Below are 72,089 nucleotides of genomic sequence, written 5' to 3'. Positions count from 1 at the left end.
TAAAAGTTGAAAAACTTACAGAAAGGGAAGGTCCTCGATTGCTGCAGAGCTCCACAAAAACTCAAAAAACATGGGAAAAACCACAGAGACATAGCCGGCAGCTGCTGACAGCCTGAGTTTAAAAAAACGGTCACTGTCTTAAAGCAGTAAATGCATTTAAAGTGGTAACTACAAAAAAAGGAAACAACAGTAAACAAAAAGTAATTGACGATGAAGAGAAAATAAAAAGGCAGAAAATGACTACACTTACCAGACCTATGAGACATTTCGATGAAACTGTGGAACAGTGGAGCTCCTACACTTAAGGCTTTGAATTTTTTTGTCCTTGCAAATGGAAAAGGTGGCAACTTTCTTAAGTATGATGGGAGCTAAAACCTTTGGCTTATCAAGAAGCTTGATACAGCCTGATAAATCAAATGAGGACATTGTAAAAGCCCTGGAGACGCATTTTTCCCCGAAGCTACTTGTCATAGCAGAAAGATTTAGATTTCACAAGAAAACAAGAAGAGGGAAAACAATTGTGCAGTACTTAAAAAGCTGATTGAACATTGTAAATTCAAGGAAGTATTGAACGATACCCTCTGTGACAGGTTGGTCTGTGGCCTTCATACCAAGCAATCCAGAAACGCCACCTGACAGAGCCTAACCTCACTTTGCAGAAAGCCATAGAGGTTGCAGTCTCCATGGAGCTGGCTGCAAAAGAAGCACAGTGGCTGAGAGCATCAACTCAAGTACACAAGATAGAAAGCAGCCGGGAATGCTACTGTTGTGGAAAGCATAGTCACCATCCATCAGAATTTTGGTGCAGAGGCCCCGAATGCTGTCAGTGTGGCAAGAAGGGATACATTGAGCAAGCCTAGAGAAACAAAAAGTAGCAGGGAATCAGAAAGGCAAACCCGAGAAAAGGAAATCCACTGTCTGGCATAACAAGAAGAAAAATCTGCATGTCATACAACAGGAACGGGTAGACCAGACTGACCCTCACATCTTGTCGGTGGCAGGTGGTTCATAGGGCTACTGGGTAACACGCTGCTGGAGTACCAACCAATACGTATGGAACTGGATACAGGGGCAGCAGTTTCTCTGGTGATTCTGAGGTACTGGTGTACTTTGACCCCTCCTTACCTCTACAACTTGCATATGATGCATCGCATTATGGAGTTGGGGGCCATTGTTTCACACATAATGCCCTCGGGTGTGGAGAGGCCCATAGCATTTGCTTCACGGACTTTAAGCAAAGTAGAGAGCCAATACGCTCAAATCGAACACAAAGCACTGGGAATCATATTCGGAATCTGGAAATTTCACCAGTACCTGTTTGGACAGAAATTCACATAGCTGACTGCTCATTGACTACTCGCCTCAATATTCAGTCCACAGACAGGTATCCCTTCTTTAGCTGCGAGCAGAATGCAGTGTTGGGCATTGATGTTGAGTACTCACACATATGACATCAAATATCGAAAATCTACCTTGCATGGCAATGCGGATGGCCTTTTGAGGCTGCTGCACCTGTCAGCCATATGGACACTGCTCAGAATTACATTTTCTACTTTGCACATGTGGAGAACACACTCATCACCTCAGTCCAAATCAAGAAGGCCACTTGAGGAGACCCAACATTGTCTAAAGTCATGGAGCTTGTGATGCGTGGTAACTCTTCCCTGAACTTCCGAGTCTCACCTGACTTTCATCCTTATGTTTCCAGGAGGATGGAGTTATCAGTTGCTTCAGGATGTTTGCTTTGGGGCATGCAAGTTATTATTCCACCAACATTGAGGAAACTAGTGTTGGACCAACTGCATTTTGGACACACTGGAATAGTTTGCATGAAAGAGATTGCAAGAAACTACTTTTGGTGGCCTGGCCAAGGCATTGAAGCCAAAGCAAGATCTTGTCCTTCATGTCAGAGTGTGAGAAACATGCCTCAATTGCCACCCGTCCATCCATGAGATTGGATGGAAAGCCATTGGCAGCGCATCCACATCGATTTTGCTGGATCATTTAAAGGTGCAATGTTCATGGTGCTTGTGGATACTCATTCCAAATGGCCAGAGGTTTCAGTGACGTCCTCTACTACTGCTGAAAGTACAATTCAGAGGCTAAGGGAAATGTTTAGTCATTACAGGTTACCAGAACAACTTGTGACTGACAATGGATCTCAGTTTGTCTCGCAGGAGTTTGAGAATTCTTTGAGAAGTAATGAAATTCATCACATCACCTCAGCACCATACTACCCATCCACCAATGAATTAGCTGAGAGATTTGTTATGAGGACATTCCTCCATTCAAAAACGTCTGGACACATTTCTGCTGACATATTGAGACATGCCACATGCTACGACCAAAGCATCTCCAGCATTCCTACTAATGGGATGGCAACTGTTCAATTGATCTGATCCGCTGAGATCAACAAAAACACAAGTTGTGCAAGATCAACAGCACAACCAATTGGAGAGAAGAACACAAAGATCAAAGCCAAGAATTTTCTGTTGTAGACAAGAAGTTCTACCTCATAATTTTGCTACTGGAGCTAAAAGCTATGGCGATTGCTCAGACAGGACCTGTTTTGTACACAGTCCAGACTGCGAATTTTCTCACCTGGCAGAGTCATGTTGACCAACTGTTGCCAAGTCAAGAACCATCAAAGGATACACCTTTCCTGGAAGAGCCATCTCCAAGTCAAGGAATTCCAACTCCAGTCTCACCTCTTCCGTCCAGCTCGACTGAAGTTGAAGCCTTCTCACCTTCACCTGCATTAGACACAACTTCACATTTAGCTACAAGTCCTAAATTGCCATCAGTCTCTGATGAACATTGCCCTGTGAAAGCACCAGAAGCCCGCTGTAAGCCACACTGGGAAAGAAGACCTCCTGAGCATCTGAATTTATAAAGTCAGACAATTGTGGTGGGTTCAGCGGAAATAAAGACAGTCTACCCTCTTTCCCTTGTTCAGAAAATGTTTTGTTAAATTGACATTTCCAATAAGGAGAGGAATATGTTATGTATTGAATGTCTTGTTTAGCTTGCTGTACTTTGCAAGCCAGTGCATTTGGGATGGCAGAATCCATGTTGTTTTATTAGCTCTGTTACTGCAGTAGGATAAACCAGAGCAGCAATGTTCAATCACCTCCACCCCTCCATGAGTATTGATTAGTCTTTAAAAAGTTATCCACCATACCAATATTAAAACATAACAAAGAATGTCCCAGCACATTAGATTGTTAATCCTCAGTTTGTACTAACAAAGCTGATTTTAGTTGATAAAAGCAAAATACTGCAGATGCTGGAAATCTGAAATAAAACCAAAAATAGCTAGAAAAACTCAGTAGGTCTGACAGCATCTGCGGAGAGGAACACAGTTAATCTGGGCTGTCCAGGGCACAACCTGTGACTTCCAGAATGGGAAGCCCTATCAGCTTGCACCTGGACCCGAACACCAACTGGCACCAGCCACTCAGCCTCGCGCCAGTCCAGACCTGGCTGCCATCACTTATCGCAGCAGAAAGGCGCACTCTGCTGCTGGCGGCTTGGTGGAGTTTGGGGTTTGTCAGGCTAGGGGGTGTGGGGCGGCGGGTAGTGGGATGTGGTGATAGAACTTGATGAAGTTCTGATGAAGAGTCATACGGACTTGAAACATTAACTGTGTTCCTCTCTGCAGATGCTGTCAAACCTGCTGAGTTTTTCTAGCTATTTTTGTTTTTATTTCTGATTTTAGTTGAGGCAGTGTCTGCTGCAAATGTGCATTTCGGCTGTGATAACTTTCATGATATAGTCGCCTGCTGACACAGTTAAGGACTACAAATGGAATGTATTGTAAAGCACTCCAAACCCATGGAACCATGCATCAAAGAGAAAAATCATTTTCAGTGTGGAATTGAACCGCTGGAAATAATTTTCCAACCTCTGCTTCTCTGTAGTTGTTGGTGTGCTCAACCTTGATCTCATGCTATCAGCCAATCCCTGAAATCTGGGCTGTCCAGGGCACAACCTGTGACTTCCAGAATGGGAAGCCCTATCAGCTTGCACCTGGACTCGAACACCAACTGGCACCAGCCACTCAGCCTCGCGCCAGTCCAGACCTGGCTGCCATCACTTATCGCAGCAGAAAGGCGCACTCTGCTGCTGGCGGCTTGGTGGAGTTTGGGGTTTGTCAGGCTAGGGGGTGTGGGGCGGCGGGTAGTGGGATGTGGTGATAGCACGGCAGAGCCCAAACTTCCATGGGGTTTGGCACATCCAGAGTGAGCGGTGGTGGGAGAGCAGCAGATCCTGAGTCTCCGCAGGGTTTGGCAGGCCTAAAGAGCAAATGAGGGAACCCAAACCTGATGCAGGTTATTTTTTCCTCTGGAAGGCTTTGAAACAGTGGCTGCAGAAGATGTAAATGAAGATGTGTCAACACAGGAAATGCCCAAAGTTAGCGAGTTAGACTCTGCACTGAGAGTTATTTATTGATATGTCAAGTTAAAAGGGAGTGAGATGTTTAAACTTGTCCATTGAAAGGGAACATGTGAAGATTGATAACTTCTAATCTCCAGCAAAAGAAATTACAGAATTCTTTGCTGCATTAAAAAAACTCACAAAGCACCAACAATTTTTCTTTATTCAGTGAGATGCTATACTGTAAGTAGCTTTAAAATGCAAGATGTTGCAATACTTGTCCATTGCAAAAAAAGCAAAATCTCAAAATGCAAGAATCTTTCTTAAATAATGCAACGTCAGCATATTGAGAATCAAGCATGCAGTTATTGTGAAAAGTGCTATTCATTAATTAAAGTAGTTTTAGGAAATAGACACGGAACAATCTAATTTAGATTAATTAGTATTCTAAAATTAATGGACAACTTGCCCCTGCTGCTAATTCAGACTGGTATGTTTTTTGTTTATAATATGAGGCCTTCATTGAATCAAGTCCAGATAAGAGTTCTTGCAAGATAGGATATAAGTGATATGTTAAGAGACATGCTTTGACACAGTTCAAGAAGCTACAAAGGAGCAAGCAGCAGAGCATGAGCATTGGCTGATTATAGCAAAATGTGCTGGTTTTCAGTCATGGGGGCTTGATCACAAAAGGGGTTTGTGAGGCCCACAGCATAGCTCAGTATTACTGTAAGGCTGTTGAAAAGGCCAGGCAGCTGAGTGAGTGAGTTGGGGGCGAGGGGTTGGAAAGAGTGGGTATTCAGTGAGAAAGTGAGTTGTGTGTGTGGGGGGTGGGCGTGGGATTGGGACTGGGGGCCGCTCAGAGGGAGGGAGGGAGAGAGGGGTGTTGGGAAGTGGGGTGTGTGTGGTGGTGGGTGGGGCTAATTACAACTTGTGCATGTTTGTGTGGGAGCTGCTGGAGGGGAGAAGGGCTTCACTGAGTTTTCTATCGAACGGAATATGGTTCCAACTTGCGAATATATAAAATAGCATTTTTACAAAGTATTTTACAAACACAGATTTTCATATTTATATGATGTACTATATAAATATGTATCACATGTTGACTTATAATATCCAAACTTTAATAATTATATACATAGAATGTTATTATGCTGCTTTATTACTGTTTGTTTTTGTTGGCATCCGGGGTCACATTAATTTGACTTTTTTTGCAAGGCCAGCATTTGTTGCCTATCCCTAACTGCTCTTGGAAAGTTGGTGGAGAGTTAAAATGGGGTCACATATTTTGTGAATCGCTGCCATGGTCTTTTGTTTCGCTTCACATGTACATAATCCATCAAGGTCATGTTAGTGCATGTAATACAGAATAAAGTCCATACTAAATATACTGATTGCTGAAATGCTGAGGTTACTTTGGTGATTTGATACAAATGCAGTGGTCCACAGACTTGACAGCAATTGAAGATAAAGAAAGGGAAATCTAATGTTTCTACCCACTTGAAAGCTAATAATTCCATCTATTTGAAGTGGCCTAGAAGGACTTCCATTCACTAAAGATCATTAAAAGTGTTATAATTACATGATTGCTTGTCACAAAAAATGTTCAGACCTTTTTGTCTTCAGCAACTCTCACCCCTGCCTCAGCAAGGAGTCAATGCCCCCAGGCAGGCTGAAAATTGTAAAAGATGGGTAAAAAGTACACTAGTGGCAATTGCAGATTGATTAAGAAAACAGCATCTTTCATGTCTAGTACTAAGGTACAATTAATCTGTAACTCCTTAACTTCACCAAAAGACAGTAGTTGTAGGCTTCCATGAGAGGCTTTAACTGTTTTATATTACAATATATATATTTCAATTTATATAAATGACTTGGATGAAAGGACTGAAGGTATGGTTGCTAAATTTGCTGATGACACAAATATAGGTAGGAAAGTAAATTACAAAGAGGACATAAGGAGGCTACGAAGGGACATAGATAGGTTAAGTGAATGGGCAAAGATCTGGCAAATGGAGTGAAATGTGGGTAAATGTGAAATTGTCCATTTTGGCAAGAGGAATAACAAAGAAGCTTATTATCTCAATGGTGAGAGATTGCAGAGCTCTCGAGATTTAGAGGGTCTGGGTGTCCTAGTGCATGATTCACAAAAGGCTGGTATGCAGGTACAGCAAGTAAGTAGGAAAGCTAATAGAATGTTCTTGTTTATTGTGTGAGTAATTGATTGCAGAAGTAGGAGGTTATGCTTCAATTGTACAAGGCATTGGTGAAAACACATTTACGGTACAGTGTACAGTATTGGGCTCTTTATTTAAAGAAAGATGTAAATGTGTTGGAAGAAGTTCAAAGAAGGTTTATTAGACTAGTACCAAGAATGGGCAGATTATTTTCTAAGGAAAGATTGGACAGGTTAGGCTTGTATCCACTGGACTTTAGAAGATTAAGAGCTGACTTGACCGAAACCTTTAAAATTTTGAGTGGTCTTGACAGGGTGGATGTGGAGATGATGTTTCCTTTTGTGGAAGGAACTAGGGGGTTACTGTTTAAAAATGAGGGGTCGCTCATTTAAGACAGAGATGAGAAGAAATCTTTTCTCTCAGAGGGCCATGAGTCTTTGAAATTCTTCCTCAAAAGCAGTGTTTGAATATTTTTAAGGCAGAGCTGGATGGATTCTTGAATAAAGGGGGTGAAAGGTTACCAGGGGTAGGCAGAAATGTGGCTGACAATAAGATCAGCCATGATCTTATTGAATGGCGGAGCAGGCTTGAGGGGCCGAGTGGCCTATTCCTGCTCCTAATTCGTGTGTTTGTATGAAATTAACAAATGAATAAGCAATCTGTTTCACATCAGATGTCTTCAGATTTCATAAAAAATCAGAACTGGATTAAAATTTTCTTGCTTTAATTTGCTTCATTCAAATAATTTTGGAGGAAATATCCTTAAAATATTGAATACAAAGTCCAAAAAATCTCATTTATAATATTTAGAACCATAATCTCTTCTAATTTTAGTGAATCTATGTACATAAATAAGTGGGTGTGACCACATTATATGTATGCCTATTTTTTACTAAAATTAATGGAGAAAAACATATCTCTTTGGAGATAAGATTCTCCCCAACATAGCATTAATAGTTTTGATTTGTGTCTATGTTATTACCTGTTGAGAAAAATGGAAGATCTCAGGTGTGAGAATAGAAGAAGACATTCAAATACTGTATAGAACATAATGGTCCCTGTGTTGCAATTGAATATGGCTGATTAAATTTATAAAGTTAACTGATGTTCTGACATTCATAGGTTCCTTCGACAAGTCAGGGAGAAATTGTTTCTTGGAGGTTGGTAGACTACACTGTAGGGCACAACGTGTGAAAGGTACAGTATATAGTTCCTATAGTAGAAAACAAAACTGTAGTGAGAATTGTTTCATTTCAGTTTGTTCCATTGACACTTTTATGAAGCAAATTTTTTTAACTTACATGCAAATATTTTTTGCACTTCCTGTTTGATCTCTGATAATAGAACAAAAACAAAAATACCTGGAAAAACTCAGCATCTGCGGAGAGGGATACAGTTGATGTTTCAAGTCCGTATGACCCTTCATTAGAACTAAGACATATAGAAATGAGATGAAATATAAGCTGGTAGAAGAGGGTGGGACAGAAGAGCTCGATAGGGGGCCAGTGATAGTTGGAGGCCAAGAAAAGATTGCCAAAGATGTCATTGGCAAAAGGACGAAGGGGTATTGATGGTGGTGATATTATCTAAAGGATGTGCTAATGGGGACATTAAGGGAAGCAAGCTAGTGGCAGATGGTCCTAGTGTGGGTGGGGTGCGGGGAAGGGATCAAAATGGTCTATAAGGTGCAGATGAAACAATAGATCGAAATAAATTTAAAAATAGGTGGGAAAAGAAAAAAATGTAGTTGTAAAAAAATTATAAATTATTGGAAAAAGGGAGATCGGAAAGGGGGTGGGGATGGAAGAGTGAATTCATGATCTGAAATTGTTGAACTCAATGTTAAATCTGGAAGACTATAAAGTGCCTAGTTGGAAGATGAGGTGTTGTTCCTCCGGTTTGCGTTGAGCTTCACTGGAACATTGCAGCAGGCTAAGGACGGATCATCAGCAGGCCAAGGATTATCTCTAATAACGTTTGAAGATAATACATTGTAATTTTGTGAGACATTGTACTGTACAGGTGTCACAAAGTGCAGAGGAAAAACACAAAGGAGAAGATGGTGCACATGATCGGGATATTTTTCATTCATGTTTAGAAATTCAATCTGATGCCAAACAATGTTTTGATGCCAAACAATGCTTAAAAATGTAATTTTAAATTACAAAACCACCAAGTCAACAGAAAATCAACACAATATATTTATTATAAATTTACATTGTAGAAAACTGGAACAGAAAAAATGCAAATTACACCAAACCAGAATCTTTTTCTTTAGTTTAGCTTCAGTGGATAGTCTTTAGTCAGTAACAAAAATTTATATAGTACTTCTTACATTCTCAGGATGCCCCAATGCACTCAACAGCAATTAATTACTTTCAATTCTAAACTGTTGTTTTGCAAGCACAAATAGCAGCAAGATTCCGTAAACAGCAATTGAGATAAATAACTAGTATATTTGTCATGTTGGTTAAGGGGTAAATATTGGAGGAAATTGGGAGGGTTTCCTATTCTTTTTCAAATAGTGGTTATGGGGAACTTTTGAAGACATGTTATCAGGAAGTGGGCCCGCTATTTAACTTAAAAGCTAGTATCTATGGCAATGCAGCAATCCCTCAATGTGGTACTGAATTGTCATCTGAGATTATGTACTCAAATCCTGGAATGGAGTGAAGTTTGAACGCATGACCTTTTCATTCAAAGGTTAGGTGCTGCCACTCAATAAATCTAATATTTAAGTATTTAGAGAGGAATTCATAAAATATACAACTTGCATTTATATAGCATCTTTAACAGAATAAAACATTCCAAGGCACTTTACATGGAGCGAAATTTGACGCTAAGCCAGATAAAGAGATATTAGATCAGTTGACCAAAAGCTTGGTCAAAGAGGTAGGTTTTAGGCAGCATTATAAAGAAGGAAAGACAGGTGGAGAGATATAAGGATGCCATTTCAGAGTTTAGGGCCTAGGCAGCTAAAGGCATGGCTGTTAGTGGGGGAATGATTAAAGTGGGGAATGCTCCAGAGGGCAGAATTGGTGGAACACAGAGACCTAGGGGAATTGTAGGGCAGAAGGAGATTACACATATACGGAGGAGTGAGGCCAATAGAGAAATTAGAAACCAAGAGTGAGACTTCTAAAAATCAAGCTTTGCTTGACCAACAGGTTAAATGTAAAACTAACTTAACTTGCAAATAGTAGTCAATAATACATTAATATTTACTAATCCCTTTTGTCCTTATCGCTAAATGTTAAAACACTTGTGAACATTCACTTGCATAGATTAAGGATATAATGGTCTCTGTAAGTCTTTTTGTAGTTTCAGACCACTGAAGAACAACAATGTAAATTTATATAGGACCTCTAATGTAACAAAACTTCCCAAGGTGCACCCCAGGAGCCTTACAAAACAAGATATGACACCGAGTCACCTGAGGAGCTATTATCTCAGATGACCAAAAGCTTGATTAAAGAGGTAGGTTTGAAGGACTGTTTTAAAGGAGGAAGAGGAAAGCGAAGTGGAAGGGAGGGAGTGAATTCCAGAGCTTAAGGCATAGGCAACTGAAGGCACGACCACTAATGTTGGAGCAATTAAAATCACGGATGCTCAAGGCCAGAATTAAGAGTGCAGATATTTCAGAGGGTTTTGGGCTGAAGGAGATTACAGAGATAGGGAGGGGCAAGGCCATGAAAGAATCTGAAAACAAGGAGGAGAATTTTAAGATCCAGACTTTGCTCGACAATGTAGGTCAGGGAGTACAGTGGTGATAGGTGAACAGTACATGGTACAAGTTAAGACATGGGTTGCAGAATTTTCCATGACCTCAATTTCACAGAGGGAAGAATGTGGGAGGTCAGCCCGGCGTGTGTTGGAATAGCTAAGTTTAGTGTTAACAAAGGCATGAATCAAGATTTCAGCAGCAGTTGAGCTGTCTTAATGATAGTGCAAATGTAGTCAGAAGATCATCTCTTGGTCAAAAATGACAAGTTTGCGAAAAGTCTGGTTTAGTCTTAGACTGTTGCTAGGGAAAGGGATGGTGTCAGTAACTAGGGAAAAAAGCTTAGCATAGGGACCAAAAATAGTGGTTTCACACTTCATATATATTTAATTGGAGGAAATTTCTGCTCAGTCAGTACTGGATGTTGTATAAGCAGTCTGATAATTTAGCAACAGTGGAGTTGACAGAGGTGGTGGGGAGCTAGAGATGGGTCTTGTCAGAGTACAAGTGAAAATCAGTGCTGTACTTTCAGATAATGTCATCAAGGAGCACCATGTGGATGAGAAATAGGTTTGGGCTGAAAATACAGCCTTGGAGGACACCATAAGCCATTGCAAGTAATACTCTGGCTACGGTTAGATAGATAAGAATAACCAGTTAAGAGCAATCCTACCTAGCTGGATGACAGTGGAGTTGTTGAAGAATGATTTAATGGCCACTATGTCAAAGGCTGCACAAAGGTCAAAAAGGACAAGGAGGCATAGTTTATCTTTGTCACAGTCACATAAAATGCCTTATATGACCTGTTTGGAGAGATTCAAGAATGGAGTTCTATTGAAGATGGGCATGGATTTGGGAGGCAACAACATGTTCAAGGATATTGGAGAGGAAAGGGAGGTTGGAGATGAGGTGCTTTATTTGCAAGGATAGTGGGGGTCAAGAGTTGGTTTTGAGGTGAGGAATGATAACGAAGAGAGGGACAACACCTGAAGACAGAAAAGCATTAACAATACCTGTTAACATGAAGACCAGGAAGAGATGTAGGGTGGTCAGCTGTTTTATGGGACATGTTGAGCTTAGAGAGGGCACAAGGGGAGATAGCAGAGAAACTAGAGAAAGGTATGAGTTCAGGACCAGGGTAGCAGGGACCATTAGAGGAGATTTGGCCCTGTGGGCTATAGGAAGGGAGGGGGGAATGTGGCAAAGCCAGTTGATCTTAGTGCCAAAAAAGTCCATGAGCTCCTTGCACTTAGACAATAGCATATGTGAGGTATCCATCATTTGCATTTAGAATGAACATTTATATAAATATGCTGTCTTTAAAGTCTTTGGCAATGTCAATACCTTTTATAAAAATTGTAGTTATGTAGAAAGAAAAAGCTGTAGGTCCCAAAATTCATTAACCCGTTTAAAACAATGAAATTAGCAAAGTTACAAGCTCCACAAGATTAACTACTAAATATTTCACATTCAGCCATCAACATTAAAAATTTTCATTGAAGTCCACAAAGCTACATTTTAAATCTTAACATATACAACTTACATTTATATAGCACATTTAACATACTAAAACACCCAAGGGGTTTAACAGGAGTGATTAAACACAGCCACAGAAAGGGATTTGAGGACAAGTGACCAAAAGCTTGATAAAAAGAGGTTGGTTTTAAGAAGCATTCTAAGAGAGGAGAGAGAGGTGCAGAGGTTTAAAGAGTTAATTCCAGAGTATGGGGCCAAGGCAGCTGAAAATATGGTCACCAATGATGGAATGATTATTTAGGAACCCATAGGACTAAGCAGCAGGAGTAGGCCACTCAGCCCTTCAACCATGATCTTATCGAATGGCAATTTGGTTATGGTCTCACTCCACTTTCCTGTCTCCAACCCTGCCACACACACCCCACCTCACCCCTAACCCCATTCCTACCCCCACATAACCCTTGACTTCCTTATCTGTCAAAAATCTAACTAACTCAGCCTTGAATAAATTCAATGATCCAGCCTCCACTAATTTCTGGGGGAAAAAAATTCCATAGATTAACGACCCACAGAGAAAAAAATTTCTCTTCATCTGTCTTAAAAGGGAGACCTCGTATTCTTAAGTAATGTCCCCTAGTTCTAGTCTCCCCAAAAAGAGGAAACATCCTCCCAGCATCCAAGCTATCAAGTCCCCTCAAGATCTTATATATTTCAATAAGATCACCTCTCATTCTTCTAAACTCCTAACAGGTATAGGCCCAACCTGTTCAATCTTTCTTCATAAGATAAGCCCTTCATCCCAGGAATGAGTCTACTGTTTCTAACACAATTATATTCTTTTCCGAATAAGGAGGCCAAAACTATACACAGTACTCCAGATGTGATCTCACCAAACCCCTGTAGAGCTGCAATAAAACTTCCCTGCTTTTATATTTCATCCCCCTTGCAATAAAGGCCAACAATAAAGGGTGGAGACTGAAAAGTGGAGTGAGGTCATAACCAGATCAGCCACGATCTTATCAAATGACGAAGCAGGCTTGATACATTCCATTTGCCTTCCTAATCACTTGCTGTACCTGCATACTAACTATTGGTGATTCATGTACCAGAACACCCAGATCCCTCTGTACCACTAAATTCCACAATCTGTCTCCATTTAAATAGTATACTGCTTTTCTATCTTTCCTGCCGAAGTGGACAAGTTCACATTTCCCACATTATATTCGATCTGCTAAATTTCAGCCCACTCAGCTACCTATATCTCTTTATAGACTATTTACTTCCTCTTAACTTACTTTCATACCTATCTTGGTATCATTGGCAAATTTAGCTACCATACATTTGGTCCCTTCATCCAAGTCATTGATACAGATTATAAATAGTTGAGGCCCCAGCACTAAACCCTATGGCACTCCATTAGTTTCACCTTACCAACCCGAAAAAGACCCATTTAGCCGTACTCTCTACTTCCTGTTAGCTAACCAATCCTTTATAAATACTAATATGTTACCCATTACACTGTGCTCTTATCCTGTGTCACCTTTGATGTGGTACTTTATCAAAAGCCTTTTGAAAATCCAAGTACACGACATCTACAGGTTCTCTTTATAAACTTTGTTTATTACTTCCTCAAAGAACTCTAGTAAATTAGTTAAACATGATTTCTCTTTCACAAAACCACTGATTCTGATCCCATTATGATTTTCTAAATATCTTGCTATAAACCCCTTTAATAATGGATTCTAGCAATTTCTCTATGACATGTTAAGCTAACTGACCTTTGGTTCCTGCTTTCTGTCTCCCTCCTTTCTTGAATAAAGATGTTATATTTGCTATTTTCCAATCTGATGGGACCCTTCCAGAATCTAAGTAATTTTGGAAGGTTTTGACCAATCCTTCGACTATTTCTGCAGCTTCTTTTAAGAATCTAGGATGCAAGCCATTTGATCCTGGAGACTTGTCAACCTTTAGGTCTAATAGTTTTCCCAGCACCCAGTGATGGTGATTGTTTTAAGTTCCTCCCTCTCTTTCACCTCTTGATTTTCAAGTATCTTTGGGAAGTTTTCTAAGTCCTCTATAATGAAGATGGACACAAAATACCTCCACCATTTCCTTCTTTTCCATTATTAATTCCCCAGACACACTCTCTAGGGGACCAACACTAGCTTTAGTTACTCGTTTCCTATTTGTGTTTATATATTATTAGCTAGTTTTCTTTCATACGCTACTTTCTCCCTCTTTATTCATTTTTTACTCATTATTTGGTTTTTAAAATTTGCCCAACCTTCTGTCCTACCACTAATCTTTCTGGAATGCACAAGCAGCCAGAATTAGAAGAGTGTAGAGATTTCAAAGGCTTGTAGGGCTGGTGGAGGCTAGAGAAAGGAAAGGACAAAGCCATGGAGGTATTTGAAAACAACTAACAGGATTTTAAAATTGAGGTGTTGTCAGACCAGGAGTCAGTGAAGGTCAGCAAGCACAGGGGTGTAGAGTGAACAAGATTTGGAGCAAGTTAGGTACAGGCAGCAGAGTTTTTGATGAGCACAACTTTAGGTAGGATAGAGAGCATTGGAATTGTCAAGTCTAACAAGAGCATGGATGAGAGTTTCAGGTGAGCTAAGGCAGGGTCAGAGTGGTGCGATGTTACAAAGGCAGAAGTAAGTAGTCTTGGTGATGGTATGGATATCTACTTAGAAGCTTTCTCGGGGTCAAACATTGCCCCATGTAGCAAAGAGGTCTAACTCAGCTTAAGGCATTTACCAGGTATGGAAAAGGTGTTCAGAGAACAAGGTTTGTGGTGGTGGGGGTTGGGGGTGGGGGGGGGGGGGAGCTAAAAAATTGGCTTCAGTCTTCCCGATATTGAGTTGGAGGAAATCTCTGTTCATCCAATATTGTATGTGGGTCAAGCTGACAAATCAGAGACAGTGGAAGCACTAGTGCTGAAATAGAGCTAAGTGTCAACTGCATACATGTGGAACCTGATGCGTTTTCAAATGATATTGTTGAGGGGTAGTATATAGATAAGAAACAGGATGGATGCAAGGATAGATCCTTAGGGAACTCAAAAGTAACAGTGCAGGAGTGGGAGGGAAAGCCATTGCAAGTGATTCTGTAGCTACAATTCAATAGACAAAATGGAAACAAGCAAAAGCAGTTCCACCCAGCCAGACAATGGAGGGGAGACATTGAGAGTGGATGGTGTGATCAACTGCAACAAAGATTGCAACTGATTGAAAAGGATATGGGGAGGTGGGGGGATAGCTTACCATGGTCACCGTCATAGAAAATGTCATTTGTCACTTTAAAAAAAGGCTCTTTCAGTACTGCGGCTAGGCTAGAAACCTGATGGAAGGATTCAAACATTGAGTTGCGGGAAAGGTAAGTGTAGATTTGGGAAGCGACAACTCATTCAAGGACTTTGGAGGGGCAAAGAAAGTTGGAGATGACTGCAGAGGGGTGAAGAGGGCAGTTTTTGACAAGGGGGTATGACAGCAGATTTGAAATGGGAGCAATGGTATCTAAGGAGAGGAAACCATTAACAATACAAGCCCAGGGAAGGGAAATTGAATGGTCAACAATTCGGTCAGAATAATATGGAGGGAGCAGGTGGTGAGTCTCATGGATAAAATGAGCTCAGAGAGAACAATGCAGGAGATGGGACAGAATTTAATGCAAGATGCAAGTTGAGGGCTAAAGCTGAGGAGGGAAGTTGCAGCGGCTGCTGGACAGATGATCTCTATCTTTGAAACAAAAACAAAAAAATCAGTCCATAGCTCCTCACGCTTATTGTCAAAGGCAACGGTGATTTAAGAAGATGGTTAATGCTGAGGAGAATCCAGGGAAGATCCTTGAATAGTGATCACTTTTAACAATGGACAGCACAATTTGATAATGCTCCAAGTGTTCCTGTTAGATTTAACCATGGATGGCTAAACCAGTTGCTCACAAAGGACTTTCAAATTTATGTTCCTTGGACTGAAAGGAGAATGATTGGGGTGAGAGAGAATAGTTCTATAATATTAAAAGGTGATGGAGAGGGTTTGATTTAGTAAATCAGTAGCTGCAGAAATATTATGAATTGTAGTTCAAAGGCTTGAGTTTAGTCAAGAATTTGGAGGCGCATTGGTAAGCGATTCAAGTGAGTTTTTTCCGGGGTAATCACAGAAAGAAGTGGGATTAGGAAGGGGAAGGGAAATTTGGGTCGAGAGCAATACAAGGAAATTATCAGAAATTGCCTCATCAGTGATACAGCAGTAGTCAGGATATACAAGATGACAAGATCAAGGGTGTGGTCAAGCATGTGGGTAAGGGAGTTTAAATGGATGGAGTGATTTAGGGAGGAAAGGAAGGCAGTGAATTCAGAGGAGAAAGAATAAAAGGAGTTGAAATAGAGGTTGAAAAGTCAGTCAGTGCAAAGGCTGAAGGAGGAAAGCAGAGAAGGTATTTGAGAAAGAAACTTGGTTTGATATTTGAGTGCACAGTACAAAACAAGGGTATTTTAAATAGGAGGCATATGGGGTGAAACAAATGAGATGCTCAAAGAAGTTTCCAGAGGAATAGGGAGACAGACCAAGTTGTGATCTAAAGATCACAGTTTGAGCAGGGCAAGTGGTGAAAAGTATAGCCAGGCAGGGAAGCTGCAGTAAGAGGAAAAGTATCATCACCTTTCATTCAGGTCCCCATCAAGACCATGTCAATATGATAGTCTACAATAAGCTCATGGGTGGCAAGGATTTTATTGGCAAGTGAATGTACATTGCAGGGGGTGGAGGAGATGTGGAGACGACAGTAGTAATCAATCCTCTGGCAGAGTCCACAGGGCCATATTGAAACAGTTGTGGCTGGTGCCCAGACTTTCACATGCAGACAAGACAGTAACGGGTACTTGTGGATGGATGCCACAGGAATCACTGCTGATAAATATAACATTCAAAATAACAAGGTGCCATTTCTCGAAATATCAAAATTAATTTCAAAGATTATTTGTGAAATAAAATTAATTTTCTATTCATTTTAAAATAATTTTTTAAACCAGCAAGTTTTATAAATATAAAGCTTTCAGGGGCTCTTGAACTTCATTAATCTTTTAAGTTTATTTTTCTAAGGAATGCCAGCACAGTTTCATAAATTACAAATGTCAGTCCATTAACAGGAAATGCACGGACACAGTTCAAGCTCAAACCCTTGAAGAAAACTCTTGTTCCCTCCTGTCTGAAACTTTCACGAATACAATTCAGTACACCACTATATCTCTGCTGTCCCATGCCATCCATCTGCATTCGGGATTTCATGACATCCATTGGAGTTGCCAATGTCCAGTAAGTCATGCCAGCACATCCACCAGCCAACAACATGGCTGTCCAATCTGATGAGGAAGAAAAAGTTTTTAAACTCAAAATATCTTCAACATATAAAACTGTTTCTCCATATTTTTGTTACCACATTTAACACAAATATATGTTTGCAAACATTCTGAAAGACCACAACAACAATCTACATTTGTATAGTGCTTTTAACATAGAAAGCCATTGCAAAGGATTTCACAGAAATATAATCAGACAAAAATAGATGTAAAGCTAAAAAAAAAAGATGAGGGTTAGTCAAAGAGATGGATTTTAAGGAGAGTTTTAAAGTAAGATGAATGGTTTATGGTATGGTAACCAATGTGGGGCAATGAGAAAGGAAATACATAAGAGACCAGAGTTGAACAAAAGGAAACTTTTTTGTGGGGGAATAGCAAGGCTGGAAGTTGTTACAGGAGGAAGTCACGAGGAGATATTCAATACAAGGGTGAAGGTTTTAAATTGAAGTAATTAGAAGCCAATGCAGATCAGCAAGGACAGGACTGATGGGTGACTTGGTGTGGTGCAAGGTACAAGCAGGAGAATTTTGTCAGCTGAAGCTTACAGAACATGCAGTTTGGGAGGCCAGCCAGGAGAGCAGTGGATAATCCAACCTGGAGGTGAAAAATTCGTGGATGAGTGTTTCAGTTGTAGATGGGTCAAGGCAGGCCTGAGGTGGACAATGTTATGATTGTGTAAGTAGGCAGTCCTCAGGATGGAGAGTATATGGGACTGGAAGTTCAGCTTTGCCGTGGGTCTAATTCAACCCCATGATCAGAGGAGATAAATTCAGGCATATAGATACAGAGTTTGTGGTAAGGACTAAAGATGATAACTTCAGTCTTCCCAATGTTTTACTGGAAGAAATTGTGGATCATGCAAGACTCCATGCCTGATGAGAGGTCTGACAACACAGATACAATACAGCAGTTAAGAGAGATGCTGGAAAAGGTTGATCTTGGCATCTTCAGTACCCATGTGGAGGCTGACCCCATGTTTTCAGTTGATTTCACCAAGGGACCGCCTGTAGCTGAGAAGAGGAGAAAAACAAAGATACCTCCTTGGAATCCATGGATTATGGCATCATTTCAATTTTGTAAGATGAAAACCTGATTGAAAAGATTCAGACATGGAGTTGGAGTAAGATAGGCATAATTTGGGAGGTGATGATACACTCAAGATTTTGGAAAGGAAAGAAGATTGGAAATGGATGCCACCAGACCTGTTGAGTATTTCCAGCATTTTCTGTTTTAATTGAGATTTCCAGCATCCACAGTATTTTGCTTTTGTTTGCCCAGATAGTGCTCGATGTGGTCCAGCCAGATCCAATAATGTGACGGCCAAAGTCTTGGACTTGAGGGAGCAAAGCTGGGAGTCATACCAGGGGAGAAACTAGAATGGGAAGAGAGTAAAGGTTTGAGTGGGACCAAGGGAAACAAAGGTGGGAATGAGGGATTAGTAGAGCTGCAGAAGCATTGTGGGGAATGGAAAGTCAGCAAAAGGCAATCGGAAGTTTGAAAGGACAGTTGTAAGTGACTTGAGTGAAGTGTGTTTTTTGAGGTAAATGAAGAAGGAAGTGGAGTTGGAAAGGGGAAGGGGCGCTTGGATGGAGAAATGTAAAAAATTAGTTGGAGATGGCCATCAAAACTTTGGGAGTAGAAAGGCCATGAGAGATTGCAAGATGAAGAGGGCAATATGACTTTTGAATAAGTGTTTTTATTTCATCAGTTGATTAATATCTTGTAAGTTTATGGTAAGCATCAGCCACTAAATTTTAGATTATTTCTTAATAGACTTGTAGTAACAGTTATCAGAAGCAATTCTCATTTTGGATTTATTCGACAGTATGGAGAGGACCAACAGCCAATTGGACAGATGTAAAATTTTATCAAGGATGGTTTCAATTCATGTGCCCATCAGATGAAATTATCCATATATTCAGAAGCTGATATCAGCGATATCGGACCTCACGTTAATCTGAATGATAGCACCAAAACTCCTTCATCACTTCCCTGGCAATGTTGGTCCACCTTATCGACTCAAGTCCTAGAGTGGGACTTGAACCCACAATTTTCTGGCTTAAGAGGCAAATGAGCCAAGACTGAGCCATGATAACACCAATAAATCCCATTATTGTCACTTTTTAAAATGAATATGTATTTTGGGAGAATATAGGGTTAATTTGTAACCAACTGCCATCCCGCAACTTACATGCAAAATATTATTATACTTCCAATTTGAAATTCAAATTGCTAGCAATAAGCTTTGGCAATACAAGGTGAAAGGGAGAAAACCGTAAGCTTTTGAAACAAAATACTACAAAGTAAACAACTTTACATTTTTTTGCTCAATAATTTAGACATCGATTTTCTCTAAACAGGCCAGGTATTTGAAACACAGCACCTATTTAGATGCATATTTTCACAATTTCACTAGCAATGGCATATTAGTAAAGATATGGGGTTCCTTGTCATATTATAGTGAACCTATTGGCCCAATACTAATGAGGAGGCTGGAGGTTACAAAGCAAGGTGGGGTGCAGCTCTGTAATCAGTATACCCAAAAGAATAGGTGTCCCTCCAGTCATTCTGAAATTAAAACAGCAGACCCAATTACCATTTTTCAACTCAATTTCCTGCCACAGCCAACCAGATTGAGGGGTTAGCTGGCTGGCAGGCAGGCTGAGAGGCTGTTGGCACCAGGCCACAGCCAGGAACTGGAGAGGAGGACGACAGAGATCGAGGTGGTGGGGGAGCGGTGGGTTGCTCGGGTGGAGAGGAGAACATCTGGTAGGGCTCAGGCAGATTGGGGAGGAGATCATGTGGAACTGGCAGAGGATATGGAGTTGCTGAAAGGAGATTGTAACTCTTTCAAGTACAAACCCGTTTCCATCTGTTTCAGATGAAGTTACATTGTTTCACAGTTTGCTATTGTGAGATTTGAACTCTTGATCTTGGAGTTACAAGCCCAGTACCATAACCACTTGGCTATTTAGGCTGTGGAGCACATCAAATTGCAGGGAAGATCAACAGGTCTGATTAGAGGGCTGAAGGAAAGCATTTCTGTCCTCCCAACCTACAAGCAGTGCTGAAAAAGCATTTATCTGTACCATGTAGTAGGCATTACCTCCCTGTAACTGCCAAATTTCCCCAGCAAACTCAGCTGGCCCACAATAAAGTTGAAATGGAGTAAAAAAAAAGAGCCACACAACCTCATTAAAATATTTAAATTAGTGTCCTGCCTCCTGCCAGTGGGTTGCTTGCCCATGCCGCTTCTGTTAAAATTGTAAGAGGCAGGGGTTAAGTTATTTCCCACCAATCCAACCCACTGCTTTTTGGGGATTAAAGTTCCCCTCATTGTGTCTGTCACCATTTACCTGCAAATGGTGTAATATTGGGATGAACAATAAATACTGGGCTTGCCAACATCTATAATCCTACGAATTAGTTTAAAAATAACATAGGCATGACACACAGCGGTTAGATAATAAAAAAAACGATAGGATAGAAACAGAAAAATTACTCCAGAACAAGACGACACAATCATAAAATTAGAGCTAAGCCATTTAGTAAAATTATCTGTTGAACTGACCTTGAAATGGTTCCAAATTTGTAAATACCTGGCTTATGTTGTCCTTGTGGAGTTAGCCATTCAGTGAAAATAGAGTATACCAAAAAATATAATCCAAAGCATGGGATGTCTCTTAACCACAGTGCAGTAATACCTCTGTACAATCCCAAAACTCCTTCCTCTTTTATTACTGTTATTAGGCAGTGGATTGAGCCTCTGTATTTGGGCTTTGATAAAAGGTCACGAGATAGAGGACCTTGGTAAGACTGATGAGGATGTGTCTGATTCTGTTGTCTTATTTTGATTAGGTCAATAGGAGCAAACACCATAGCCTGAAAAAAAATTTAAAATATTTTTAATGACAATACAAAAGATTTAGGTTTGGATTTTAAAAATTCTGGCCCTTCGAGGACGTTATGGAGACACTAGGATAAAGCCAGGCTGGGGACAAAATTCACAACATTTAAAAAACATTTTTCAAAATCAATTTACAAATATATCATTTATTGGAGAACCATCTATGACTTTAATGACGTAAGCACTGGACTTTGTGTGCTATGGATTGATCAGTTCATATTTTGAAGTTTAAAAAAAAATATTCATTCATGGGATGTGGGCTTCACTGGCTGGGCCAGCATTGATTGCCCATCCCTAATTGCCCTCAAGAAGGTGGCAGTGAACTGCCTTCTTGAACTGCTGCCGTCCATGTGGTGTAGGTTCACCCACAAAGCTGTTAGGGAGGGAGTATCAGGATTTTGACCCAGTGACAGTGAAGGAATGGCAATATAGTTCCAAGTCAGGATGGTGAGTGGCTGGGAGGGGACCTTCCAGGCGGTGGTGTTCCCATGTGTCTGCTGCCTTTGTCCTTCTAGATGGTAGCTGTCGTGGGTTTGGGAGATGTTCCATAAAATCTCTTAATTTGCAGAGAATTATCCAATTTACAAAACCATATAATAAATAGTCTTCCTGTAAAATTACAATGTTAAACATATTAGCAAACAATACCACAGTTAAATGTGACATTTCCCTCTGTTAGCTGGTCTCTTTTACCGTCCACCCAAAATAAAACAAAACTTCTGGAGTGCACTTAGCACAGATACAATCATAGAACTTAATGGGGCATAGGTGTCAGGAATGGTTGGCTTGCAAGGTGGAAGAAAGAAAGATTTTCTATTTGTACAGCACACTTCATAATCCTCATGGTTGCCCAAAGAGTTTCACAGTCACCTCAGTTTAATGTCTCATCTGATAAACAGAATCTCTGACAATGCAGCACTTCCTCAATACTGCATTTAGAGTCAGTCTAGATTGTGTTTGGGTTCGGCCGTGGACCTTGAACCCGAAAGCTTTTGACTCAAGAGGTGAGAATACCACCTTTGAGCCAAAGTTGCTATACACAAGCTTGCAACTATTTACAGGCATACACAAAATTGTGAAGTCACATGTTGATTTATTAACAGTTTATATCAGTAATCAGAAAGCCTTTTACATAAAATAATATGGAGAACTTTTGGTAATCTGTAGATCCAATTTAGTAGTGGCAGCACATACATTCAAACTGCATTCTTACGAGAAAAGATAAAAGGTGTACTGCAACTAAACTCGATTATCCAGTCATCCAAAATTTAATTACCTAGGATACTTTAGATCACCTGATTCAAGACAAAAATTTAGAAATCACATCATATTTTGTCAAAAGTTCTAAGTTTCATAAGTCAGTGGAATCACCCTCCTCTACCACCCTACCCCCTCAAATTCATGCATTAGGTACAGAATTAACCAAATACAATCTAATTAACTTAGCCTGAAAACCAAAGCATTATAAAACAATATCCTGAGCTTGTATGTCAATTATCATATAACAACTTACTTACCTCAGCAGTCCCTGCAGAGCAGCCTGCGATGAAAACATCAAGTCTGGCTGGTTTCACCTCTGAGCTACTTTGCCGCAAATGACTTAAAAAATTGAGGCAATTTCTGTACGTGCCAAAGCAAACTGAACCACATACAGACACTGACAGAACAGGCAATGCCATTCCTTTATAAAATCCATATACCTGAGTAAAAGATACAACAAATCTCATCATTTCGCAACTCTGATATTACAATTGAAGAAATAAATAACTGGATTACAATTTCCAAGATCTAAAATTTGTCTAATTTCAAGTTGTATTTATAATTAACAGTAATTCAGTTTTTTTTTGCAGAACACAAAATCCTACATCTGAGACTTATGACAACCACTCTTCCCCATATAATTTTAATTTGGAGTTAAGATTTGAATGAATGTTATCCTTGGCTTCTGAACGGAACACTAAAATTCAGTCTGTAGCTCTAAAGAGTCATACGGACTTGAAACATTAACTCTGTTTCTCTCTCCACAGATGCTGGCAGACCTGCAGAGGTTTTTCCAGCATTTTCTGTTTTTATACTAAAATGTAGTCATTAGATACATAAAGTGATCAAAAAAAACTAATGCAATGTTAGCCTTTATAACTAGAGGGTTAGATTATAAATGAGAGGAAGTTTTGATACAGTTGTACAAAGCACTGGTTAGATCACATCTGGAGTTCCGTGTACAGTTCTGGCCACTGAAACTTAGAAAGGATATATTGGCCTTGGAAGGGGTGCAACACAAATTCACCAGAATATTACCATGTGGATAAGTTACAAAACCTTGGCTTGTATTCCCTGAAATATAGTGTGTTATGGGGTGATTGGGCTGAGGTTTTTAGGATTTAGAATGCCATTGATATGAGTAGATAGAAATATTTTTCATAGCTGAAGGAGTCAAGGGCAAGGGGACATAACATTAAAATCAGAGCCACGCCATTAGGTAGATAGATTAGGAAACATTTCTTTGTGCAAAGGGTAGTAGAATGGTGGAACTCTCTCCTACAGTAGGTATATCAGTTAATCATTATAAACCTGATCAACAGACTTTTACTAGCCAAGAGTACTAAGGGATATAGTGCCAGACAGGTGGAGGGAGTTATGATTTCATTGAATGTCTGCACAGACTGAATGACCTACTCCTGTTCCCTTGTTCACATATTTAACTTGAAAAACATCTTTTTGCCAAATTATAAAAATTATTTCAAACCTTACTGCATAGTACCTGGCCTTCTAGTTGAGCAGATAAATTTATATTGGTTGAGGTTGCAACATGATATTTCAGCACTAGACATTGGAAATGATGCAATGAAGGTTGGCCCAAATTGAAGGCCATGCAGTTTATAATGAATTTAAAACAGATAAATGGATTTTGAAGGATGAGTTTGCAATAATACTTCATAACTAGAAAACTGTAGTGTTCAGCTTCTGGCAATTATTCAAGTTAAACACAGTAACATCCAAGAAAACCATACTAAATGAATAAAGAAAAAGAGGTTTCTAAAATAAGCACACTCTGTTTCAACAAAGTTGTACATTAATTGACAAAAACTCAGATTTACCTTTTCTCTCTGATATGTTGATTGAATACAGTGCCAAACACCACTGTACATGTGCTGTGTCTGAATTCTCACCTAGTGAGACAACAGGTATTAACTACAATATCATGGGTATAAACATGGACAATTTCTGTCAACAGCTCAAATAAATACACTAACCTTGATTGTATCCAAAGGATATCCCACAGCAGTAGCAAGTCCACCTGTGGTGGCAATGTAGATTTCACACCAGTGGATATAAAACATAATTTTAATTGCAAACATTACATGATAGGAAATCTTCAACATACCTACATAAAATTTCTAAAATATCTATCTTACTGCAGTCTGTAAACTTCAAAAAATTTAAGTGCTGTACGTGTGTTGACTCAGTCACGTTCTTTATTTTGCCCTATATTCTGCTCCTCTTCATGGCTTTCTTCAGAGCAAGGGGCAGTTGCAACATAAAGCTCCCTCTATTCAGCTTCAACCAGCCCAGTTCACATTCTGCTCTTTCACCTCCAGAAACTAGATTTCAGTTATGATAAAATATTATTCTCCCGGGTGTTAAGCAAAGTGGCATTAATCAGTCTTACTCATTTCTAATGAGATGGAAGTACACAGTGGAAAACCGTCGGAATTGCACACTGATCCCAGCGAGTGATGGTTGGTTTGCTACACAGTTTAACATTGATTGAGACAGAGAAGACAGCCACACGCAATTAGGGGATCCGCTACATACAAGATTTATAATAAGCTACCAACTTTACCTGTAAATGAATCAACAGTGATTTTGGACTTGAATTCTAATTTCATGAAAAACCTTTCCATCGCTTTCTGCACTGTAAGCAATGCAATATACCTTTCTGTTTTCTGCCTCGACTTCATATGTCTCGTCGTATCATACCACAGTTGCACCAAAGGTTTAGTAGTATCCCAGCTAGCTATACTAACCCAATAGGTGTCGCACTCCAGTGGCTGACACTGCAGTACCCAATTATCAGCTTGAGTCAGAGCCATTGACATTTTCCAGTTACCACAATGTAACTATAAAAAGGAAGGGGTCATTACTCTGGATCTAGTCACTCTAAAAGGTGTGTATGGGAGTATTTAGTGTAAGAATTAAGATGGAAAAATGTATTAATCTCAAACACAATGATATTCCTGACATGAATGAACACAAAAATTCACCAAAAACATTTTAATTTCTCAAAGTGGAAGTTTTAACAAATTTGTCCTGGTTTAAATCAGCTAAAGCATTAAGAGTATTTGTAAGCTATTTTAATACAGCTATCATATGCTATCTTATAAAATAATATTTACAAAATAGTTGAAATAACAAATTTTGTTTTGTTTTGATCTGCATAGAATGTTTCTATTTCATGCAGTAGATGGAGAGAAAGCAGTGAATTTTTAAAGCGGCTGTTATGTACATTTTAATAAGACAGATTGTAACAGAAACAACTTCTTTTAACTGTTGTGGGGTCCTTTGTCTACTTACCAATCGAGGGCATTCACATTAATAAACTTTTTTTTATGACAAGTAAAATGCATAGGTTTCAGAAGCAAAAATCCGAGTTACTGGTTCAGAGACAAAAGGAAAACAGAATTACATGGAAAAACTCAGCAGGTCTGGCAGCATCGGCGGAGAAGAGAAGAGTTGACGTTTCGAGTCCTCATGACCCTTCGACAGAACTTGAGTTCGAGTCCAAGAAAGAGTTGAAATATAAGCTGGTTTAAGGTGTGTGTGTGGGGGGGCAGAGAGAGAGAGAGAGAGAGAGAGAGAGGTGGAGTGGGGTGTGGTTGTAGGGACAAACAAGCAGTGATAGAAGCAGATCACTGCTTGTTTGTCCCTACAACCACACCCCCACTCCACCTCTCTCTCTCTCCGACCCCCACACACACACCTTAAACCAGCTTATATTTCAACTCTTTCTTGGACTCGAACTCAAGTTCTGTCGTAGGGTCATGAGGACTCGAAACGTCAACTCTTTTCTTCTCCGCCGATGCTGCCAGACCTGCTGAGTTTTTCCAGGTAATTCTGTTTTTGTTTTTGTTTTGGATTTCCAGCATCCGCAGTTTTTTTGTTTTTATCAGAGACAAAAGGCGTTATTTCAACCCCCAAGAACAGGCAAGTTTAGCTTGGGTGGAATTAAATTTGAAAGATTTCAAACCTGACCCCAGCCAGCCATATCTGGTTTTAATGGAGATAGAGAATGGGCTTGGCGACCAACCCGCTCTTAGGAAGCAGGACATTCAGTAAAAGCTATGCAGGAGGCTGTAACTTGTCACCTTCAATCCACTGTCATCATAAGCTTGAGGCTCAACAGCGCCTAGGGTTGGTATGCTCACTTCAACTTCTATAGTTCCAACAAAAATCACTTTTGATTTTTACCCCTCTTGTTGCCATCAATACAGGAATGAGCGCCTAAATGTTGGTAAGAAAATTAAAATGGGACGGACGTTCTCTCTGCTGCACATGAAGACATTCTTGGTGTAGGTGGCTCTCCCGGGCCTCGTTACTGGATTTCTGCCTGCCACCCCTTGTATTTTGAACCCTGCTAGATGCACTGCTTCAACCAGAGTCATCTCCCCACTTCATATAAATGTCCCAGGAATCCAGATAGGAACCAGCAGATAAAAGTCCAGTGATGTCACAGTTATGACGAAGGATCATAATTCATGAGTTTTCAGGCTTTTCATTCACTGGAAACTATTGATCCTGGTTTCCAAATGCTGCAATTGCAAGATAAATAATACATATTTTCCTTGTACCTACCTCAACTGGTTTGTTGACTTCCCTCAATGGGTGACGCCTACACCCCACTTATAGCCAAGAAAAGATAGGGAACTCAACACAAGAGATATCAAGCCTGCAGATTATTCAGCTACTTTACCAGTACAATTAATTTGCTGAAGTTATTTTAGAATATGTCATAACGTGCAATTTCTATATTTCATAGTACTAGGCAACACCAGCCAAACTATTTCCAATACATAGAGAGCCTAGAAGATAAACACTCCTTGTGGGTTAATGATGCACACAAGTACTATACACAGGGGTAAATATTATGTTCTTCATTGTTCAGCAAATTGTATTGATTTTCTTTATTTCTGCACCTTTTAAAAAAAATTCTCAAAAAGACTCAATGATAAAATTATCAAAAGAATGTAGAAAATTATCTGTAACATATTGGGCAGAATTTCCCGTTTGTCGGGTGGGCGGGCCTGACCCAATCGCAGGCAGGCACAGAGCCAATCGCCACTAGCGATCGGTGCCATACCACCATTTTACATGGGCAGGCCAATTAAGGCCCGCCCAGCGTGACATCCGCCAGGAAGCGCTATGCGCTCCCTGTGCAGATGGGGGAGGAATCCCTAAAATCGAGAATGCACTCTTTCGTGCATGCGCGCTAAAGAGCGCATTCATCTCCCTAAAGCTAAGTGCAGCTTCAGGGAGATTGGCTGGACTTTTAAAAATATTAATAGAAAAAAAAAATTCCCTTACATGTCCCCTCATGTGACAATGTCATATGAGTTGGGACATGTTCATAATTTACAGAACAACTTTATTACAATTTTTAAAACCCTAATGAAACCTCATCCCACCGTTGGATGAGATTTCATGTTTTTTTTCTAGTTGCTGCTGGGGCTCTTGGCCGACCCGCCAACCTTAAGGTTGGACAGGCAGATCCTTTAATTGGTTAAGTGATCCTGTCAATGGCCTCAATTGGCCATTGACAGGTCGATGGGCCCGCAGCTGAAAATTTAAATGGAGCGGGGTGATGTTGGGGCTTCCGCATGACATCATCCCACATCAGTTTACGAGTCGGCGAGCAGGTCCCGCCCCCTGCTCGCTGACGGTAAAATTCTGCCCATTGTGTCCTTTGTTATGAAATGATGCATAAATGTTTGTAAAAGCAACCATGAAAGGAAGGTGCACACAAATTACAAACTTTTACTTAACAATAGCCACAGCACTTATTCTGCATCCTTCGCTATTTCAGGAATTAAAGGTATTTGTAAAGTAATACAGATCCCTTAAGGAAAAAAATCATCTGAACTATAGAGAGACAGGAAATATTAGTAATGAAACCAAAATGAAAAAGGCTAGAAAAATGAAACAATGCCAAAAAGAATTTTGCCCTCAGCGTGCCACTTAAAGGTGTCTGTGCTGAAATTAATTTTGAGGTTAAAAATCAGTATAAAAACAGAAACAATATTACTATTTATATAATGAGATCACTTGCATAAAATATCAAGTTCCATCTCAATTAAACTTACAAGGAATCATTCTAATTACTTACCTAGCACATAATGTGACTGAATACACAGAGAAGCTGTGGGATGCAAACAATGTGCTTGTGGCTTTGGTATGAGTTACCAGCAAACCACGTATGGGATGCAAATCCTGGCTTTCCAGGTTACAGTCTACCAGGTTGTCAGATTTTTAGATAAAAGCAAAAAACTTCTGTTGAAGGGTCATTCGGACTTGAAACGTTAACTGTGCTCCTATCCGCAGATGCTGCCAGACCTGCTGAGTTTTTCCAAGTATTTTTAGTTTTTTTGGTCAGATTTTTGTATTTTTTGTCTTGCTAGTACATTATTTTAGATGCTATGTATTAATTATGAGGGCTGCTTTCCTTTGTGTAACTAACAGCATCTTCTAGAAGTTAAGATGGGGAGTCTCCAGGAGTGTGTTCACATTTGTAAAAAGTGCCCAGAAGTTTATTGAAACCAATAGTCTTAGGAAGGGATCACAATTAATTAATGCCAATTGTCCCATCTTAGCTGATCCACCCAAAATGATCCTAAAATCCTCCCACTACATAACCAATTATTTCTTAATGGTTTCAGGGGTTTTGCTTCTATGAGTCCAGGATCCATTCCATGCACTGATTACTCTGCAAAGAAGAACTTCCTGACATCAGTTCTAGATTTAATTTGTACTAGTTTAAGCCAACTACTAATTTGAAACAATGTCCTTTGTCCTACTCTTTCAATTCTAAAGGAATTTAAACTTAAGGTAATTGTCCAGATTTGCATTTTCATTCTCTCAAGACAGCTGCTTTCAAAGCTTAAAAGCTCCGTTCTTTCCTCATATCTCACATCCAGCATCAGGGATCAAACACTAATGTACAAGGCTGAATTTGTCTCTCCTCAAATGCCTTTCCACATTGTCTAGCTGGGTGGGATTGCTTTCACCTGGTTCCATTCATAACTATCCAGTCGTGCCAGAGAATCACCTGCAATGGCTTCTCTTAACATTCCTGCACCATCACCTCTGGATCCCCCAAAGATCTATTCCCGACCCCTTCTTATTTCCCATCTACTTGCTGCCCCTTGGCAACATTATCCAAAAACAGTGTCCACTTCTTGTATGCCGATGACACTCAGCTCTACCTTACCACCACAGTCTCTAAATTGTCAGATGGTTTGCCCAACAGCCAGTAGTTTGAATGAGCAAAAATTTCCTTCAGCTAAATATTGGGAAGACCAAAGCTTTCGGACACCACTGTAATCTCCGCTCCCTAGCTACTGACCTCCATCTCTCTTCCTGGCAACAGTCTGAGACTGAACCAGACTGTTTGCAACCTTGGTGCCAAATTTGACCCAGAGATGAACTTCCAACCACATATCCATGCCAACACGAAGACTGCCTATTTCCATCTCTATAACATCACCTGATTCTGCCTCTGCCTCAGCTCATCCGCTGCTAAAACTTCATCCATGCCAATGTTACTTCCCGGTTTGACCATTTAACACATTCCGGCTGGCCTATCACATTCTATCCTCTGTAAACTACAGGTCATCCAAAGGTCTGCTGCCCATGTTCTTATTCGCACCAAATCCTGTTCACACATCACCCTGGTGTTTGCTGACCTACATTAACTTCCGGTCATGCAGTGCCTTGATTTTAAAATGTTCATCCTTTGTGCTCAAGTCACTCCATGGCTTTGCTTGTCCCTATCTCTGTAATCACCCTCAGCCCCACAACCCACCTAATACAAGAGCTCATCTAACTCTGGCCCCTTGAGCATCACAATTTTAATTGCTCCATCATGGTGGCCACATCTTCAGTTGACTAGGCCCCAAGCTCCGGAATTCCCTTCCTAAATGTTTCCACCTTGCTACCTCTGTTTCTTCCTTTAAGATGCTCCTTAAAACCTATCACTTCAATCCGGCTTGTGGCTACCTGCCCTAATTTCACCTTCTATGATTCAATGTCAAACATTTTTTTATAAAGCTCCTGTGAAGCACCTTGGGACATTTCATTATGTTGAAGGTGTTATATAAATACAAGTTGCTGTTGGTTTCAAATCATCCATGACCTCACTCTTCCCCTATCTCTGTAACATCCTCCAGCCTTACAACTTCCAAGATGACTGCGCTCCTCCAATTCTGGCCTTTTTAACATCCCCAATTTTAATTGCCCCATCTTTGGTGGCCATACCTAAGCTCTGGAATTACTTCCCTAAACCTCTCGTCCTCTCTCCTAAGAAAGGAAATAGGAGGAGTAGGCTACTCAGCCCCTCAAGCATGCTCTGCCATTTAATAAAAGCATGGCTGATTCTCTACCTTAGCTACACCTTCCTGCAGTATCCTTACACTTCTTGATTCCCCTAATATCCAAAAATGTGTTGATCTCTGTCTTAAATATACCCAACAACTGAACATACACAGGTCTCTAGGGTATAGAATTCCAAAGAAATCTCTCATCACAGTTCTAAATGGCCAACCCATTCTTTTGGGACTAACACCACTGCCTCTAAACTCCACAGTCAGGGAAAACAAACAGCATCTACACTGTCAAGCCCCATAAGAATTTTATAATTTTCAATGAGATCACCTCTGATTCTTTTGAACTCTATGGAATATAAGCCTACTCTACTCAATTTCTCCTCACAGGGCAATCTCCTCATCCCAGCAATCAGTTTAGTAAGACACTATGTAAAATGCACTTCCTTGACCAAGCTTTTGGTCATTTGCCATATATCTCCCTATGTGGTTTAGTGTCCAATTTTATTTGATAATTCTCTTTTTAATTACATTAAAGGTGCTATAAAAATACAAGTTGTTGTCAGTGACCAGATCTGGGCATTGTACTCAGTGTGGTAAGAAGCAAAGCACCAAACAGTTTGGGCATGACTCCCTCAGTCTTATACTCTACTGTACTCAACCTTCACTTCCTACATACAATACTTCACAATTGTCTGCATTAAATTTCATCTCTCATTGTTCTGCCTACTTGAATTTTGCCCTTCCTATTCTATAATTTCTGAGCTGCCTCCTGCAATTCCACTGCTTTTTCTCATTTAATATCTTCCACAAAACTTTTGTGAAGCGGATCCATAAAAATCAGAAAAAACTAATTTACATAATGCCTATTGGCCTTTTTCAAAAGTTCTCCTTTCTTAGGTAGTCCCTTGGATTCGGGGATAACTTGCTTCTATTTTGGTTCGATGAGTTCTGATATGGCTGAGGTGCCCAATGTGCAATCTGCAGACTCCGCCACATGTGGGGCAGGCGTTGCTTGGGGCATCAGTTGCATGAGTCATTTGGCGGTTTTTGCACTCTTTCCGCCACCTTGACTTGACCTCTGAATGTTCCTGACCAAATCACTCTGTGTTTGGTGTCTTCCCAAATGAACTTTCTTCCATTTTGGTAGGTGACCATGAATCAGTGGCTGTGAATCTTTGGAATTGTCAATCCCAGAGGGTTGTGGATGTTACATCATTTAATATATTTGAGAGAGATTTTTGGTCTCTCAGGGAATCAAAAGGTATGGGAAGTGGACAGAAAGAAGAGGAGCCATGATCGTATTGAACGGCACAGGAGGTCTGAGGGCTCATATGGTCTACTCCTGCTCTTATTTCTTGTGTTCTCATGTAAGTCAACAAGAGTGCTGAGAGTTGGGTGAATATGGGAGTTAGGTGAAGAGGGGAAGGAGGTGCTTCTTTGCTTTTTCTAACTTTTTCATCTTGTAGGGATCGGTTCTTACTTTACTTCAGGAGAAGAAGTTAGCTGTTTGGTCAGTATCTGGTAATTGGTTAAGCTCTATTCTATTCCTAAGGTTTGAAATAGCATACAAATTGGTGGTACGGTTAATAAAATATGTAAAAAAAGGAAAATAATTGAATAAAATAATGTAGTAGTTGATTAAAACACATTAAGATGGCAGGACAGGTGACATGTCAAGGCTGCAGCATGTGGGTACTCCTGGATGCCAGTGTGATCCAAGGCAAACACATCTACAGTAAGTGTTTGTGGCTCGTGGAGCTTCGGCTCAGTCATTGGGCTGGAGGCTGAGCTGCAGACACCATGATGCATCAGGGAGGGGGAATGTTACCTAGACACCTTGTTCCAGGAGGAAGCTACACCCCTTAGGACAGGGTCTTCTAATTTGGTCAGTGGTTAGGGACAGGAGGGTATGACTGCGAGTGAGGCAGGTAGGGGGACCTAGAGGGCAGGAGTGCAGAAGCCTCAGCCTTTGCAATTGTCCAATAGGCCTGAAGTTCTTTCAGCTCATTTGGGGCTGCAGCATAGATGAGCCGACTGGCCATAGCACCGTGGTACAGGAAGCCATTCAAGTGGGGGCAGCACAAAGGAATATGGTGGTAGTATAGTGAGGGGAAATTTTCACTGTTCTCTGTAGCAAAGATTGAGAGTCCAGAAGACTGAGTTGCCTGCCCAGTGCCAGAGTTTGGGATATCTGCATCTCTGGATTGTTACCTGAGCAACATGCAAATTGGCATAGGGCAAATAAGATTAGAGAAATGAATGTGTGGCTCAAAGACTGGTGTGGTAGAAGTTGGTTTCAGTTTGTAGGGCACTGGCACCAGTACTGGGAAAAGTGGGGGCTGTACCGTCAGGACAGTCTACACCTGAACCGTGCTGGGACAGATGTTTTAGTGAGCCGCATAACTAGGAAAATAGAGAAGATTTTAAACTAAATAGTGGGGGCAAGGAAACACATTTGGGAAGATGTGGTAAATCAAAGGGTAGAGACAAGGCAAGAGAGAAAGGTACTAATATGGGAAATGATAAACAGACAGTGACAGGAAGGGATAAAGAGTATAAATCTAAGGGTAAACTGGCAGATAAGGTTAGAGGTTCCAAAAATAATAAAAAGTAGAAAACTAAAGACTCTGTATCTGAATGCATGTAGCATTTAAAACAAAACAGATGAACTGATAGCTCAAATAGAAATAAATAAGTATTATCTGATAGCAATTACAGAAACGTGGGGTGGAATTCTCCATCCGGGGCTAACTTCTGTGGCAGGGGCAGGAACAGGAAGTGTTTCCCACTGAGCAGACCAACAGGAAATCCCGTGGTATCCTGCAGCTCCGGTGTAATTAATTATGCAGCCAGGGGTTTCCTGACATCACCCTGCCATCATATCCAGGCGCCATGTTTAAAAGGCGACCAGATATCCTCACTGTCAATATAAACTACAGATATATCTGGAAGAGGAGGTGAAGGTGCAGCACTGAAGTTCAGTGACGCCTCTTGGACCATGCTGCGGTCCGGAGGAACGTACTGTACCCAGCTGATGGGACGGGAAGGTTAAGCAGGGAAATGAACCCTGCATGGGCGCAGGTGGCCAATGCTGTAAGTGTCCAGGCTGTCCAGAGCAGGTCAACAATACAATGCCACAAAAGGATAAATGACCTCATTCGCTCCGCCAGGGTAAGTAAAGCTTCAGCTGCTCACACTAACCACGACACCAGTGAAAGTCAGGATACATGGGCCTCAGTGGCAACAGCATGATCATGCCTCAGAGCCCTACTGCAATGTATCCACTCTGCAGTGGAGTAACCACTGTGCTTTCTTTACCCTTCCACATACAGACATCACTGTATGGAAGGGCAGGGTTGGGGAGGGGGTTTAGAATAAGCTTAGGTGCAAAGGCACCAGCAACGTCCGCAAATCATATTCCTGCCTGACCCTTCTCTTTGCACGTGGATGGGCTCAGCACTCTGGAGGGAGCTGGCCCACAACCCTCCTGGACAACTTGAAGTGCAGTGATGCCATGCCATACAACAGTGGGCTATCTTATGAGCGGAAGTATGAGAATTGAAGGTCAAATTGCAATGTACAAATGGATGCAACATACAAGTAACAAACTCAACTTTTCTGTTATCTTTGAGCAGGAGTAGATGAGGCACAACTGTCGAGAACAGGAGAAGACGGGGAGGGGGCGCCCACATCTGAGACCTCTCACAGAATTCGGAGAGGGTAGTTCAGCTGGCAGGTGTGGAGCAGGACTGGGAACTTGGCAATGGGGAGCTGGACTTAGGCGTCCATGCAGGAAGGATCCATCCAGAAACCTGAGGGTCAAATGTGCCTCCATGCTGGAAGCAGCTCAGGCTCTCTCCTCTTTCAGTTATAGATGCCACCAGAAAGAGGTCAAGGCCCGAGGATGAGGACTCCCTACCAGGTCTCAGTAAAACTCCTAACCCAGAGAGGAACCAGGAGAGAGAACAAGAGGAGAGATGAGCATTCATAGAGGCATCACAGCAGACACCTGCATCCTCCACCAGCCCAGGGTTACACACCTCAGTGGGCATTAGTTCTAGCTTAGAAAGGGTCTCAATCTGGTTGCCACCTATAGATGTGATTCCACAGCAGGAGGAGGCAGCGTCACCCAAGCTTACTAACACTGCTGGGGAATACGCATCTGTGAGGTCCAAATTTGATTACAGGACTCTGGAATTGGCCTTTCAACTAAAGGTGGAGAGTCAGCAAGAGGCAGAGGGAGCATCAGGCAGAGGTGTTAGAGGCCCTCAACAGGATGGCACGCGAGTATGTCCATCTGTTGGCTGATGAGGTGGTGCCAACCTGTGCGTACATCAAGGTCTCTATGGGGAGGTTGGCGGACTCCATGGAGATCTCGTTCAGCAGATCCTAATGGAGATGTGTGCAGACCTGCACTCCATAGCAGTAGTTACGGGGGAGCTGTTGCAGTTGGCAGACGAGAGGGGGACAGGGCACCTCGACAGGTGCCCATCCCCGTCAAGGATTCAGGTTAGGTCCTTCGGGCATGCAAAGGAAGGAGGAGCGGCAGCTGGACACTCTTGGGTCATCCACTCAGGCATCTCAGAGGTTGTCCTGATCTTCCAAATCCCCTTTGCCTATGACCTCTTCAACCTCGTTCTGTCAGCCCAGAAAGAGCAGCTGGCCCACAGGAGAACAGCCAAAGAAAGCCGTGGCCCTCCAGCCCTCCGCTCTCTAGAGGACAGCTGCCAAAGTCATCAAAGGCAACAGGGCAAAGTAATCAGCAGGCTGCCTCCACCCCTGTTGCAGATGCCAGGGGAACATCTAGAAGAAGGCCATGGAAAATAAAGACATTCTGATCACAACTGGTTGCATGGGTGAACAAATGATTGTCACAATTATAACTTTCACTGCAATAATGTCTCCTGTCTTTTTGCAGCGTGGCTCTTAAATCTTCGCGAATGATCCCCCCAGCACCACTCCTGCGCATACCCAACCTCCTGAGTGACTCTACAGGGAGAAGAGTATGCAGCAGGCCCTGTGAGCCATATGAGCCACTCTCCTGCGCAAGTGGAGCCTTCACCCAAAGTCTCATGTGTTCCAGACCCTTAGCATTGTCAATACTCCCTGCTAGCATTCTCTTTCAGTTGTGCAGTTGAGATCACCCAGTAACCCAAACCCCACGCAACATATCAGACCTCCAACATGAGGCTCTGCTTAATTTCAACCAGACCATCATGGTGGTTGTGAAATTCTTCCTGCACTCTGGCACCATTTCCCCTCCCCCAGTCACACACGCTCTTTCCTCTATTACCACTGACCTCCCTGGTGTTACATTCGAACTCCCTACCATTACCCTACAAACCACTCCCTTTTCCTTTAATAATGTCCAGGTAAGCAAATACATTCCCTCCCTCCCTAAGAATCACACCCCCATATACATTGACCTGCCTGCCCTCCTCCTACCCACCCCCAAGACCGTTTTTACCTATGGAACACCAACGACCCTCACCTCTTCACGCAACACCCATCACACCCTCATCCTCTGGTTGGCTCCCCACCAGCTCCCTCTGGCCCCTGTAACTCTGACCGTTCCCTTGTACGATGCCTACCCTCAGTTTGCTCCCCAGGAGTCAACAGTCGACTCCAATGAACTCCCCACCCCATCTGAGCCCCTTCACACTTGGACATACCCGCCCCCACCCCTATACACTTGGACATACCCAGTCACTCTCCACACCCCCGCAACCCCCCCAAACAGATGGACATATCCCTCCCCCACACATCTGGACATACGTCCCTACCTACCTACCGCCTCCCCACATCCCCACCCCCCCCCACCCCTCCAACCACCCCGCCACCTGAACATACGTCCCTCTCCACCGCACCCCTCCCACACCTGGACAAATATCCCTTTCACCGCCCCCCCACATCTGGACATATGTCCCTCCACTGCCTCCTTGCACCTGGATATGGCCCTCTCTGCACTACCCCCCCACCCCCTCACCTTTATATATACCCACAAACTTGGACATACCTCCCTCCCTCTTCACACCTCAACATAGTCTTCCCAGCCCCCCAACAGTCCCTCGTTCCCCCAGCATACATACTGCTGCTCAAAGATCTGATCCCATGGTGAAGTCCCTGGAAGAAGGTCTGACCTCATGGCAAAGTCCCCGGAAAAGGTCCGAAGAAACAACGAGGTTGCTGTATGGAGAACTCCCACCTTTTGGGAAGTGCTTCGCGGAGGACCCAAATGGATGAAGCTCCACGCACCCTGTGCTCCAGGGTACAGAGGCCTCCATCTTCTCGTCTGACTTCTGTGAGTTGACAAAAGCCCTTTAGGTAAGTCCCAACTTTTGCACACCACATTGGTCTAGACATATTCTGGACCGGTGAGTTTTCCTGCTGGCGTTGCGGAGAATCAGGCATGGGCCTTCATCTGCATCCCAATAACGGGATGCAAATCGGTTTCACACCGGCCTCAGGCAGGTAACACAATCCACCATGGCAGGCAGTAGTGGAAGATCCCACCTTCATTTCACGCCAGTGTGAAACTGATTTTTTGGACCTCCCACCGAATTCTCCTCCCCACCTATCACTGAACCTGCCTATGGGCTTGGGAGAATTCCACCCATGGTTGCAGGCTGACATAGATTGAGATGTGAATATTGAAGGGCACATGACATCTAAGAAGGATAGGAAACTAGGAAAAGGTGGAGGGGTGACTCTGTTAATAAATGATGGTAACACTGTAGAGTGGGATGACCTAAGTTCAGGAAACCAAGACGTAGAAGCAGTTTGGGTAGATATGAGAAATGATAAAGGCAAAAAATCACTTATGGAGTGGTTTATAGGCCCCTTATCAGTACCCACATGGTAGGATGGAATGTAAAGGAAGAAATAACAGGTGCTTGTCAGAAAGGTACGGTGACAAGCATGGGGGGTTTTAATCTACATATAGACTGGAAAAATGGGCAAAGGTACCGTAGATGAGGAGTTCATAGAATGTTTTCGGGATAGTTTCTTAGAGCAGCAGGTTCTGGAGCCAACCAGAGAGCAGGCTGTACTAGAACTGGTATTCTGCAATGAGATAGGATTAATTAATAACCTCATAATGAAGGAGCCCCTGGTTAGCAGCAATTATAATATGATTGAATTTTACATTCATTTTGAGGGAGAGAAGAGTGAATCCAAGATTAGTACATTATTTTCAACTTAAATAAGGTCAATTATGACGGCATGAAAGCACAGCTAGCTAAAGTAAATTAGGTTAAGGGACAGGTCAATAGAGATGCAGTGGCAGACATTTAAAGGGATATTTCAGAATACACAGAATGAATACATTGCAACGAGAAAAAAAAATTCCAAGGAGAGGACTCACCATTTGTGGTTAACTAAAAAACTTAAAGATAGTATCAAACTTAAAGAAAAAGCATATAATTGTGCAAGGATGGGTGGCAGGTCAGAAGATTGGACAGAAAAGAAAAAAACAGCAAACAATGACCAAAAGATTAATAAGGAGGGAAAAATTACAGTACGAGAGAAAGCTAGCTAGAAATACAAAGACAGATAGTAAGCGTTTCCATAGATATTTAAAAAAGAGAGTTAGCAAAGTGAGTGTTGGCCCTATAGAAAGTGAGTCTGGGGAATTAATAATGAAAATAAGGTGATGGCAGATTAATTGAACAGGTATTTTGCATCGGTCTTCACTCTAGAGGATACAAGTAACATCCCAGAAATAGCGGTAAATCAGGAGATGGAAGGCAGGGAGAAACTCAGATACAATCACCAGGGAAGTGGTACCAAGCAAATTGTTGGAGCTGCAGGCTGACAAGTCCTTGGTCCTGATGGACTTCATCCTAGGGTCTTAAAACAAGTGACTAGTGAGATAGTTGATGCATTGAGTTTTAATTTTCCAAAATTCCCTAAATCAGATTGGAAAATAGTGAACGTAATTCCTTTATTCAAAAAGGGAGATAGAAGGCAGGAAACTAAATTGTTGTTGACATCTTTTGATGATCTGCTTGTTTGTCCCTACAACCACACCAACCCTCTCCACTTCTCTCTCTCTCTGCCCCCCCCCCCCCCCCCCCCCCCCCCCCCCACACACACACACACCTTAAACCAGCTTATATTTCAACTCTGTCTTGGACTCGAACTCAAGTTCTGTCGAAGGGTCATGAGGACTCGAAACGTCAACTCTTTTCTTCTCCGCCGATGCTGCCAGACCTGCTGAGTTTTTCCAGGTAATTCTGTTTTTGTTTAGGAAACTAAAGGCCAGTTAGCTTAATATCTGTCATAGGGAAAATGTTAGAAGCTATTATTAAAGACATTATAAAAGGGCACTTCGATAAATTCAAAGTAATTAGCCAGAGTCAACATGGCCTTATGAGAGGGAAATCATGTTTAACTAATTTAATGGAGTTCATCAAAGTAGTAACATGTGCTTTGGATAAAGGGGAACTGGTGGATGTACCGTTCCTGGATTTCCAGAAGGCATTTGATAAGGTTCCACATTGAAGGTTATTGTGGAAAATAAAAGCTCATGGTGCATGGTGCTAGCTAACAGGAAACAGAGAGTAGACTTAAATGGGTCATTTTCTGGCTGGCAAGATGTAATGAGTGCTGTGCCACAGGGATCAGTGCAGGGGCCTCAACTTTTTACAATTTATATAAATGACTTGGGTGAAGGAACTGAAGATATGGTTGCTAAATTTGCTGATGACACAAAGATAGGTAGGAAAGTAAGTTGTGAAGAGGACATAAGGACGCTACAAAAGGGACCTGGATAGGTTAAGTGAGTGGGCAAAGATCTGACAAATTGAGTATAATGTGGGAAAATGTGAAATTGTGCATTTTGGCAAGAAAAATAAAAAAGCATATTATCTAAATGGTGAGACATTGCAGAGCGCCGAGATATAGGGGGATCTGGGTGCCCTAGTGCAGGTACAAGTAATTAGGAAAGCTAATAGAAAGTTGTGTATCCCGACAGAAATTGAATACAAAAGTAGAGGGGTAATGCTTCAGTAATGTAGGGCATTAGCGAGGTCACATCTGGAGTACTATGTGCAGTATTGGTCTCCTTATTTAAAGGAGGATGTAAATGCATTGGGAGCAGTTCAAAGAAGGTTTACTAGACTAATACCTGGAATGGGAGAGTTGCCTTATGAGGAAAATTGGACAGGCTAGGCTTGTATCTGCTGGGGTTTAGAAGAGTAAGAGATGACTTGATTGAAATATAAAAGATCCTAAGGGGTCTTCTCAAGGTGGATGTGGAGAGGATGTTTCCTCTTGTGGGGGAATCTCGAACTAGGGGGTCACTTTAAAAATAAGGGGATGTCCATTTAAGACCGAAATGAGGACAATTTTTTTCTCAGAGGGTAATTGGTCTTTGGAGCTCTCTTCCACTAAAAGGTGGTGAAAGCAGAGTCTTTGAACATTTTTATGGCAGAGGTGGATAGATTCTTGACAAGCAAGGGAGTGAAAGATTATCGGAGATAGGCAAGAATGTGGAGTTGAGGTTACAATCAGTGCAATCATGATCGTATTGACTGGCAGAGCAGGCTCGAGGGATCAAATGGCCTATTCCTGTGCCTAACTCATATGTATGTTAAGTCAATTATGCTAATTAGCAGCAATGATAGTCTCAGTACTGATCCTAGAGTACCTTTCTTAAAGCTTCCTCCCACACTGACACGATTCCTTTTAAGTACCCCATTTTATGACGATACTCAAAGATTTATACTGAAACCCCATAGCTTTGAGCTTAATAAATAATCTTCCAAGTAGAACTTTGTGAAATCCATTCTACACAACAGATTTGAACGCCTCTCCTGGGAAGGAGGGCATAATAAATAAAACATAGTTTGTACAAACTAAGAATCAATGTCACTTAGAAAAATTGTTTAAACTGCCCCTGAAGTGTGACAACATTTGCAAACTACAAGGCTGAATCCTGTCCCACAGCTCCCCACTATGACCTTCTAATTTCAATCGTTTCTGAATAAATCCAAATCTAATCACAAGTAAATAAGTCCAACACGCTTGTTCCATTCAGCTTTTAAAATTAATAGCTTCTTCATTAACATAATATTTAACTATTTTAATAACCTTCAAGTTAATTTACCAAAAATGCAAGTAAGCTAAAATAACTAGAAAAAAATCTAAACTAAAAAAAAATTTCCGCTTGTATGTCAATTTAAAACTTTCTATGTTACCTTAAAATAACAACTGCATGTGTAGAATAAAGTGAATACTTCTCTCACTTTGAAACACTAAAGATTGCCATTTCTTACCTGCAACCCACCCTGCTAAGAAGTCAAGTAAATGCATTTTGTGCCAAATGTCACCTCCTTCTCCACAGCACTAGTGGGGTGATAGTCTTTAAAGTCTATAGCTGTCACACAAAGGCCTAAGATGAGACCTTAAGGGAACAGGGACAGTCTGATCAACTTCAGTTATGTAACACAACCTGTGCAGCATGGCAAGCCCTGCAACAGAATCTGATCCCGCACAGTATGCTAGCGGAAAAAGCCAAGTGACGGCGTAAACAACATATAATACCCGACTGTAGTCGGAAATAGCCGAGAGGGGGAGGGAATAACCCATCAACAGCGGAAACACCCGAATTCAAGCAGAACTAATCCGGTGTGGACGGAAACACCCGACTAGCAGCGGAAATAATCGAGCGGGGGCGGAAATGACCAAGGGTCTACGGAAATACCCGACTAACAGCGGAAATAATCGAATGCGGACTAACCCTCGGTCGGGAATAGGGCAGCAAGATTGTCAGTTGCATTCGAAGCACCGTTTTCTTTTTCGATGCGGAGATGGATTGGTAATAAACCCTAATTGTTAAACCTAACAACTATTAATCGGCGGCGACATCATAAAGGCCAAATATCCACCGAAAAATAGAAAATTTGTTGTTGGAGAGTTCCCCCGCAAACAGCGGACTGGGCATGGCCTAACTACAACAGGCCCCATCCCTAGACCCCTACCCCTGCTCCATCGAATCCTAGCCCCGCCCCCAGGCCCCTCCATCCTGCTGATCCTGGCCCCGCCCAGAGTACCTTAAATCTCGCTCCCTCGGATCCTGGCCCCGCCTTCAGGACCCCAGGCTCCCCTCCCCCATCCCCCTCCGCTGCTCCCACAGACCCTGGCCCCGCCCCAATATCATACCCCGATCGCTGACACTTCGGCCCCGCTCTAAACGTCCCTGGCTTCGGTTTTCGTTTCGGTGAAACTGCATTTGTCGCCCGTTTTTACACATGCATATTCCTTAAAAAGTTTGGCTCTTGAATAAAACAGCTCCAGATAGTTTAATCACTTTGGAAGTCACGTCACTTTTTCTGACGCCGTGGCCGCTCCTTGTGGACCAGTATAAATATACTGCGGATGCTGGAAATCTAGAACAAAAACACCCGGAGAAACTCAGCAGCGGACCTTGTGGACCAGTGTCTGTTTTACATTGACACCGCCCGCCAAGCCTGGCCCTTATTCTAATGACATTGATGGCAGTTGTGGACTTCCGAAATTATCACTTATTTCCCCGGATTTCAGTCTGGCTTCTGTTCTGCGGGAAACAGGGAGAGCGCTGTAGTGGGGAAAAGTCTCTTACACGGCTGCTCTGTTTAGCAGATATTCTTTGATCAGCAAATGTCCCAATAGAAACAATAGTCACAACTACTCAGCCAAGAGTCAGCCACAATAGACACCCAGTCAGGTAGTTACAGTACAGGCTGCAGTATAGTCTGCAGTTTGGATGGGATTTGCCTGCAGTGCGGTTTGATGTATGACTGCGGCAGGGTAGGGCTGCAATTTATCCTGAAATACGGCTAAGGTGGGATAAGGTTAAAGTCTAAGTCTGATGCAATGAACAAGTATGTAGTTAGGCAAATTTTGTACAGATTATATGGGATATCTATTAAATTCATTTCATTTACCATTAACAGCAATGTTAATGTTGCTGTGTAATACATACGATTTATGAATGAGATTTTTTGAACTTGGGCAGAACAACTTTTTGTTAACAATTGTTACCTGTTTATTGACTAAAATTTGTTTTAATCTTGCCAAATTTTATATCCGTTATTTATCTGCATCATAGGGCAAGTAATTTGACTTAAACCCAGTTTTGTTGTATTCATTTTATTGTACAAATCTTTTCTAAAATTGTTGCTAAAATGGATTTTGGTGTGTAGGAGCAGATACCGTAACGTTTTTGAATCAGTTATCCAAATGAAATGAAACAATGTATTTGATTTGGATAATCACAAAATATGGCTTTTAAATCGAATAACTGCGTGGGCCTTATTTATCTGATGAAATTATACTCAATTGTATCATTTACCTTGTAATGGTGCATCTAATTGGATAAACAAAAGCTGTTAAAATCTAAACTAAATAAATCTGCAACCAATCGGCCTTGCGTTTAAAGGCAGCAATTGCTGTTATAGACATTAAGTGTTTAATCCCTAATATTAGCAAGTCTTCAAGAAGCAGCCATAATTTCGGGTCATAAATTGTCTTCATAAGAATGGCTTGATGCAGTTTCTTGTCTGTGTTCTCCACTTTTACACAGTACTGTTATCACATTCTCCACATATTTATTTTGTTATATGCCCCATGAAATCACCTCTCCCACCAGGCTTCTGTTGAGATGTATTTTGCTTTCTGTGGGCCCCCATTTATTCAATTTTTAGCTATGAAATGAGCTCCTTGGGGTCTTACATGGTGGGAAATGTGCATGTGTCTGTCCCAGCGCAAAGGGGAGTAGCTGGGATAGGAGGCCTGATCCACAGCTGAACTTCACCACTTCCCCTACCTCAGCCTGACAGAGGAACGATGCGTAAAATGACTGTGTGCTTCACCAAGGAGGCTGGAATGGAGCTCGCCCACAACCAGTACCTCAAACTAGGGCATCAAGCCTTTGGTTAGCAAGGCCAATGTGCCCCTCAACACAAGACCATTCCAAGCTGCAGCAGGTGACGTCTTGCAGTCCTGCTGTATCAAGGAGATGACCAATGCTGTCTTCTCATGGAGGAACACCTATTGCTCATCCCCTATGAGCCAAGTGCAATAGGATGCACAAATGCATACATTGCAGACTTCCCTGGAGTCCAAGAGATTGTGGACTGCACTCACATTGCCCTGCCAGTTCACCATCACCAGCTGTCATCTTCCTCAACAGAAAGGAATACAAATCCCTTACGTTGCAACCACAGGCAGAACATAATGCAGGCCTGTGCCCAGTTTCCTGGTAGTGGCCAGATTCAGTAACCCTGCAACAATCTTCTATCCCACCTGTGTTCCAACCAGACTGTCAGATCACCCTAGCAACTTCATGAGAAGGGATATACCCTCCAGACTTGGCTTATGACACTTATCAGGAGTTACAGACAAAGAGCTGGGCCATGCCACCACCAAAATTTTTGTTTAGTAGGCCATTGACATGCTAAAAGAACAGTTCTGCCTGGACCATTTTGGAGAAGGTATGAAACTCCTGACTGTATCCATTTGTTTGTGGTATACTACATGTTGCAATAGCTTTTTGCCAACCAGAAGGACCAGCCCCTACCACCACCTGGGCAGGAGCACTGTTGGGCACCAGCCCCCCCCCACCGCCAAACCTCCCCACCAAGCTAGCTCTGATCCATGACACCATGACAATTGATCAAAAGTCCTTTGCCTTCACGAGTATTATCACCAATACCAAATCCAGAAAAAAAATTGCTGCAGAAACTAGCTTTATAGTTTGATAACAATGGCAGAATTAAAAACCACTCCTGTGCAAATCCCTAGTGTTGGTCTTGTGTGTTCATTTAATTCTTCTAATGCTCCAATAAAGTGGATCACAGAATCACAGTGCAGAAGAGGCCCATCGAGTCTGCACCGACACATAAGAAACACCTGACCTACCTACCTAATCCCATTTACCAGCACTTGGCCCATAGCCTTGAATGTTATGATGTGCCAAGTGCTCATCCAGGTACTTTTTAAAGGATGTGAGGCAAGCTGCCTCCCCCACCCTCCAAGGTAGTGCATTCCAGACCGTCACCACCCTCTGGGTAAAAAAGTTTTTCCTTATATCCCTCCTAAACCTCCTGCCCCTCACCTTGAACCTATGCCCCCTTGTGACTGACCCTTCAACTAAGGGGAACAGCTAAAATGCTCGCCCACCACCACCTCAGCCACCTGTCTGGCTTCATTCCCCAGAATTAGATCCAGCACTAATGGACCCTCTACAAATTGAGCTAAAAAGTTCTTCTGTACACATTTCAAGAAATCCACTCCATCCAATCCCTTAACACTATGTCTATCCCAATTAATGTTGGGAAAGTTGAAATCACCTAATATGATTACCCTATTGGTATTGTTTTTACACACCTCCACAAATTGTGGACATATTTGCTCCTCAGTTTCCCGCTGACTATCTGGGGGTCTATAATAAATGCCTAATAATGTGGTTGCCCCTTTTTTATTCCTAAGCTCTGCCCACAAAGCTTCATTCGATGCCCTCTCCAAGATATCATCTCTCCTTACTGCAGTAACTGACTCCTTAACTAATAATGCAACGTCTCTTCCTCTTTTACCCCCTCCCCGTCTCGCCTGAAGATTCTATATCCCAGAATGTTGAGCTGCCAATCCTGCCCTTCCCTCAATCACATCTCAGTGATGACTACTATATCACAATTCCACGTGTCAATCCTTACCCTTAACTCTTCCATTTTACCTGTAATACTCCTGGCATTAAAGTAGAGGCCATCCAGCCTTGCCTTACTCCCCTGAAACTTAATGCAGCTGTACTCCCTCTGACTTGATTGTTTTACTGTATTATGATGTGTCCCTATTCTGTTAACATTCTGTGTCCCCTCCCCCTGCCGAATTAGTTTAAACTCCTCCCAACAGCACTAGCAAACCTGCCCGCAAGGATGTTAGTCCTGCTCTGGTTCAGATGTAGACCGTACCGCTTGTACAGGTCCCACCTTCCCCAGAAACGGTTCCAGTGATCCAGGATCTAAAACCCTCCCTCCTGCACCAATTCTTAAGCCAGGTATTCATCTGCGCTATTCTCATATTTCTGAGCTCGCTAGCATGTGGCACTGGGAGTAATCCAGAGATTACAACCTGAGAGGTCTTGCTTTTTAGTCTACTGCCTAACTCCCTGAATTCTTGATGCAAGACCTCATCCCTCTTTCTACCTATGTCATTGGTACCAACATGTGCCATGACCTCAGCCTCATCAGCTGCCCCCTTCAGGATGCCCTGCAGCCGTTCAGTGACATCCTGGACCCTGGCACCAGGGAGGCAACATACCATCCTGGAGTCACGTTGACAGCCACAGTAGCACCTATCTGTTCCCCTGACTATAGAATCCCCTATTACTATTGCTCTTCCTCCCTTCTTCCCCTCCTGTACAGACAGGCTGCTTGTGGTGCCAGAAGCTTGGCTCTGTCTGCACTCCCTGGAGGAACCAGTGCCCTCATCAACCTCCAAAATGGAATACCGATTTGCGAGCGGGACCGCAGGGATCTCCTGAACTACCTGCTTGTTTCTCTTGGACTGCCTTGTGGTCACCCATTCCCTTCCTTCCTCAAGTCCCTTCATCTGCGGTGTGACCAGCTCTCTAAATGTGCTATCCACGATGCTCTCAGATCCGTGGATGCTCCACAGTGTCCCTAGCCACCGTTCCAGCTCTGAAATCCGAGCTTCCAGAAGCCGCAGCTGGACACACTTGCTGCACACAAGCTGGTTCCGGGCACCAGAAATGTCCCCGGCTTCCAATGGCTACAGCTTGGCGGATGCTGGAATGCTGAGCTTCTGGTAAGACTACTTCAGATGATTGTGGTGGATGATCTTCAGCAGAACTGGACCTTGGAGGCCCAACTGCAGATTGTGACCTGCTGCCATGGGATGTAATCTGACCCAACTGTGCAGTACTGACAAGGGATAAGCAGGTGCCTCTCCCGTGGCAGTATCACTCTTCGAGGGCTATACCTCTGGACACCTACCGTGCTGCACCATAGTATCAGATTGATATGATGCTCTGTGAAGACTAGATACTAGTGACAAGATGACTGATCTGAGCTTCCGTACAAGGTGTCAGAGCCGTCACCAGAGTCTCTATTATGGTAGGCTCCACTGATAAGTTCATGGAGCTGACCGCTCAATCTGTGGTTGACAGTATAGCCCCCATTCCCTATGTGAAATCCTGACACAAGTTGGAATTGGCCTGCTTGTGTGCAGGTTCACTGACGGGCAGCCCAGTGCATTTAGCACGTCCTGATGTACAGCCAACAATTTTCTTTGGTAGTCCGGACCTTTTAAAATCAATATTGGGGTCCTCTTAAGCAGGATTAGGATACAATCTTGCCACTTGGTGAGTTGGCTTCTGTGTCATCCTATATGCTGCCCATACTCCTGCACATTTGAGCCCAACCCTACATGAAGACTTCTCTAGCTGAGTCTCCAAAATGCACATGATGCCAGTCTCTGAGCTGGTGCATACTAGGGACAGATTGAGTGCTTCTGAAATAAGGTTGCTCTCCCTCTTAAAGTGCCTCGACATTTTCTGCACCTGAAATGAAAGGAGTTAATGGTTAGCTTTTAGTGCAAAGAGTAAGCAAGAGGTGAGAGATGAATGACTGCTGATAGCAGGCACAATTTGTCATATAGAATATATAAGAGGGAATAGGGTTGTCTCCAGCATTTCCACTCACTGCAGCCATGGCTTGACCCTGCTGTCATGCCAAGGGTCCCCAAATAATGTGAGTGCCCGAGCTACAGCTCTTGCAGCCATATTTGCTTTTAGAAAACATCTGCTGCTGTCTGCAACTCCCCTTTAAGAGGTGTAGATTGCTTTAAATTAGCACCAGTGATGACATGATTCCTTTAAACCCCTCCCCCCAACCGCCCACATAGGTATGCAGCCAATAAACAGTGCAATAAAATTGGCTGCACAGCTGCCTAATAATCTTTTAATCTTTTCTTCTCCGGCTGATGCTGCCAGACCTGCTGAGTTTTTCCAGGTAATTCTGTTTTTGCCTAATAACCTCTCAATGATCTGCAACCACATGAAGAGGCATATGCCAGCCCACTGTGCAGACTGAAATTCTAGGCCCAGGTTTTTTGTATTGTAACATATGCAGCATCTGGTCTAATTCAATTATATTTTAGGTAGAGAAGAATGGTCTCTGTGATGTGCAACAGGTTTTGTGGTGTTGCTCAGAACATATAATTAAGAGCATAAATTCAATTATGTATGTAGCCAGAAATGTTGTTTGAAGAGTGGCATACCTTCTTTAATCACTTTGTAGTATATAGTAATGACTCTTTTTTGCAGTTCACTGATTTTATCATTCATTTAAAGCACAGATCCTCCGACCCCTGCTGATATCAGAAAATATGTTAAATATGAAGCTTCACAGAATCACACAGTGCAGAAGAGGCCCTTTGGCCCATCGAGTCTGCACCGACACATGAGAAGCACCTGACCTACCTACCTAATCCCATTTGCCAGCACTGGGCCCATAGCCTTGAATGTTATGATATGCCAAGTGCTCATCCAGGTACTTTTTAAAGGATGTGAGGCAACCCGCCTCCACCACACTCGCAGGCAGCACATTCCAGACCGTCACCACCCTCTGGGTAAAAAGGTTTTTCCTCACATCCCCCCCTAAACCTCCTGCCCCTCACCTTGAGCTTGTGTCCCCTTGTGACTGACCCTTCAACTAAGGGGAACAGCTGCTCCCTATCCACCTTGTCCATGCCCCTCATAATCTTGTACACCTCGATCAGGTCACCCCTTCAGTCTTCTCTGCTCCAACGAAAACAACCCAAGTCTATCCAACCTCTCTTCATAACTTAAATGTTTCATCCCAGGCAACATCCTGGTGAATCTCCTCTGCATCCCCTCCAGTGCAATCATATCCTTCCTGCACACAGTACTCCAGATGTGGCTTCACCAAGGTTCTATACAACTCCAACATGACCTCCTTACTTTTGTAATCTATGCCTCGATTGATAAAGGCTAGTATCCCATATGCCTTTTTCACCACCCCACTAACATGCCCCTCCGCCTTCAGAGATCTATGGACACACACGCCAAGATCCCTTTGTTCTTCAGAACTTCCTAGTGTCATGCCGTTCATTGAATATTTCCTTGTCAAATTACTCCTTCCAGAGTGTATCACCTCACACTTTTCAGGGTTAATTTCCATCTGCCACTTATTTGTCCATTTGACTATACTATCTATATTTTCTTGTAGTCCAAGACACTCAACCTCACTGTTAACCACCCGGCCAATCTTTGTGTCACCCGCAAACTTACTAATCCTATCCCCCACATAGTCATCTATGTCATTTATATAAATGACGAATAACAGGGGACCCAGCACAGATCCCTGTGATACGCCACTGTACACTGGCTTCCTTTATCTTCAGAAATATTTGCCAGCCATTGGTTGTAAAAGGGCTCTTAAACATTAGAACTTTAAAGAGACACTTGCAGAGTTTCACTTCTCATTAGAAATTATTTTTTAAACAATGATAAATGATTACTTTTAACAGCTTTTGACATGTTTATTTTTCTTGGCGTCGTTAAGATCTAGTGTGATTGAAAACGCTTGTATTTTACCTGTGAACGAATGGTGGGCCACAGTACTACTACTGTGGGCGCATCTACTCATATGTGCCATCATTACTGTAGACTGTGAGGCACGGAGAAACGAACAGAGGACCTACCCATAGGCAGGTCACTATTATTACTGGTACTACTACTACCATCACACCTCTCCTGACAATCCCCAGGGACAGTGATATTTCAGTAGAATTAGCAGAGAAATTGGCTTGTTTACATGGCCCCAACCTCCTGCTATCATTTTAAATATGAATAGTCAAGGACCAGATGGCTGAGATCCCTGTTTAGGAGAAGTTGGACTTAGACTACTGCTCTAAGGAAGAAATCACTGTTTAATAACATCATAAAATCATAAGAAATTTATTGAATGTTATAGGAATAGCTCTCTCTTACTCTCCCACTCTGTTTCTCTATCTATATATATTACTCTCACTCTCACATGATCCCCCACCCATGCATGCCACACACCCACAGGTACACATGCACACAAACGTACACACCATAGCAGTTTCCTGGGTTGACAAACACAAGACATTGGAGGCTGTTTGTCATGAAGCTATTAATGTATATAATATAATATTAATGGAAAATATTTCTCTTTTACAATAGAAGTTTAGTCTGTGGCTGTCTTAATTGGATTAAAGCCAGCTAGACTGGGTGCTAAAATGTGTACTAGTTTTGATATGCAAGAGAGATAGAGTGCATTTGCATTTTTTGAATAGGGCATTCAAGTAGGGTGAAAACAGACACCTATCTAACAGATACCAAGCAATATGTTTATATTACTAATAAAATTGGTACAATGAAAAGGGTTTTATTATTAGAGAGGTTTAGTTCAGAGGTTGATGATTCAATGAGAATTTACATTCAATGGGGGTGGTAGGTATAACTTTAGCAGTTTTTAGGTGTGCAGGGCAGAGGCAATATGAGATCAAAGGCAGCTGGAAGCCTCCAACTGTCTCCACAGAAACCAAAGTGAAAAGGACCTCATTGAAAATGCTTTGCCTGGTGTTTGGTTAAGTCTATGGGTTGCTGTTGCCTTAATGGATGTTAGTTTGAGAATTTGTTAAAAGTGATGATAGTAGTAATTTGAAGCCGTGTGTATATATATTTTAACATGTGTAAATTAATAAAATGTTTCATTTAGTTTAATGTAAAGCCCCGAGAACTGGTGATCTGTTTCCTGAATTTAGAGTTGCAACTCAAACATAACACTTAAAATTATACGTTATGATAGCTGTTTACAGTTTCCCTCTGGGAATTTTAAATAACTCAGCTTTACCAACTGCAATTGTCATAACGCTGATATTTCTGTGAAGGATGTTGCTAATCCTGATTGGGGGTGGAGTGTGGTGCCACGAGGGGGAGGTGATCTCTTGAAGATTAAACTAATGTCCTAGCAAGGATGACTTCATGGGTTCTGGTGGAAATAGGAGGATTACCTCAAATGTCTGTTCCTTGCCAATGGACAATTGAATAAATGACTGGCATAAGCCTCCCAGAAATAAGGTATATGAATGGACTTCTGAGAGGGAACAATCATTTTAGACGGGAGAGAGCTTGAGGTGAACCAATGCTGATTCCAGCCTAACATCTTGGTTAGCTCAAGTAGACTGAAGAAAACAGGAAACCGCCACTTCCGGCCATGGAGATTAGCTTCATCCATTAGTTCATCCGATCCGGGACCACTAATCATTCTGAGGAGACTGCCACCATCAACTATGGAGATCAGCATCCCCTTTCTTCCCCCATCTATTTATCCAATCCAGGACCAGTGAACCATTTTCACCTGTTACAAATCATATGTTTTTTCTGCCTGTAAAGATTATGCATCATATCTAAACAGTTGTTTCTTAATTAACTTAATAAACTAGCTTTAAAATCACTGACGAATTCTCGACCGCCTATACTGGGTAATCTGTGTTTCCCAAAACTGAAGCTCATAGTCCCCTTAATACAAACTTATGCAACGTCAATAGCTGCCATGGCTGGTTGATTGTGTCCACTTTCTAACATGTAAACTGCTTATTTCAGGAGGCAGAGGGGGACTGGTTGCTAAGATACGCCCTTACCTTGAGAGACACTGGCCCTGCCCAATAGCACTTCATATCCCAGCTGCTGGACACTGATCTGCTTAGAAGCAGACTCCTTCCAGCAATGACGTCAGTGAACCTCTGCCTGGAGCTTCTCTCCAACCAATTTCTTCAATATGTCATAGGAGAGAGGTCATGACCCTTCCAGCAGCAGTTTGAGTATTCATGAAAGATGCTTTTCCAGGATTTAGAAGAGATATTGATGGCAGAGAATATCTGTGGAAAAGCAGAAGGAAGCATCTCAAAAAAAGTAGACCTGCAACATCATAGAAAAGGAAGATTATGGTATAAATACCTTAAAGAGTATTTGCAAAAGGAGAAAGGGAAATTGGGGTATGAGTTACAGAACTGGGGAAAAGGGAGCTATGTTGGACCAGCAGAAATAATTTTGGATGATGGGTACAAAATGTAGAAGAAATTAAGCATGACTAAGGGAATTTTGAACAGTAGTGTGAGAAGTGACAGAGGGGTGTTTACTACAAAGAATGAATGGCAAAGGCAAATGAAGCTGTAGTTTTTTATTAGTTCTTGAAATGTGAGCATTGCTGGCAAGGTGAGCAATTATGGCCCATCCCTAATTGCCCTTGATCATTTGTTGTTGAGCCACCTACAATAGAGTGGCTTGCAAGGCCATTTCAGAGGGAAATTAAGAATCAACAACATTGTTGTAGGTCTGGAGTCACATTTGGCTAAACTGTGTAAGGATGGCAGATTATTTTCCCCTGGAGGACGTCAGTGAACCAGATGGGTTTTTACAACAATCTGACAATTTCATGATCATCATTAATGAGACTAGCATTTTATTCCAAATTTATCAATTAATTCAATTGAAATTACTCTAGTTGTCATGGTGAGATTTGAACTCATGCCTCCAAATCATTAATCCAGATTTCTGGGTTACTAGTCCAGGAACATTACCACTATGCTACTGTTCCCCCTAAAACAGGTTATTTTGATATTTTCAGTTTAGGACTACCCTCTATAAGGTTAATATTACACCAGTAAGGCTGTTGCTGGCATCTAAGCTTTATTACTATCATATTATGAGGTGGGCTGAAAAGTAAATTGCTGACCCAGAATGTCTGAAACTTCTTGAACTGCCAGTGATCTGAGAGTTAATCTGTCATGTACCTGCTCTATAATGTATTACTCAATGCATTTGTATAATTGTACAATTATCAAAGCCAACAGTGTAATTACTTCCACTATAAAACATTGCTGGAATCAAAAATGATTAAGTTCCACGAGAACCTTCATATTACATTGTTTCTGTTTCTCAGGCAACAGAAACTTGGGTGTGATTATAAGGTAGAAATCTAATCATTGATAAACATCTGGTCATTAATGTCAAATTCATTATCTCAATATCTTGGAGCATATCGGTAGTCAGTATTTATACTGGCAGGGACTATTAGTTCAATAATTGCTGAAAACTTAAAATAAACAAATAAAATGAGCAGTTTGAAGTAACAGATATCCTGGAGTAATTTCAATATACTACTCTAATCTTCAAGCTGTAAAGCAGTCAAGCTTTTCAAAGTATAACTTGCAGTTGATTATCAGGAAGTTCTGCAGATAATTTAAATTGTAAAACAATAATATATAATTGCTTATAGATAAGGTAAATATAGTTCTATATGCTATGAAGATTTTGTTTTGGCAAACATTAACGAGAGAAAATAAAATGTCTGTTGGCTCCTTTAGCATGTGAACTGAAAAATGCATCAACAAAATAGAACAGTTTTCCTTAAAAACTTTAAATGTTACTTTAAAAAGTAACGACACATTTGTGCCATCACCCTGTGATTTGAAAAGAAATCAATGTAGTAATGGCATTATTACAGGTGTTAGTTATGCTTTTCTTCACCTGGCATTGAACTGACTGATGGACTTTCTAATACAGCAACAATTTCATTTATAAAGCACCTTTAACAGTGTAAGTATTCAAAGGCACTTCACAGGAGCGTTGTCAATTAAAATTTGACAACAAACCTTGTAAGGAGATATTAGGACAGGTGTGCAAAAGCTTGGCTAAAGAAATAAGTTTTAAAGAGCACCTTGAAGGAGGAGAGAGAGGTTTAGGGAAGAAATTCCAGAGCTTGGGGCTGAGACAGCTGAAAGCACAGTGGCCAACAGTGGAGCAAAGGAAATTGGGATGCAAAAGATCTCAGAATTTGAGAATCACAGAACTCTAGTAGTGTTTTAGAGCTGGAGGAGGTTACAGAGATAAGGAGGGGCGAGAATTTTTCCCTCATCAGGCGGGCATGCGCCCGACCCAAACGAGAATAAAATAGTCCATAAAATAGTTGGGCGAGTGTCCCGGCGTCATCACACACACTCGCGATCTTTCGCTCGGCAGGTGCATGTGGATGCTGGAGCGGTGCCCGCCATTAATTAACAGGCCACTTAAGGCACTTAACAATCCAATTGTGTGTAATTTTTCATTATCCATGTGATTTTCAGCTCATCACACAGGCAAAACAGGCAGGCGGCCAGCTGACATTTCCTCAAACCTCTCCAAGGGTGGGATAAAAAGAGTCAGTAGCATTGCCAGTGTGAGTAGTGAGGATTTTTGGAGATAATTTGCAGCTGGTTGCTTATTGATATTTGACAGCTTCATCTCCATTTGGGGCTTCATTCTTAACATTTCCAGGCCTCATTTCAGGACTCATTGCTAGTTTGCCAGGCCCTTGGAGGATTCAGACTATGTGGACCCTTCCAAGTATCAAACAGCCTTCCCTTACCCTGGTAATGGGGATTGTGATCTCGGCTGGAGGCACCTCCTCTGAGGAGGAAGAGAGGGGCAGCGGGGAGAGGAGACCACGTGTCCCTATGCAGCACGGTGAGGAGAATGCTGAGGGCATGGAGGCAGACCTCGGTAACCTCGAGGGAGGCAGGGATACCAGGGACACCTTGATTCAACACTCCTTCAGCTAGGCTACCAAAGATCAGCTTCAACCACATACCAGGGCTGCCTCTGTCATCCTGGATGTCTGAAAGGACCTTTTCATTTGAACACAAGGAACCCTCAGTACCTGTGCAATAAAGTTCAGAGCCACGTCCGTCCAGCATTACATACTGGTGTACCCTGCACCACATTAAAGAAAAAAGGTGAAGCATACTCAGGCCATGAAGACAAAACCAGTTTTATATCATTTTGACAAGTACAGACTATTTACGTCAACCTCTCTGGTCTTAAGTCTCAGACCATATACATTAACTAAACATAAATGAACATAAAATCACCCATGACCTGTCCCTGTTGTGCTCATGGTGCCTTTAACTTACGCTTGTGAGTGCTACATCTAGGTTCTTCCCCCTCGCTGGCACCAGCATTGGAGACAGCCTGCGGACTCTGGTGTTTTGTTGGCCTTGATTACCTTGGCGGTCGTCCTCTGGCCAGTGGAGCCCGTGCTGGCACCCACTGGGAGGGAGCAGCCTGCACCACAGCTGGTATCTCCCCAGTTGCCACAGCCTCATCAGATGCCACAGTCTCTGGCAGAGGGGTGGAGGAGCTGCTGCCGTCATCTGAAGCACCATGGGAGGAGCCCGCAGAGACAACAGGCAGCTCAAACTCCAACATAAGGTCACTGTGGACCTCCCTGCTCACCATTGATGGATGGGCACCTAGCTGGGAAACTGGGTGCTTCATTCACCTCCCACACAGACACTGTCCACCTGAGCTCAGTGTCTGTGTGGGGGCTTGCAGGTCTAAGAAATCCTATGATCACTGATTCTACTCCTGGAGCTGCCACTCCATGAGAGTCGCCACTCTCTCAATGGAGGAGGCAGTGCACTCACCCATGATAAGACCATAAGACATAGGAGCAGAAATTAGGCCATTCGGCCCTTCAAGTCTGCTCTGCCATTCAATCATGGCTGATAAGTTTCTCAACCCCATTCTCTCGCCTTCTTCCCGTAACCTTTGATCCCCTTACCAATCAAGAACCTATCTATCTCGGTCTTAAATACACTCAATGACCTGGCCTCCACAGCCTTCTGTGGCAATGAATTCCATAGATTCACCACTCTCTGGCTAAAGAAGTTTCTCCTCATCTCTGTTCTAAAAGGTCTTCCCTTTACTCTGAGGCTGTGCCCTCGGGTCCTAGTCTCCTACTAATGGAAACATCTTCCCCACGTCCACTCTATCCAGGCCTTTCAGTATTCTGTAAGTTTCAATCAGATCCCCCCTCATCCTTCTAAACTCCATCGAGTATAGACCCAGAGTCCTCAAACGTTCCTCATATGTTAAGCCTTTCATTCCTGGGATTGTTCTCGTGAACCTCCTCTGGACCTTCTCCAGGGCCAGAACATCCTTCCTGAAATACGGGGGCCAAAATTGCTCACAATATTCTAAATGTGGTCCAGAGCCTTATAAAGCCTCAGCAGCACATCCCTGCTTTTATATTCTAGTCCTCTCGAAATAAATGCCAACATTGCATTTGCCTTCCTAACTACCAACTCAACCTGCAAGTTAACCTTAAGAGAATCCTGGACTAGGACTCCCAAGGTCCCTTTGCACTCCAGATTTCCGAATTCTCTCCCCATTTAGAAAATAGTGTATGCCTCTATTCTTCCCACCAAAGTGCATGACCTTACACTTCCCCACGTTGTATTCCATCTGCCACTTCTTTGCCCATTCTCCTAACATGTCCAAATACTTCTGCAGCCTCCTTGCCTCCTCAATACTACCTGTCCCTCCACCTATCTTTGTATCATCTGCAAACTTAGCCAGGATGCCCTCAGTTCCTTCATCTAGATCATTAATGTATAAAGTGAAAAGTTGTGGTCCCAACACTGACCCCTGTGGAACTCCACTACTCACCGGCCGCCATCCTGAGAAGGACCCCCTTATCCCCACTCTCTGCCTCCTACCAGACAGCCAATCTTCTATCCATGCTAGTACCTTGCCTCTAACACCATGGGCTCTTATCTTACTGAGCAGCCTCCTGTGTGGCAACTTGTCAAAGGCCTTCTGGAAGTCCAAGCAGATAACATTCATTGGCTCTCCTTTGTCTAACCTACTCGTTACCTCCTCAAAAAATTCTAACAGATTTGTCAGGTATGACCTCCCTTTGATGAAACCATGCTGTCTTTGCCCTATTTTACCATGCATTTCCAAGTATTCTGAAATCTCATCCTTAATAATGGACTCTAAAATCTTACCAACGACCGAGGTCAGGCTAATCAGCCTGTAATTTCCTGTCTTTTGCCTCACTCCCTTCTTAAGCAGATGGGTTACATTAGTGATTTTCCAGTCCTCTGGGACCCTCCCTGACTCCAGTGATTCCTGAAAGATCACCGCTAACGCCTCCATTATCTCTTCAGCTATCTCCTTCAGAACTCTGGGGTGTAATCCATCTGGTCCAGGTGATTTATCCACCTTCAGACCTTTCAGTTTTCCTAGCACCTTCTCCTTGGTAATGGCCACCATATTCACCTCTGCCCCCCAACTCTCTTGAACTTTGGGGATGTTACTCGTGTCTTCCACTGTGAAGACTGAAACAAAGTATCTATTCAGTTCCTCCACCATTTCTTTGTTCCCCACTACTACTTCTCCAGCATCATTTTCCAGTGGCCCAATGTCCACTTTTGCCTCTCTCTTACCCTTTATATATTTAAAAAACTCTTGCAATCTTCTTTTATATTACTGGCTAGTTTACCCTCATATTTAATCTTCTCCCTCCTTATTTCTTTTTTAGTTGTCCTCTGTTGGTCTTTGTAGGCTTCCCAATCCCCTGGTTTCCCACTGCTCTTCGCCACATTGTATACTTTCTCTTTAGCTTTTATGCTGTCCCTGATTTCCCTTGTCAGCCATGGTTGCCTCGTCCTCCCTTTAGAATGCTTCTTCTTCCTAGGGATGAATTTTTGCTTTGTCTCCAAAATTACTCCCAGAAACTCCTGCCATTGCTGTTCCACTGTCTTTCCTGCTAGGCTCATCTCCCAGTCAATTCTGGCCAGCTCCTCCCTCATGCCTCTGTATTTGCCTTTATTCAACTGTAATACTGATACATCTGATTCCAACTTTTTCCTCTCAAATTGCAGGGTAAATTCTATCATATTATGGTCACTTCCTCTTAAGGGTTCCTTCACCTTAAGCTCCCTTATCAAATCTGCCTCATTACACATCACTAAATCTAGAGTTGCCTGTTCCCTAGTGGGCTCCACCACAAGCTGCTCCAAAAAGCTATCTCGTAGACATTCCACAAATTCCTTTTCTTGGGATCCACTACCAACCTGATTTTCCCAGTCTACTTGCATATTGAAATCCCCCAAGATTAATGTAACCCTGCCTTTCTTACACGCCTTTTCTATCTCCTGGTGTATCTTGTGCCCCACATCCTGACTACTGTTCGGAGGCCTGTACATAACTCCCATTATGGTTTTTTTTTTTACCTTTGCGGTTCCTCAACTCTACCCACACAGATTCTACATCATCTGACCCTACGTCATTTCTTGCTATCGATTTAATTTCATTTCTTACTAACAAAGCAACTCCACTGCCTCCGCCAACCTGCCTATCTTTTCGATAGCATGTATATTCTTGGATATTTAGCTCCCAGTCCTGATCCCCTCGCAGCCATGTCTCTGTGATGCCCACCACATCATACCTGCCAATTTCAATCTGCGCCACAAGCTCATTTATCTTATTTCGTATACTGCGTGCATTCAGATACAACACCTTCAGTCCTGTATTTCCCGTCCCCTTTCTCATTGTCGTCCCTTTATCTGATGTGCTTGAAGTTAGATTCCTAACCCTTTCCAAACACTCTGTCCTATTTTGTGTTCTGGAGACTTTAATAGCCTCTCCTGGGCTCTCCTTTCTTTTCAGTTTTTTCATAATTTTCCATGAAGTTGAATCCACCCCCACCACACGCTATCCTGCTGCTTTGTTTCCCATTAGTCATACTTCTTGGAGTTTTACCCCCCCACCCCCCACCACCACCACACACACCCCCCCCCCCAACTTTCTTGTTTAAAGTCCTGTTGACCACCCTATTTACCCTTTTCGGAACATTGGTCCCAGATCGGTTCAGGTGGAGACCGTCCCAACGGTACAGATCCCTCCTGTTCCAATACTGATGCCAGTACCCCACAAAATGGAACCCCTCTTTAACACACCACTCCTTTAGTTACGTGTTTAGTTCTCTTATTCTCACGTCCCTATGCCAATTTGCACGTGGCTTGGGTAGTAATCCAGAGATTATAACCCTTGAGGGGCTCTTCTTTAATTTAATTCCTAGTTCCTGATAATTCCCAGACAGGTCCACTTTCCTAGTCTTAACTATGTTATTTGTCCTGACGTGACCACAACAACTGGATCCTCCCACTCCAATATCCTTTCAAGCCGGTCAGAGATGTCCCTCACCCTGGCACTGGGCAGGCAACATACCATGCGGGACTCTCGACCCTGCTTACAAAGGATGCTATCAATTCCCCTACTTATAGAATCCCCTACAACAACCACTTGTCTTTTTGCTCCCCCCTCTTGAATGGCCTCCTGTGCCATGGTGCCGTGGTCAGCTGGCTCATCCTCCCTACAGCCCTGTTCCTCATCCACATAGGGAGTAAGTACCTTGTATCTGTTGGACAAGGTCAAGAGCTGAGGCTCCTCTGTTCCTGAACACAGGATCCCCCTACCTGCCTCACTTGCAGGCACACCCTGCTGACCCTGACCACTGACCGAACTTGAGGTACCTAATCTACCGGGTGTGACCGCCTCCTGAAACAAAGCGTCTAGGTAACTCTCCCCCTCCCCGGAGGTGCTGCAGCATCCGGATCTCAGACTCCAGCTCATCAATTCTGAGCCGGAGTTCCTCCAGCAACCAACACTTGCTGCAGATGTGGTCACTGCAGCTCGCAATGGGATCTGCCAGCTACAACATCATACAGCTACAGCACATCACCTGCCCAGCCATCTCTACTTGGATAATTAACTTATTAATCAGCTTTGCAGTGTTTTTTTTTCAAATTTGGTGCAGATTTCCTACCAACCAATCAGGTCACAGCTTTCCTGTGATGTCACTTTTTTCAGTTTTGGCTTCAGTTGCTCTGTGCCCCGAGGTCACTGCTCCGGTGCTCCTCCCTCCGAGTCTGCTCCCAGGATTTACTCACCAATCAGCTGCTTTTACTTTAAAATCCACTTTCAGAAGAGTGTCCCTCGCAGGTCTGGTGCACTGCTGAAGGCACTGCCTCTTCTTCTCTCTCTTTTGTTTTAGGTTTGAGGAGGAGGGAGGGATGGAAACACTACAGCAATGTAATGTTTGGGGCTATTCCATTCTTTGACAGTGGGTCCTCCTCAATTCCCTCCTGAGTCGCAGTGTCTGCGGTGACTTCTCCCAGAATGCTTCAGTCACTTCTCACCAGCACCCTCTGTTGGATCAACGCAGTGCTCATGCTCTGCATGGACTCCTCCATCATGGAGACCATGGCACACACATCCTCATGAATCCCCACCAGATGCTCCTGCACATCTTGCTGTACATCCAGCATCTGCCGCTAATGGATGACTCCAGAAGCTCATCATCAGCCTTGAACTGAACATTGTGCTGGTCCCCATCGGTCCTCCAGCTGCTGGTGTCCTGCGCACTCTCTACCTCCGTCTGCTCCTCAAGTGAGTGTGAAGTGACCTCACCAATGTGCACCAAAATATTAGCCGCCAAACTAATGCCCACCGAGGTGCTGGTATCCGCGCTTGTGCTTGCTTCAAAGAGTGGGTGTGATGCAGGTGACAGTGATGTCCGGTGGTCCTCTAGCATCAGCGGCGGCCCTTCAGGGTCTGCGGATGGGACGCCTGCTGGCAAATGTAAAAGGGAGAAGAAGGACATGCCATTTGTTAAAGTCATCACACTGTCACTGTGCATGCCAGGCACCCTGGTGAGACAATGGAGATCTGCATCACGGTGCCATCGTCTTCCAATGATCAATGGGGACGCCAGGTTTGAGGCTCACATCTATGTGGAGACTACACTAGAATGGTTGCACAATCCAAGAGTGTCACCTCTGTGCACTGCACTCTTACCTTCGTCTGGCACTCTGTCTCTCCATGCCAAGTTGCATGGAGAGCATGTCAAATCTCCAGCTCATAGGCGTCCTGCTCAAACCGAGAGAGCAGCAGCAAGATGTACGTGGCCTCTCTGATTGGCTTGTCTTCTCCTGAAACAACAGAGTAGTGTTGATTAGTCCATTCTCTACCTGCAGCACCATTGCAGCCTAGCCATCCCCAGCTGGGGAACACCTCTCAGGGCATATCCAAGTTGTGACCCTCGAGCCGCAAGGCATTCAGTTCAAGCAGCCAGGGCTCAACCCCTTGGCCAGCTCCGGCATCATTCACAGTTGACACTCAGACTCTAGCACCCCTGAGATCCACGGGGGGATGGCCAGCCCTTAACACTTCCACACACTGACCCATGCTAACATGGTACTTACTCTTCCTGAGAGCAACGGGTCACTGAAGCACTTCCAGAAATGCACCCATGTGCGCCGCACCATGTCATGAATGCTCACCCGGGCTGCCACCTCCTCCCATGCCCTCTTGGTGAGCTGCGGTGGCCTCCTCCTCCAACCCTGGGCACCAGGGTGTCCCTCCTGGCAGCCACCTCCTCTAGCATGACAGCGAGGCACTCGCTGGAAAAGCTGGGGGCTGAGTGCCCACCTGACCTGTCCTCTCGCCTGCTGTGTCCAGCTGCACTTGACTTCATAACTTTGATATGGAGACCGCAGAGCAGATTCCTTCAGTGGCAGCCTTTGAAGGGCTGCCTGGACTGTTTTTAAACATGCTGCTCATTGCCATTGGACCCGGTGGCCGACAGGTACCCGCCCCCGCCCAGCCCTTCCCGACCAGTGTGGATCTGCGTTTTACGCTGGGCGAGCCTTAATTGGCCCACCAGCGTGAAGTCGCAGTCAGGGCCCGATTGCGGGTGGCGGTCGGTTTCACAGCCGCTCCTAGGCCTGCCTACCGTGCCCGCCTGTCAAGGGCAAAATTCAGCCCCAAGATGGAATATGAACAGGAGGATGAGAATTTTAAATTTGATATGTTGTTGCGAGCCAATGTAGGCTAGTAAACACAAAGGTGATCTTCATTTTTTACTGGTGTCAATACTCTAATAACAGCAAAAAAGTTTTAATGTTTTTACTACAACAGATTTTGCAATAAATAAATACTTTCACAACATTCTAAAACAATGTTGCTTCTGCATTCCTTGTCAGAATCATAAAAGAGTGTGGCCACAAGTGGGAGTGCTACCAACTGATGATCTTCAGAAAACCAAACACTTTTAAAGTATTGTGATTAGTAGCAAATTTTTCTTCTTTTCTGCTTTTTGAATTATTTTAGTTAGTACGATAAATGTTGGTGAAATTGAGGAAGTGCTTTGGTGGAACAATTGTTTTAAATTGCTAGAAGTACTGTAATAAACCTAGGGTCAAAACAAAAGTTCACTTGAGCATTTTAGGTTAATGTCTAAACTGAACTTGATTTAACTTCTTCAGAGTTTGGGTAAATAACCCAAGGACTCAATAGTTCACTGGAAATCTGGACAGAAAATGACCCAGAACTTCTGGCCCCTAGATGGTCATACCATGCAGGTACCATCCAAGATGCACTGCATAACCTGTAAGACATGCCCACCCACTGACTATGTGGGGATTGTCAGGCAAGTTTGGACATCCGATGGGCAATTCCCCTGTGTCTGGAACCATCCAGAACTCTGAGCTAAAATTGGAGACTTTGGATGGTTCTGAGCTACTTAGCTGAATTGTTACCCGAGAAAAGCTAGAAGGATTAAAACCAGTTCCAACTACAGGGTAACTGTACTACTGACCATCCGACTCCTCACTGGACCCACCAACTGCACCCTCCAACTGCACAGCCATTTAAACTTACCAGAATACAGCAGCTAGTATCATGAAAGGGGGCTTTGAAAGGGGGCTTCCACTGACGCTCCTGCACTGTGAAGGAACAACTCCCAGAACAGGTATGCTCAACATTTCTCAGGGGGCCCAGTTTGGAAGTCCGGGTGAGAAATGCAGAGCTCTGTTGCAAGGTAAATAAATAGAAGTGGAGTGGTAATCTGATGGTGATTTTCACTCCTTGGAAGATTTGGCCCAATGATCTTCATTATTTCTTGCAATTAGTTGGGCGATATTGGCAAGGACACATTTAAAGATCTGGATTTTGCTGCCAGCAGCAAAATGACAGCACTTGCCTCTGACATCGAAAGCTGCCCACAAAGATCTAGAGTCTCTATAGTGTGGATTTCACCTTTCCTGACATTAATTTGAATCTGGTATCAAGTTAAGGGGATCTTCAAGTTTCCACTAATGCCATTGAGCAGGGTAAGCAGCCAATCTCATTTTAGAATTCTCACAGACAGCAAATCACACACAGTAAACTGCACTAAATATCCTTCACTTTGTTTAATACATTTTAGAGAGTGAAATAAAAATTAAGACATAACATATTAGAAGCTGAAATATAGACTTTGAATTATTTTTGTTCTTTGTTGTACCTCTGACTCAGGGATATTAACAAAATACTTTTTTATATTAAGAATCTATGGAACTTTTGTCATAATGGAAACAATTGACTGTAGATAAATAAATAAGTTTTCCAAAGCCAGTGGGCTGTTTAGTATCAGTTATAACTTAGTTAAAAACTAATTTTTTCAGATATTTTTAAAAGTGATACCACAGCGTAGAAGAGGAAGTTCTCCTCAGTTTAGTGACTTCTAAAGATTGCTGTCTACTGGGTTTCAACAGTGCCCCCCGTGGAGGAGCAGGGAATCACTGACAGCAACTTATGGATTTCAATGTTTAATTGCACATGTCCAGACACTAGCCGTTTCTGACAAGTTCGCGATTGTAATGACAGGAAATGCTGACAATTTTGCCAAAATTATAATCACAAAATTTTGGACATTGCCTATCTCTAATTGCTTTCAGAATATGGTACAGATCCTTCATGAATGGGCACATTGTTCCTACAATAGTGTTGGAGAAGGACGTCCAGAATGTTGAGCCTTTGGCAATGAAAGAATAGCCAAGAATGTTTTAATTGTGCACAAGTTGGAGATAAACTTGGAGATGATGGTGTTCCCATGATATTGCTACTGTTGTCCTTCTGTGTGATTATAGGGCTGGGAGATGAAATTGAAGGAAACTTGGTGAGCTGCTTCAATAAGCAGCTCTGTTCTGAACAGTGTGGAGCTTGCTACATATACCCTTCAAAGCCAAAACTTGAACTTGAACTTCACAAGTAATTTGAATCAAACAGTAGTTGAGAGGTCAGGCAGCATGGCAAAATCTCTGCAGGAAGCAAGTTGAAAATAATAGCTTTGAAGTCAAACATGACTGGTAGAGTATATTAGGGCATGGTGTCTGCTGAGAATCCGCTTGGTTAGTGTGACTAGGGCATGACTGCTCCTTCTTTGTGAATCCGTATATTTCTGGGTTGCATTAAGCAAATGTTAATTTCTGTAGAACTGAAGAGTAATTACAGACCTATAATACATTCATTCCTATGTTTAAAAGCAGTGTTCTAACAAAAGAAGTTACCTTTTTCTTCAAGGATGCAATTTAAGTCACATTCACATTGCTGAAATGCAGAACAATCTCAATACAGCACATTGAAGTGTGTAGTGTGTAATGGAGTTTATTATTCCCTTGCAAAATGGCTGCGATAATGTCGGCATCAAAAGATCAATGTGCAATAGTCACATGCTGAAACAAAACATTTTCCTTGTCTATGAAAACTAATCACTTGTGATTATAGTTGATTACTGGTACAGTACTTCTATTTATTAGTCTTTCCATTTTGTTTTGATCCTGTTTCACAGTTTGAAGTGTCATTGAATAAAGCCCCAACAAACCGAGATTATAGATTATTTACTTTGCCAGCGGGTCAAATGGCACATACAAATCTCATTAAAAATAACTTGGTAAATATATAAAAAAGTATGGGTCATGTGGCATGTCAAAACTACACCCAGTATTGTTTTGCAGTGACTGTGTGTGTGAACATGGCTCAAAGTTAAACGGAACTTGTTTAAGTGATTATAAAAACTGCTAATTGGTTCTTAAGAATTCTGTGGCAACTTCCCAAGATCCTTCGACAACACCTTTCAAACCTGCGGCCTCTACCACCTAGAAAGGCAAGGATAGCAGATGCATCGGAATGCCACCACATGCAAGCTCCCCTCCAAGTCACATACCATCCTGACTTGGAACTACATTGCCATTCCTTCACTTTCACTGGGCCAAAATTTTGAAACTCCCTTCCTAGCAGCATTAAGGATGTACCTATACCACATCGACTGCAGCAATTCACAAGGTGGCTCACCACCACCTTCTCAAGGGCAATTAGGGATGGGCAATAAATGTTGGCCTAGCCAGCGATGCCCACATCCTGTGAAAAACGTTATAAAAACTGCGGCTTGTTTAGAAACTCCTACTTACCATGTTTATTTGAAAAATGCAGAATATATACATATTTACAGTAAATTTGTATTTGGTGCAACATTTGATTTTTTTGAAGTTTTCTTAATTATTCCTTAAAGTTTGGCATCTAGAAGCATTCAATTGACCATTTCATTAATATATTTTCATTACCCAGTACTTACAAAACCAACTTCAAATAATTGGCGATTAGGAATGAGCAATAAAAATGCTGGCCTAGCCAGCGGCATCCACTTCCCATGAACGAATGCAAAAAAGCTAAATATTAGTAAAAAGAAACTGTGTGCACTATCTAACATGCCAGTTCAGTAATAGCTTCTATTTTTGAGGGAAATATCTGTGATGTTTAGATTTGTTTCACGATATATGGATGCTCATAAAACATCAGCCTTGTAGATCTTGCTTCCCAGAATATGTTAACTAAGTAAATTTAAACTTACAGTCCTTGTTATCATCATCATCACCCCAAATCCATATATACAAGTGTATTTCTTTTACCATTTGTATAAGTCAGGTACTGTAATCTGTTGTTTGTGCTGCCAATTCATACAAATTCATAACCAATCTAGCATGGACTCCATTCTACTGCAAGTTGTCAGTGTACGTAAATACTGTCATCCCTGTATTATGTCATACTGAACAAAATATTTGTTGGCAGTGAGTATTTTTACTGGTGCAATCTCATGATTTGTGAAGTGTAATGGAATCATCAAGCATACCAGGCATATCCTTAACCATTAACCTTTACAAGAACACAAGAAATAGGAGCAGGAGTAGACCATATGGCCCATTGAGCCTCGCCACCATTCCACACAACATTGGCTGATCTTTGGCATGAAGAGATATTAATGTCTATAATGTTATTGGAAATTAGTGTTAAATTGGAATTGCGGTAGGGTCAGTGTCTATGTTTGCCTATGTAGTAGGGTCTGTGTCTATGTGTAATTGGGGGCTCTTGGCAGGATAATATTTGTAATTCCTTGATTGGTTTGGAATTGGTGAATCTTAAGGTTATGAGTATGAGAAGCACTTTGAATTCAGGAGTTGGTGAGGTTTTTCATAAGTGGCGAGACTGCAAGATGGCTTTGGCAATTGCTAAGACTTGTCTGGGAGTAGAAGATATAACTCTGATTGGGTTACAAAAAGTAACCAAGAGTAAGTTAACAGAGTTGGTGGATCAATTACAATTGGGGTTACCTGTGGGGGCTAGGGAAACAGATATAATTAATTGTGTATGGCTTAATTGGATTAAAGCCAGCTAGTCTGGGTGCTTTGATGTATAGTAGTTTTGAGATGTTAATTAGATAAACATAAGCTAGTTAAAAGGTAATAAACCATTCAAAAGAATGCGTAAAATCTTACACCTAGCTGGGAGTCGTCAAGCAATGTGCTTATATTACTAATAAAATGGTGGATGAAAGGATTATTGTTAGGAGAGGTAAAATTAAAAGACCTAGTTATGCAATGGAGAAGGGGAAGCTAGGTATAAACAGAAATGAGTTTGTGTGTGTGTGGGTCAGAAGCATGTAAGATCCAACCAACCTATAATCCTACAACTGTGCAAAGGAACCAACTTGAAAGGAACCTCATTTAGAATTTGTAAGGTCAAATGTGCTTTGCCTGGTGTCTGTTTAAAGTCTATTGGTTATTGTTGCCTTGGTGAAGATTTATCTGGGAGTGATTAATTTGGGGATTTGTTTAAAAGTTATTATGGTAGTAATTTGTAGACATGTGTATGTGTTTAATTAGTTGATAAATTAATAAATGTTTAATTTAGTTTTGTATAAAAAGCCTCTTGAGGCTTGGTGGTTTTATTTTTTTATTCGTTCATGGGGTGTCACTGGCTAGGTAAGCATTTATTGTCCATCCCAAATTGCCTTTGTTCAGAAGGCATTTAAGAGTCAACCACACATTGCTGTGGGTCTGGAGCCACAGGTGGGCCAGAACAGGTAAGGACAGCAGATTTCTTTTCCTAAAGGACATTAGTGAACCTGGTGGGTTTTTACAACAATCGACAATGGTTTCATGGTCATCATTAGACTTTTAATTCCAGGTTTTTATTGAATTCAAATCCCACCATATGGTGGGATTCAAATCCAGGTCCTCAGAGCTTTACCCTGGGTCTCTGGGTTACCAGTCCAGCGAAAATACCACCATGACATTGCCTCCTCCTGAATTCAGAGCTGTATTCCAAACATACCAATTGAAAATACAGGTTATGACAGTTGTCCAAGTTTCCCTCTGGGATTTAAACAACTCAGCCTTTACCAACTACTATGTCACAATAACTGGAGGGCCCTTGGCAGGATAATATTTGTAATTCCTTGATTGGTTTGGAATTGGTGAACCTTAAGGTTATGAGTACAAGAAGCACTTTGAATTCAGGAGTTGGTGAGGTTTTTTATAAGTGGTGAGACTGCAAGGTGGCTCTGGCAATTGCTAAGACTTGTCTGGGAGTAGAAGATATAACTCTGATTGGGTTACAAAAAGTAACCAAGAGTAAGTTAACAGAGTTGGTGGATCAATTACAGTTGGGGTTACCTGTGGGGGCTAGGGGAACAGATATAATTAAAAGCATAGCACACATCTAGAGTTGGAAGTAATATCTGACACAAGTGAGTCACAACTGGAGGCAGTGAGACTTCAGTTACAAAAGAAGAGACTTAAACTTAACAAGCAAAGGAACTGAAAAAACTTGAATCAGAAGCAAAGGTAAGAGAAAGGGCATTTAAAAGGGAGCAAGCAGAAAGACAAGAGAAAGAAAGGAAGCTGGATCTGGAATTTCAGGCAAGAGAAAAGGATGAAGAAAGAGGGGCAAGGTAAAGAGAGAAAGAAAAAGGGAATACCTGCTTAAAAGGCTGGAAGTTAAAAAAGAGATCTCAGATTCTGAAGAGAGTTCTGATGATGATAAAACCTTTAACCTAAAACCCAGTGGGGTGATATTTAAATTTGTACAAGCTCTTCCAAAGTTTGAGGAAAAAGATATTGAAGCATTCTTTATTTAATTTGAGAAGATAGCTAAATGGATGAAATGGCCACAGGAAAACTGGACGTTATTGTTACACTCTAATGAAGCGCATTCTTCGTTATCTGAAGAAGTATCAGTGAATTATGACGTGGTGATATAGGCTATTTTGAGTTCATATGAGTTGGTTCCTGGGGTATACAGGCAGAAATTTAGGAATATGAGAAAACAGCCTGGGAAAACTTACATTGAATTGGCGGGAGTAAAACAAAGTAATTTTGACCGGTGGACATGGGCATTAAAAATAGAGACAACATATGCAGCTCTTAGGGAAGTGATTCTTTTAGAAAAAAAATAAAGATTCAATCCCTTCATTCGTCAGAACTCGTGGAGGAACAGAGCGTTCAAATGGTAAGGCAAGCAGCAGAGATAGCTGACAATTATGAGTTGGTTCATAGAACTAAACCTTTCTTTCGTCACCCTTTCAAATCGGAAAAGGTTAGAAAGTGGGAGGGTGAAAGGAAGGTAGGTAGTCAGGGAAGAGAAGGAGTAGCTAGAAATTCCCAGGAAGTCTTTTCTCAGAATAAAAAGGAAGGTTCTGAGGGTAGAAGGGACATTTGAAAGTTGAGGTGTTTTCATTGTAATGAAGTGGGGCACACGAAGTCAGTGTGTTGGAAATTACTGGGAAAACCTGTTGGAATTACTGGGGTGCAGAAAAGCTCTGGGAGTAAAAGTACTGTGGGTCCTGAGGCTCAGGCACAGGAGAAACCAGGTGTTTGTGTACAAGTAAAACAGGAAGAATCAGTGATAGGTAAAGAAGTGATAATGTGTTCACAGTTTACCGAAGAGAATTCTGAGGGGCAAGTTGCAGAAATGTTTAAAGACTTTGTGAGAGAAGGGAAAGTTTTTCCTTGTGCACAGGGTGGAGTAGTCAATCTTTAAAGTTGTGGGTTAGTGATATTTGTTGTTCAGAAGGAGTATTGCAGGAGCAAGTGATAATTAGTGGGGTTCATGGAGGTGCTAAACCTATCCCCTTGTGGAAGATAAATTTAAAGAGCAAATGGAAGTCACGTGAAGTTTTTGTTGGAGTAGTGGAAAAATTGCCCACTGCAGGGGTTCAATTTATTTTGGGTAATGATATAGTTGGATCACAGATGTGGGTGATGCCTATAGTAGTTGAGCAGCCTGTAGAAGTGGTTTCAACAGAGGTGTTACAGACAGAGCATCCTGGATTGTTTCCAAATTGTGTGGTAATGTAATCTTAGGCTCATAGATTGAAACAAGAAAATACAAGAAGGGTAGGCAGTTCAAAGGCAAGAAGAAGGTGTCAAAATCCAATTAGCTGGTACTGTGTTTGTTAACATTGTTCAGAGAGAGACCGAGAGGACAATTCAGCTGAAGTGTTTAACTCAAGGAGGTTAGTGGAGTTACAGAAAAATGATATGCAAAGACAACAGTTATATCAGGCAGCTTACTCAGAAATGGAAGCAAAATATATTCCAGTATGTTATTATCTTAAGGGAGATATTTTAATGAGAAAATGGAGGCCAGATAATTTCCTATTGCTTCGACTGGTTTTAGCCCTTTTGAACTAATTTATAGTCATGAGGTAAGGGGACCACTGAAATTGATTCATGAGAAATTGGTGGGTCAAAATTCAGAAACTATTCTCCAGGATAACCTATTTAAGGGAAAGATTGAACAGAGCATGCGAGTTGGCTAGCGAACATTTAAAGATGTCACAGCAAGTAATGAAAGTTAATGAAAATGAAGGCAGATAACAAAGCTAAAACTCACAATTTTGTTTCTGGAGAAAAAGTACTAGTTCTGTTACCAGTACTAGGTGATTCACTAAATGCAAAGTTTAGTGGACCTTGCAGGATTGAAAAGAAATTGAGTGAAGTAAATTATTTAATAAATACTCCAGATAGAAGAAAGAAGCAAAGGGTGTGTCAAGTAAATATGCTTAAAAAGTACTTTGACGGGGAAGAGGAACAAAAAGAGGTATTCGTGATGGTGGATGATCAGAAAGAGGTAGAAGTGCAGGACTCTGAAATTGATTTTACTCTAATCAAATTGGATAATGAGAGGGTGCTTGAAAATTTAAATGAAATATTGAGTTACCTTCCAGACAAGTGTCAATATGATTTGTAAAAGCAATTTCTGTCACACAAACCTATTTGTGGGAATAAGTTGGGGAAGATAGATTTAGCTATACATTTTGTGTCTGTTTTGGTTTTACCTTCATTAAGGCAACACCCTTATAGATTAAATCCAGCAAAGTTATCACAACTACAAAATAAATTGACATCATGCTTCAAAATGATATCATTGAGTCTAGTTGCAGTAATTTGAGTTTGCCTATTATGCTGGTACTGAAACCAGATGGAACATAAAAGATTGGATGTGGACTATTGAAAGGTAAATGCAGTGACAAAAGCGGATTCCTATCCTTTACCATGTTTGAAGATTGCATTGAGAAAGTGGAACAATCAAATTTGCCTTCCTATTTGATTGCTGCATCTGCATGCTAGCTTTCTACATTCCTTGTGCCGGCATATCCAAGTATCTTTGAACATCAACACATACATCCACTTTCACACCCTTTAAAATAAATTCTGCTTTTCTACTCATTTGACCGGAGCAAATAACTTCACATTTCAACATTATACTCCACCTGCCAACTTGTTGCCCGCTCACTTAACCTGCCTATATCTCTTTGCAGCCCCTCTGTGTCTTCCCCCCTGCCACCCTTCTCATCTAGCATGGTGTCACCAGCAAACTTTGATATATCACTCAGTGTCTCTTCATCTAAGTCATTAATATAGGGTGTAAATAGCTGACGCCCCAGCATTGATCTTTGTGGCACTCCATTATTCACTGCCTGCCAACTTGAAAAAGCCCTTTTTATGCCCACTCCCTGCTTCTATCCATGAACAAAATCCTCTATCCATGCTAAAATATTACTCCCATTCCATGATCCCTTATCTTGCCTATTAACATTTTTTTAACCTTTACTCCTCATCAAGAACTTTCTGGGTTTACCACCCAGTTTATGCCTAGGAATTAATGATGCCTCATTTGGCTTGCATCAACTAATTCTGATTATATCATTATTCACACCAGCAACCTGTCATGCGATGTGAATCAACAGTCCACTTGCTGTGGTCTGTCTGGAGCCAAGGTCAGCCTCTTTATACAAACTTCATTTTTTTTCTTACTACATAATCCCTCTCTGGGATGCAAAGGTCAATCTTTACATTCCAAACCTAACCAATTAACATTAGTGGATTATGCATTAAAATGGTAAAGGAAGTGTAACAGTTATTATAGAAGTACCTTCTACAATATGTAATATCCTATGCTGATTAAACATAATCTTAATTTGGCTGAAAGAGATTTAACAGGTATAGAAAATTCACAATGATATTCAACTAATCAGATACACAGCATCGAATGGAAGGGCATACCAAAAGTAAGGGCATAAGTATCGCACAGGTGAACCTATCTTATACCTTGCTTAAATAAAATTGATTGGCATATTTTTCTTGCTGTTAATCTAATTTATAGCAAACAGATAACTAATATGCACATTTTATAGCAAGTAGGTCTGGTGATGTATTCCTATTATATACCTATTAAGAACAGTTATCAATAGATATTGTCAAGCATAGTCACTTCTGCAGCCAACAGCAAAATAATCTGGAAGCCATCTTCAAACTAGGGTAATCTTAAAATGTCCTTGCCGTAGTGACAGAATCTCCCAGCTGCTTGATGCATTGCAGAAAGCTTGGGTAAACCTCATAACTTTAGTGTGCTATACTTTGAAGATGCAGTTATTAGTCCAGGAATGTCCAAAACACAATTTTAGATGGAAAATCTGATCGAATTGCAATTTAGAGTAAACATTAGGCCATTTGTTTTAAATGAAGCATAAGAAAGACAGTATGTGTTATACAACAACTGAAAATAAAATCACAGTGCTTAAGTAATACTCATTCTTCATCTTCTAATCAAGTAATATGAATTTTTTATGAAGATGATATATATAATTTGAGTTGGTTTAGGTTGCACCCATTTAATAGTCTCAACTTTGGATTTCTTGAGTTTGACTTGGTAAGTCAACAGTGATACATTATATAGTAACATGTGGCCCACTCCAATATGATAACTTTTTCACCTTTGCAATGCATTTACTTTGTCTCCTTACATATTTAGGGCATTTACTTGGAGCTCACTGTCATTGTTTACTGATTCCTGTTGCCTTAAACACAGGCATACTTACTTCTAAAATAAAAGTCTTTAACCCTTTGGGTTCCAGCTCACATTTTCCTTTTG

General features: G+C 42.0%; 1 protein-coding gene across 8 annotated transcripts; it reads right to left on the bottom strand.

Annotated features, from left to right (window-relative positions):
- Positions 1-16,826: 16,826 nt before the first annotated feature.
- On the bottom strand, positions 16,827-41,887 carry slc25a47b (solute carrier family 25 member 47b). 8 transcript variants are annotated; one of them, XM_041215064.1, is made up of 6 exons: positions 41,780-41,887; positions 24,275-24,318; positions 24,119-24,190; positions 22,538-22,720; positions 20,685-20,995; positions 16,827-17,116 (listed from the first exon to the last, which is right to left on the bottom strand). In XM_041215064.1, the coding sequence occupies exons 1-6, from the start codon at positions 41,868-41,870 to the stop codon at positions 16,996-16,998; spliced, it is 822 nt and encodes a 273-aa protein (XP_041070998.1). In that variant the 5' UTR covers positions 41,871-41,887; the 3' UTR covers positions 16,827-16,995. The 8 variants fall into 8 exon arrangements, with proteins under 8 accessions (XP_041070998.1, XP_041070996.1, XP_041071001.1 ...); XM_041215062.1 differs by having other exon boundaries at positions 20,713-20,995; XM_041215067.1 differs by lacking the exon at positions 41,780-41,887 and adding an exon at positions 41,358-41,464 and having other exon boundaries at positions 20,713-20,995.
- Between the last annotated feature and the right edge of the window lie 30,202 nt (positions 41,888-72,089).

The sequence above is a fragment of the Carcharodon carcharias genome, chromosome 20 (genome assembly GCF_017639515.1).
Source record: "Carcharodon carcharias isolate sCarCar2 chromosome 20, sCarCar2.pri, whole genome shotgun sequence".
Classification (NCBI taxonomy): domain Eukaryota; kingdom Metazoa; phylum Chordata; class Chondrichthyes; order Lamniformes; family Lamnidae; genus Carcharodon; species Carcharodon carcharias.
The sequence above is the reverse complement of the archived record's forward strand: the minus strand, read 5'-3'. Positions and strand labels throughout refer to the sequence as shown.

Bases quoted from the DNA above. Each gene is read 5' to 3' on its own strand.
- slc25a47b (XM_041215062.1), bottom strand. From the start codon at position 41,870: ATGTGTAAAAACGGGCGACAAATGCAGTTTCACCGAAACGAAAACCGA. The intron at 24,319-41,779 runs GTATGATATTGG...TTGCCACCACAG, and splicing joins CCGAAGTGTCAGCGATCGGG to GTGGACTTGCTACTGCTGTG. The intron at 22,721-24,118 runs GTAAATCTGAGT...TCTTTTACTCAG, and splicing joins CAACATATCAGAGAGAAAAG to GTATATGGATTTTATAAAGG.